At 34.7% G+C, this 72,089-nt stretch overlaps 4 protein-coding genes across 7 annotated transcripts; 3 read left to right on the top strand and 1 right to left on the bottom strand.

Moving 5' to 3' along the window:
- The first annotated feature begins 29,684 nt into the window (after positions 1–29,684).
- Positions 29,685–35,999, top strand: LOC132275994 (uncharacterized). Its single transcript, XM_059777237.1, has 4 exons — positions 29,685–29,941; positions 31,503–31,608; positions 31,861–31,913; positions 35,647–35,999. The coding sequence occupies exons 1-3, from the start codon at positions 29,835–29,837 to the stop codon at positions 31,873–31,875; spliced, it is 228 nt and encodes a 75-aa protein (XP_059633220.1). The 5' UTR covers positions 29,685–29,834; the 3' UTR covers positions 31,876–31,913; positions 35,647–35,999.
- On the bottom strand, positions 35,647–40,634 carry LOC132275993 (protein NPGR1). Of its 2 annotated transcripts, none has more exons than XM_059777235.1 (6): positions 40,231–40,634; positions 39,470–39,761; positions 39,066–39,324; positions 37,473–38,686; positions 37,003–37,150; positions 35,647–36,821 (listed from the first exon to the last, which is right to left on the bottom strand). In XM_059777235.1, exons 2-6 carry the CDS (start codon positions 39,671–39,673, stop codon positions 36,511–36,513), a joined length of 2,136 nt encoding a protein of 711 aa, XP_059633218.1. In that variant the 5' UTR covers positions 39,674–39,761; positions 40,231–40,634; the 3' UTR covers positions 35,647–36,510. The 2 variants fall into 2 exon arrangements, with proteins under 2 accessions (XP_059633218.1, XP_059633219.1); XM_059777236.1 differs by lacking the exon at positions 40,231–40,634 and adding an exon at positions 39,923–40,215.
- Positions 40,635–49,692: 9,058 nt separating this feature from the next.
- Positions 49,693–60,450, top strand: LOC132277732 (WD repeat-containing protein ATCSA-1). 3 transcript variants are annotated; one of them, XM_059779572.1, is made up of 10 exons: positions 49,693–50,099; positions 50,430–50,690; positions 50,807–50,966; positions 51,783–51,961; positions 54,906–55,143; positions 56,515–56,669; positions 56,764–56,853; positions 57,427–57,507; positions 57,630–57,712; positions 60,085–60,450. In XM_059779572.1, exons 1-9 carry the CDS (start codon positions 49,950–49,952, stop codon positions 57,687–57,689), a joined length of 1,374 nt encoding a protein of 457 aa, XP_059635555.1. In that variant the 5' UTR covers positions 49,693–49,949; the 3' UTR covers positions 57,690–57,712; positions 60,085–60,450. The 3 variants fall into 3 exon arrangements, with proteins under 3 accessions (XP_059635555.1, XP_059635556.1, XP_059635554.1); XM_059779573.1 differs by having other exon boundaries at positions 60,160–60,446; XM_059779571.1 differs by lacking the exon at positions 60,085–60,450 and having other exon boundaries at positions 49,694–50,099; positions 57,630–57,872.
- Positions 60,451–63,579: 3,129 nt separating this feature from the next.
- On the top strand, positions 63,580–65,088 carry LOC132279273 (F-box/kelch-repeat protein At5g43190). Its single transcript, XM_059781205.1, has one exon. It carries the CDS (start codon positions 63,611–63,613, stop codon positions 64,853–64,855), a length of 1,245 nt encoding a protein of 414 aa, XP_059637188.1. The 5' UTR covers positions 63,580–63,610; the 3' UTR covers positions 64,856–65,088.
- Positions 65,089–72,089: the final 7,001 nt, after the last annotated feature.

The raw sequence follows: 72,089 nt of genomic DNA, 5'->3' as shown, positions 1-72,089 counted from the left end.
TCCTACATATTTATGGAGTTATACCAAACCCTTAATTAATTCAAGCCCCAAACTGAATCCTACTCAGCCCATAAAAACTTAATTAAAACCTACGTCGGCTACAACCGTGATTTCTTAAAGAACCCTAATCTAAATCATTAAATGAAAACAAATAAATAAATTAAAATAGTGATTCGAAGAAATAAAAATTATATCATATAAACAACTTACCAATTTAAAATGAAGTCAAATAACTCAACTAATTCACATAAGTCAAATAATTCAAGTAATTCAAGTAATTCAGATAATTCAAATAAACAATTAAATAATTAAAAATTCAATTAAAACAATAAATTAAATACTAGGACTATCCTTTTGAAATTAGGGGTATTACATTTGCCTTCTTATTGTGTGGCATTTGCATGCCTTATTTATATGCTTAGAGATATCATGTTGTTACTGTATTTTAGTGACATGATTTTGTGTTTACGTGGAGACGTGCTGCATGTATCATTGATTTTGTCTATATGAGTAGATTTACCTTCTTGGGTGTTGCATTCCTTGTCATATGCATGACTTCCACCTTCAGTTTTCCCTTTTGTTTCCTTCGGTCGCACGTAGTGTGCATGCGGGTTTCCACGATGGTTTCGTTGTGAAATTCCTCGTAGTGGAGTTGTCACATTTGTTTTGTCTTGAGCTATCCACTTCCCTAAGGTGGGGAGGATGCTCCATTTTCGCGTTTGTCATATCGACACTTGTGGGAGGATATGATTTCTTCTCTTTTCTTGGTTCAAGTAAGGGATTTCACAAGGAGTGAGTCTCTTCTCTTCGTTGCATTGTGCACAGCTTTGGGGTTGGCTGGTGTGATACCCCCGGATTTTCGGATGTGGGTCAGCCAAACCCACGCCTGATTACCCGAGGACATCAAACCAATTAGCAATTAACGAACACAGAATACAATTAATATAATAGGAATGAATAAAAATTTTGCTGAAAAGAAACTAAAACGAATATCCTTTATTAAAAATCCTCAGAAATAAAAATTTTATAAATAAGAACTAGTTTGATACATCCAACTTCTTCTCCACTTCTAATACAACTCAGGAATCTAACTCGTGGACCCCTAATAAAAATCCAATATTGAAAAATGAACAACTGAAAAGAAATCCAATGTTAAACCATGAGGAATACTCCTACGTCGTCGGTAGAGTGAGTGACCATCTCTGCTCAGCACGAACAAGTGTAAGTCTGGAACTGATGAGTACCTGAAAAATAGTAGTGGCTCAGGCCCACGAACAAGTTCTAACCTACTACAATCCAAGCAGAGAATCGATACGCATATACATTCTAACCAACTCAACCATAGCTAATAGTCCGTACGTATGTATATTCACACTACAGGACTCTCACTGGGCTTTAAAGATGGTCTCAACCTGAATAGAAGGCAACATGCGAAAACGCACCCATAGGTGGGCATGAGTACCTAAACCTAAACAGGGTATACCTCAACCCTCACAGCCAGCTACGCATCTTATTGCACATATGCACCCTAACCGTCGACGTTGAGACTCAAGCTCACATCGCGGTATCATAAAAATATATTTAAACTCCGTTCCTAACCATCCACAATAAATCCAGTAAGTCGTTCAGCGTATTAAACCATACCGACTCATAAATATAAGGAGGATTTTATTTAATAACCCGTGCCCTTATTCCAAAATAGGTTGGACTGAGTATTTTGAATCAGTCGATCCCTAGTATGCCACCGTCCCATACCGGCGCATACAATCCAAAAAATCCATATAATTGATAGAACAGGTAAAACTATTCACCAATTAACATCCATAAGGTAGGAATTAGCGCTTTGAGCTAAACCATACCTAGTATGTCACCATCCCATACCGGTGCATACAATCCTTCATATCCGTATAAATTACAATAAATAATAAGCCAGTAATTTACAGTCCAAAACCAAATATTCCTACCATTACAGAAGAGTATTTAGTATTTCAGCAATTTAAATCCAAAACCATGTAAATTACAACCGATACATAACAGTTTAGCAATTTACAATCCAAAACCAAAATCCAAATAATTGCAAAAAGAAGATTAAAAATCTCGTAATTAAAATCCAATATTAATCCATGTAATTGCATCAAAGAATTTAATATTCTAACAATTAAATTCCAGAATATGCATAGTTCCAATTTAATATAACAATGACTCTATCATGTATTTAAAATAAGTTCTATAATCATATTATAGTCCAATAAATCGCTAAATTAATTTAAGCAATTTAATTCCTTCCATCCGGTAACAGCGTACTAAGTTGTATACTTATCTTCTGTTTTATCTTTTAGCACAGAACCACACCCTATGCTACAAGTTCAATTTATTAATTAAAAGACTTCACAGTGCATTTAAAATAAATTTAGAATTATTTTATAGCACCCTAAACTATCAGATTAAAACTAATCAGTAAATCTCTTTCCAGCTATTAACCGCACGCAAAGTTGTCAAATAGCGTACTGTTAATTCTATTAATACAAAGAGGGTATTTTATGAAATATAAGACCTTAATTTCATCCTAAAATAATTATTGAAAACCCCATTACAGTTTCAAAACTGTTCAGAAACCCCAAGTGCCCAAACAGTAGCTGAAAACCTACAGTACGCATTAAAATGGAAAGAGCCTGCTCTAAAAAAAAATAGAGCAGGCTCAAACCAACATTGAGCCAGCTCCAAAAACTTTTGGAGCAGGCTCAAAGTGCTTGGAACCACCTCCAAAATATTTTGGAACCGCCTCCAAGAGGGGGAAGCCCACTGGTCCGCTTCCTTCTTCGTTTCCGATGATCTGCTTCGACCCTGGCCACTTTCTACCCTTCAGTTGGTTTCTAAAACTGATCCTAAGGGTCTTATTAATACCAAATAGCATCCCAATGGTTTAAAAACAACAATTGGAATTAAATACCACGTCAAAACAACAATCGACTTAACATGTCTTTATGCTCAAAAACTGAAACGAGTTAAATTCTATATGTCAGTTAATCCGTAGCTAGCAGTAATTTAAAACTTAAACATACTTGTTCCTACCACTGTTCCATGATTAACATATTGTAACCATCCATAGTAATCTGCTAAATTAGTTTTTTAAGCGATTAAACTCTTCATCTCCAATGACAGTATCTGGATTTTCATATTCCGATTTATGTTCTGTATCACACTGAACAATGGTGTTTTAATACTCAGTAATCAACTCTTGAAAGTTATAATATGAACTTAGATCATCTCAAAACACCTCAATATAGCTCCTACCAGAACTTAAAAATCCCAAAATCTGAGCACCACAGCCCAAACAGTCGCCCAAAACTCGGGAAACTGAAGAACTGAAAAGATGCTGCTCCAAACAAGTTGGAGCCGCCTCTAACCTAGATGGATCCGGCTCCAAAACCACTTGGAGCTGCCTCCAAGTTACTTTGAGCCGGCTCCAAAACCTTTTGGAGCCGCCTCCAACTTCTCCCCTCCTCTCTACTTCATCTCGTCAACTATATCTTCTCCGGTGACGTCTTGTTTGATCAGTCCTTAACTCTAATGATTTCTACTAATTAAAATTAAGTTCCAATGCCCCAGATATGTTAAAACCTTTAATCTTAAATCCATCCTAATTAGGACAGAAAAACTCAAGAATGAAGTAAAACAAGCCAATACGAAACATGAAAAATGTATACAGTTGCAAACGATCCTCAACATGCAAACAGTTTAAAATTAATACATTCCAGTGTTACAAGCTAATTTAATTCCTTGTATATTAATTCATATGCATCATACATCCCGTTTCGTGAATTATTTTATGTGTTGAAATACGTAAAACCATAAAACAAGTAGTATAACTCATGGCTACCTTCAGTGAAATATAACAGAGACATGTAATCTAGTTTAAGTTTGATTTTTATTTAATCCTGGAGTTAAATTAGACATGCAAAGAACACAAGTCTAAGGAATAAAGATAGGATTAGAACTTGCCTTACACCGACATCGTCCTAAAGTCTCCGACCAACCCTCTTTGTTTCTTCCCTTTCTGTTGCTTCCCAGACTTCTCCCAAATTACTTCTGCCTTTTCTATATCGTGAATATAACCCTCAACCTTAGGCAGAACATCACTGGTATATTTACAGACCACCAATTTTAGGTTCCATTAAACCCTAAATGATTTATCCGGCCCATAAACCAACCTATATTATACCAACGTCGGCTGCATAATTGAGAGTGATAATAACACTAAAACCCTAACCTAATCTTACCATAGTGGAAAAAGAAATAGAACAATACAATTAATAATTTAAATAATTCAAATAATTCACATAAAGCAATTAAATCCATCTAACTAATTCAAATCGCAAATAATAAATGCAAATCGATAATTAATTAAATTAAATAAACACATCAACACATAGCCACGTAAGCTCCCAAAAATTAAAAAAAACAAAAAACAAATAATGAAAATAATAAAATAAACAGTAAAATTCCAATTATATCCCTTTTAAAATTAAGGGTATTACAGCTGGTCCGTAAGGACCACTATCGTTGTCTTGAGTCCTTAGTGAGGATTTGAGGGATTTTGGTCTACTTACTTCCATGTAGGGGGTGGAGTCTTTGACCTTGTTGTCTTTTATTTCAGAGATAAAGTCGTGGTGTTGTATTTCTTATGACTGGTGGTTCCTTTCCTTTGTGTCTTCCCTTGGAGAGTTTTGCCGTGGTTGTTGACGGAGTTGTGGTACTCAGAGTGAGTGAATTGGTGTGAAATCATTTTCTGGGGACTTGTGTCCATATCATTAAGGAATTGTTTGATTCGTGAGGTGAGCTCGATACTCTTTTGAGGATGTCTTTTGGAGACTTGCTTTGATTTTGGAGATCTAGATGTGGTTGACTCTTAGGAGAAGTTTTGGAGGATCGCTGTTGGATATGGCTTGTTTGTGAAGTTTTCTCGTCCTAGCTATGGCTAGGCGTAGTTTTGAGGAATCATAGTTCCAATGATTGGTTGTGGATCAAAATTGAGGAATTTTGATTTAGCTTGGTGTTGCCGAGCACAATTTTGATAGACTCGTTTTGTGACCTTGTTCGTTGAGATTATGATATGTGTGCCACTTGGTGGACTTGTATTTTGAGGATTTAGTTATTCGTGATAGAGATGTGGATCCGATGTCTGATTACAGTGTAGTCTTATAGTTGATCTGTTTCAGGGAAAAATGAAGAACTTTCGATGAAATGTCTTGTTGAGAGGTTCGTTTTGATTTTTGTAGGTGTTGATTTGCTTATCGGGCTTTGGATCCTTGATTGATGTTGTTAATAGGAATATTTTAAGACATTGGAGTTATTGGTTTTGTTATATTGAGGATTTGAGGCCTTAAGCATAATGGTGCCTATGACATTGTTGTCAGAGTTTGGGATTGGCCAGGATGGTCTAGAACATCCTTATACCATATTCCAACTCTCATAGATGCTTGGTTTCCACATTGCTTTTGGTTATGATCGTTTGTGACATTGATGTCATTTGTATCGAGAGTTTCATGGGTAGACTTGGTAGGGGGCAGGTTATGAATTAGTGCCTTATACTGTCATGCTACCATATAAAGTTGTGTGTTATGGGCGAGTGCTAGTTGCCGTCGAAGCTACCTTACTGACGAGTAAGTGTGGGCGGGCACTAGGTACTGTCATTGCTATCACATATATTAGTACGTCGTGGGCGGGTCCTGGTCGCTATTCGCACTGCCATGTTGTCTTTGTTCGGTACCTTGATTTGATACATAGTTATATTGGAATTCTTTTGGTGATTGTTTTTAGATTGGTATGATGGTTCATCTGAAGGGATGCTTACGGTTATTGTTTTTCGTTCTTTTGTCTGACATTGGGTTCTATGTGTGAGTTGTAACTTGTCGTATGGCCATGTGGTCACTTTTCCTCTGAGAGGTTGTCTTGTCATGAGCACATGGGTGCAAATGACATCGGTTTGTGGATTTCCTTTCAGTTTTGAGGTCGCTGGTGTAGCGTGTTGTGTGGGATACTCGGAGATGTATACTGTAGTTATCCTGGTTTCGCCTTTTGTTTTGTTGGGGCAGTATTTCAGGGACGAAATCCCTTTAAGGTAGGAAGGTTGTAATGACCCGGTCTTTTTCCTTCCTTTTTTTTTTCTCAGATTTTCATGGATATTTTTTTTCCATTGATCTTTTCCTTTCTGAGTTCAGTTCCTCATCGCTTAGTGTCATCTCGAGTGTTCTGGAGTAATTTCTGAGACTCTTTTCTTTGGATTGACAACTTCCTTTGAGGACCAAGTCATTTCCATATTTTCATTTTTTGGACACTATTTATTTTTCGTCCTTTTCCCTATTTTGTCTTTTCCCTGTTTGTCACCTTGTTGGCATAACCTCACTTCTTGTGTTCGGAGTTGGTTTTTGACTTCACATATCTTCATTCTAAGTGGTTTCCACGAAATACGTATCTTTACTTTTGTAAGAAAATACTCTGGTTGCTCCCGGTGACCATAGGGGCATGGATGCGTAGTTTTTCAGAATCTTTTTCTTTTCTTGGGGTATTTTTCGTAAATATCTTTTGAAGATATTTTATTTCAGGGATTTTTAGGAAAATATTTTTGGAAGATATTTTCATTCTGGGCCATTAGTGCAGTTTTCACTTTTTGGAGAGGCCATTGTGCAATTAATGAAAGTTATTGCTAAATGTCTTGTTTCGAGTGTGGATCCTTGTACGGGATTCATTTTCACTTTTTGTCGAGTCGTGTACTCATAGGATTTCCTTCTGGTTGTTTTTCTCCAGTTTCAGGGTTTCAGACACTAGTTGCCGCCGAACTTGTTTAGGGCATAACTTTGTGCGCGGGACTCAGTTTTCGACACCGTTTCTTCCGTTGTTCATGTTTTCTCATTTATAATCTTTTTCATTCATAGAGTTTTATCATTTGAGCACGTTTGCTCAAAATCCACTTTTCCGGACTCGGCGGGACCCTTTCGGGGCACTTTTTGAGATTTTCTATAAATAGGGGGTCGTAAGTCAAAAAGTTAGATTTCCATCATCTTCTTCACCCTCTTGGCCGGCAGCCATGGGAGCCCAAGGGGCTGCCTTCATTCTTTCTTCTCCTCCACTTGATTTTCCTTAGTGAAAACTCTTCGGCCTTAACGTTTATTGTTCCCCTCGACATGCTCTACCTCTCCCCCTTATTAGAATTCATTTCTGACCATTTCTTGAGTTCGGGTTTGAAGTCAAGTTGTGATTTTGATGGGGCTTCTTGGGGGTTCATGTAGATCGTGTTGTGCCCGACAAAACCTAGAAGTTTCATCGGATTCGGAGCGGTTTCATTTTAATGGGGATTTGAGATTTCATCTCAAATGAAGGTAGGGGATGTTTTAGGATTTTATATGTGTTGTATGGAGTGTTTTCCATGATTATACAACTTGTATGCATGCTTTCGTTTGAGTCCAATAATTTAATTTAATTAATTTCTATGGTTAGAATTTAATTCTCATGATGATGTATAACTTAGAATTAAATTGTGGCATGCTAGAAAGTTTGGATTTGATATGTTTGTTAACATATATTAAATTGAAATTATTTGAATAAGAATTGGAATTTTTATTTAATAATTATCTTTGGTGAAAGTTTAATTCTCATGGCCTTACCTTGCATGAAATTAACTTATGATATATTTTTAAATTAAGTCATGGCATGTTGTTTAACATACTTTAATTTGAGAGCATTTGGATGAGTATGAAATTCTAGTGTTTTTAATTAAAATAATTAATTAAAATCTATTTAATGGGTCCATTGGCTTAAATTGAGTTTTAACTTGATATTTGTGATGACTAGGACTTGTACACTAGCATAAGTTAAATTGGGACCATTTGATTTTTTTTTTAAATCTAGGAATTCAATTATCATGATTTAATTAAATTTCATCCTATTATTTTAATGACCTAATTAAGTTTTTTATGTGGTATATGTAATGACCATACTATGTTGTATAACATGTGTCAATTAGGGATCATTAAATCGAGACTTGAAACCTAGATAAATTAATTAGGTTATGTAATTAATTTCTGTTTCTATTGCATTGAAGATTTAATCATGTGTTTAACATTGGTAGTATATTTGAAGCATGATTTTAGACTTGTAATGGATTTATAAGTTATGCTTTCAATATGGAATTATATATTGTTATAGCGTGTAACGAATCGCACACTGAAGATTCGACATGTGATGTTATTATAGCGTGTAACGAATTACGCTCTGAAGATTCGACATTGTCATCCTATAGTAGTTGTGGATTTAGAGCATGTATTGTGTGGTTTCAACCTACTTATGCATGGAATGTAGTTTCGTGCTGTATATATATATTTCGTATATAAGTTGTTAACTTATTTATTTTAGAGTCTTGGGACATTGTTACTGTGATATGGCTAGAGTTTGGCTCTAGTGCGGGCGGTATGAGTTCTCTCCATTAAGTTAGTGCACATTAGGATGGTCTTCCCAGCGAGTTAATGCCCGGAATAACCATTTTGTTCTTGGTTTAGTCCGAGACGTGATGTCCAAGTCTTCCACTATTTGTTTTCGCATTCAATTCCAAGTTGACAACCAATGTTTAATTGTGACTTGTGGTTTTGGGTATTGGTGATTTAATGTTGTTAAATACATTTACGCATTATAGTTTTGAATGAATCATAGCATGCTTTTAATGTTGTTAAGTACATTCATGTTTTATGATTTTTGATGAATCAATGTAAACTTTAATGTTGTTAAGCACATTATGTTGTATTGTTCAAATGTAGCTTAAGAATGATCCTATAAATTCGTTTGGAACATAGATGTTAGGTGGCATGACCCACTTTATTGTTTTCGTATTTTAGATTTCAAGTTGGTGACTTTGAGAATCTACATCATGTTGCTTGTATAGCATGTTTTTATATTGTTGAAATTACATGGATGATGTGAATTATGCTAAAAATGATTTAAGGTAGCTTAGGATGCTCCTTGGGTCTCATTTTGACATAAACGTTAGGTGGCATGAGCCCTTTAACATGTTTCACCTTAAGGTGATAAAATTGTAAAACGTTGGTAGATGCATGCTCATTTCCTGCGAGTGGCTTTATGTTGCTCACCCCAAAATTACTAGGGCATATTTCAGGTACAGGATACAAGATTGAAGATTTGCACTTGCTTAGGGTGAATTGCAGAATGGAAATTTCTTTAGAAGCATTCTCGTTCACATGCAAGTGTTAGCATGTTTAAGTTTTGTCTATGAAATGTAATTTTTTCTAACTTGGGGGTTGACATGTCAAATGTTGTAAATAATTTGTAATAAGGCCATGGGTCATTATAGCATGCTTAAAATGTCATATTACACTTGCGTGTATGTTTACATCATCACACACTTGCATTTAAAACAATTTGATCATGCCTTGGGGGATTCAAATAAGACTTAGGAACACATTTCAGCCTTGATGCATAGCAGGTTCATTTTTCACGTTTTTGACCAGTTTCGGTCGACCGGTGGCCTGTTTCGGTCGACCAAACCCCTTTTGGATTTCATTGTTCAGCAAAAAATTCCAACTCCAGTAGCCATTTTCACCATCGAGGCTTATTTCGATCGACCGGTTCTCTACATCGGTCGACCGAAACTCATTTTTTTCATCTCGAGCCTTAAACCGGTTGACCGGTTTGTCACTTCGGTCGACCGAACTGAGAGCTCTTTTCTCTTCTTCTTCCAGGCTTATTTCGGCAGACCGATACTCCATTTCAGTCGACCGAAATAGAGCTCCCTTGTTTATTTTGTTTGGTTGCTGTCTTTTCAGGCTTTCACCAATTGGTTTACTTACACTCAACTTCGTTAATCATGTTTGGGCCATGTAACGGCATATGTGGTCTAGTTGAACTAGGTTTTGTTTCCTTTGGATGTCATTGGTGCCATAGGGTACCATTTGACCCTTTCTCTTCTAGTTTCCGCTTCTAGTTATTTCTTTAAGTTTCATAACTTCATAGAAAGTCACTTGGGTGTCTTAGGGATGATTGATATCCCTATAAACCTTGTTTTTGGTTTCGCTTCCGCATTTCGGATATGTTATCGAATCAACTTTCAGTTTATCACTGACACACCGAGTTGAAAAACTTGGGTCGTCACATAATCTATCATCTACTGAATGTGATCGTTATCTTATACATTATGTGCGATCTGACTAGTTGTGTCTCAACTGATTTTTTTTAGGTTCATATACTGGCTTCGTTTGGTTAAATAGAATTAATGAGAAAGAAAGGAAATAGAAAATTTTGAAACTTTTTAAGAATTTGGTTAGATAGAAAAAGAAATGTTCTGAAAAATTAACATTCTCGTAACTTTTATTTTCCTCAAAATGTTTACCGCATAAAACAAGTTTTTACTGGATTTTAAAGAATTGCAGTTCAACAACTTTATCTTATTATATTTTTTTTATTGTGTTTCAAAGAATTACAGTCCAACAACAATTTTATCATTGATAGAATTTTAATTGACTTGACTTTCATTTTTAATTGCTTTCCATCATAGTAGTTTACAAAGGTATAAATTAATTAAAATTCCATCAATTTTTTATATACTTAATACTAATTATTTTATCACTTTTATAAAATTAAGATATCTAAACTATAACATGATATTTTCCAACAATTTTCTTGAATAAATTTTCATTGTAATTAAATACATACAAAAAAATCAATTATCTTTTCATTCACTTCACGTTTCTTTTCATTTCTTTTCTTACTATTTTCATCTATCCAAACGGAGCCTAGATATTCTAGATATTTCAAATTCTATCATATTGTAAGACTAAAAATTATTCCTAAACACTTCCACTACCTTTTGGCAAGACATTTATTTACTTATAATTCAAGCACTCTCAAATGTTCTACTCACTTATCCCACACTAAGACATTGATCACCTTTTGATAGAACAAAGGCCCTCATGTAGGTAAGTGCACTGTGAGACCTCAATAAGGCCAATGTCTTAAAATTTCAAAAATAATAATAACCTTTGTGAGTGTGTCACCTTTTGGTAGGCATCACACATGTACTTTGGCTACCACATTTAAAACGGTCACTTTACCGGTCTTCCTAAACCCCAAGGAAGAACCTAAACTACAGAAGTTCTATTTATTTAAGTTCAACAATCTCTTTATAATGCACATAAACTAAACCCAAATATTATGGAACACTTGATTTCACTATAATATAAATGGCTATAACACAAAAAAATAAATAAATAAAATAAAATAAAATTAGACTACTTCAATTAAGATTTTAAATAGAATCTCAATTCTTTTTATACTTTAATTAAGAGAAAATTATATATACTTGATGCATGTATATTATATATTCAGTAAACAATTTAAAGTACTTGAATCTTTAAATCAATCATGTCAATACTATTGCTTATGGCACATAGGCCCCATAGGTTTTCCAACCTAAAAGTAAACAATTAAAAACTTGAATCCAAACATGATAGAACAACATATGAACATGGACCAGTATCACTCAACTGAGAATAATAAAATAAATATTCAATACCATCCATGTACATAACATTATTGGAAGCATGTAAACGAATTACATGCATTAAATATCCACTGCTCACAATTTAATCACAAATACCTTACTGGTTGAAGAAAAGAATTTCAAAGCTTCATTAATATCATGACTGAATTTATAATTGGAAATTCCAATAACCAGTAAATATTTTGAACTTTTATTACATATAGTAATTGTGACCTCTAAAATTCCTCATGAAAATAAATTATTTAATTCATGCTATATGTTTAAAACTTTAAACAATAAATCTGACATGCACTATTTTTGTATGCAATTAATGGGTCAATTTACAAAGAAATGCATGCCTGTGTACATGATGCAACTTTAGATGTATCCATAGATACAAATCTACAAGCTACATTTTTTAGTTTTATTGGAGCACATATTTTCAACAATCACGTTTAATGATGTTGTGCATAAAATCTTTTCAAGAGTCAACAATCTTATACTAATCCAATAACAATTCTTACCAGAGTATTACGCCAAATAGAATAATAGTTTTAAAAAAAAAAAAAAAAAAAAAAAAAAAACAAATCTTATATATATATACATCATATCAGTATATCCAAGTATATATAATTCAATAATAATAATAATAATAATAATAAAGTATATATAATTCAAAAGTAACCCAAAATTTTTGAATTATACAATTGAAATTAATATAATAAAATAACAAACTTCAATGGAATTCCCAATTATAAAATACTTATATATATATATATATATATATATATATATATATATATATATATATATTATGTATGTAAATCGGTGTGCACAATATTCGCTGGCCCGCGTGGAGGCTTGTTTTTCATTTCTTAGATAAATCGTGAACCCGCGTGGCGGCAATTTACTTTTCTTTGCATGTTTAAACATGGGAGTATGGGATCTGTTGATTTATTTGTTGCGGGGGCGAAGTGATTGTTACTTGCTTGTTATTTGCTTTTCTAGTGTATGCATGGTTGTAGATCATTGAATCCTACTTTTGTCCCTCCTAATTTGCATCTTGAATCGGTTGTTCATAATCCTAAGGGAAGGGGTAGTTCTCATCACTCCATTTCACCAATGGAGGATTTGAATGACGACCATGTGGAGGACCTTGGTCACATATACCAACAAGGCAACCTCCACCCTAATGTGCATCATGAAAATGTTCAAGTACCATTAGGCATGCCTAGACCATTCATTCACCCACAACAACAAGGCCAAGTTCCATTGGGAATGCCTAGGCTAATATTTGCTCCACAACCCCCCATAGTTCAAGCTAATCAAGGTGTTCGTCTAGCACCACCAATTGTGAATCCTCCCATTGCATTGAGAGACCATTATGTGCTTAATGAATATAATGCACTCATTTGCATTCAATTGCCTCCGTTTAGAACACATCACTATGAAATTAAACCACAAACTATTCAAATGCTTCCAAACTATCATAAACTTCCAAGTGAAGAACCTTATAAGTATTTGGATGAGTTTCTTAAAGTGTGTTCCACCGTGAAATACATGGACATGCCGGAAGAAGTGTTAAGGCTTAAACTTTTTCCTTTTACCCTTAAAGATAAGGCAAAATATTGGTTCAACAACCTTAGGCCTTTTTCGATAACTTTTTGGGCAGAAATACAACAAGAGTTCTTGAAAAAGTACTATCCGGTTTCAAAGACCAATGCCATGAGAACTTCTATTCGTGAATTTTCTCAAGGGGATGGGGAAATGTTTCATAAGGCATGGGAAAGGTTTAATGATTTGCTAAGAAAATGCCACATCATGACATACCTAAGTGGCAACTAATTCAATATTTCTTTGAAAGTTTACTGAAAAATTACAAAGGTATGGTTGATGCATCAATGGGTGGTTCTTATTTTGACAAGTATGAAAATGATGTGTGGCAATTGTATGAAAATATGAGTGAAAATTCCATGCATAGGTCCTTATCTTCTAAAAATGGTAGAAATCTAGGAGGAAAGAAGAATGTTGGCTTGTATCAAGTTGACAACTCCAATGATGTAGCCGCCGAGATGAAATCCTTATCTCAAAGGTTTGATCAATTCTTGATTAACCAAAATTCGGCAAATCAAGTATCTTTTTCCCCTACTCATGTTCATCATTGTGCATCTAATGAATCATGTATGACTTGTTCTAATGTCTTGCATTCTACTTCCAATTGTCCCCATGAACATGTGCAAAATAACAACCATGAGCAAGCCAATGCTATTTTTACTAACCAAGGGAATAATCTCTATGGCAATCATTACAATCCTAGTTGGAGGAACCATCCGAACTTTTCTTGGAAAAGCCAAGGGGAAGGCTCAAACCCTCCCCAAGGTGGTTTTCAAGGGAAATATGTTCCACCTCCGATGCAAAGCCAAGGTTCCTAAGGTTTTAGATCATCATTTCAATCCCATGGTAATCAATTTTCTAATTCTCATTTTCCTAATCAACCATCTTATTCTCAAGGAAACTCTAGGAGTCCTGCCTTTGAAGAGAAAGTTTTGACGTCTCTAGGCACTCTAGAGGCGAACACTCAATTGCTTCATTCTCATTCTCAATCCATTGCTAAGCTAGAAACCTAAGTAGGGCAAATAGCTAGTACTTTAAATGCGAGAGAGAAAGGGAAAATGCCTTTGAATGCCCCATCAAAGCAACAATGTGTTGTGGAGACTCATTCCTCATCAGAAAGTCCTATAATAGAGCATGTCAATGCGGTGACAACCTTGAGAAGTGGGAGAATCATTGACAACCAAGTAGGTGTGTCCAATGAAGAGAGTGAACCGGTGCAACCAAAAGTTGACACCCGTCCCGTTTCTTATCATATTCCTCCTTCATTGCATTTGCATGATCATTCAAATGAGAAAGTGTCAAAAAGTGACTTGAAAAGTGAGTTCAAAAATGATTTGAAAAATGAATCAAAGCATGATTTAAAAAATTCTTGTGTTGATGATGTTTTAAAGAAGGATTTTGAAAAAAAAAATTGAGCCAAAAGCTCCATTTCCGGATGCCTTAAAAGGATCCATTTATCTTGACAAGCAAAAGATAAAGACAAATGAGATCATTGATGTGTTTAGGCAAGTGAAAGTTAACCTTCCGCTTTTGGATGCAATCAAGTAAATTCCGGCTTATGCCAAGTTTTTAAAAGATCTTTGCACCCAAAAGAGGAAGAACAAAAGCCAATCACCTAAGAAAGTGGTCTTGACCGAGCAAGTGAGTTCTATTTTGCAACATAACACTCTTCCAAAGTTCAAAGACCCCGATTCACCTACTACATCTTGTGTCATTGGTGACCATATCATCAATCGGGCTCTCTTAGACTTAGGAGCAAGTGTCAATCTTCTTTCATACTCAGTATATGTCAAATTAGGCTTAGGAGACTTGAAACTGACAGCGGTAGTTTTGTAACTTGTCGACCGATCCATCAAAAAGCCTAAAGGTATCATTGAGGACGTCTTAATTAAAATTGATAAGTTCTTCTTCCCCGTCGATTTCGTTGTCATTGACACGGAACCGGTCCCAAATCCCAATAACCAAATTCCCGCAATCTTTGGCCTTCCTTTCTTGGCAACCGCAAATGCCAACATCAATTGTAGGACGGGGATTATGAAAATCTCTTTTGGCCACATGAAGGTGAAGTTGAATATTTTCAATCCAACCCCGAATTTAATGGATAAGTATGAAAATATTTGTGTTGTAGAGAAATGTCTTGATAATGAATGTGAAAGAATAAGTCTTTACTTGATGTTGAGCATTTCCATGGTTTGTTTACCAAAAAGAATTCAAAAAAAGTTGCTTCAAAGATAAATTTTCCAAGGGCATGGAAGCCCAAGAGTTGTTTTAACCAAGGACTATCAACGTCACTTGAATCAAATCCAAATGCGTTCTTTAGGGAACCATTCATTGGGTGGGGTTCAAAGTGCTTTTCACCCCATCAAGGAAGGGATACAATATCAGATCTTTAATCCGGGCTAAAAGAGCCCAACGTCTTGTAAGAGATATTAAAGACTAGTAAATGCTTCGTAGGGTTTATAACCCTATTCCTCCCTCATTTCTATTTTAAATTTCATTTCTTGCGTCGTCTAGATATGTTCTGGAATTCATACACATGGCTAGGATTTTGATTGAGGATGCATGCACTTTTGTTATGAAAATAGGCATTTTGTCCATATTCGATCGATCTCAAAAAAGGTTCAATCGATCGAACACCCATCCCTGCATCCAATCTTTGCTTTGTTCCATCGATCGAGAATTTCCTGTATAAATTAGCCCTCTGTGTATCATTCGAAAGTTTATTTCAATCGATCTTCACTCCACACTTAGAAAATTTTTGAGATCCATGAAAATAGGCCTTTCTGTGCATCGTTCGAACTTCTTTGTAGGTTTTCACCTGTTCGATCGATCGAAGTACCTTTTCGATCGATCTTAGTTTGATCGATCTGTGCCTCTTGTTGACCTTGATTTTGACTTTGATTTCATTTTCATTTTTTATTTTTATTTTTATTCTATTTTATTTTATTCTCAAAACTCAAAAAGACTTTAATTTCTACTTTTATTTTCAAAAAAAAAAAAAAATTTGTCATTTAGTGCACAAAGATCGATCTCAACATTTTAAAGATCGATCTAGTTCAATCGATGAAAAATTTTCCCTGATCGATCGAACCTGTCGGGAAATGTTTTTAAAAACAAAACCCTAAGGTCATTAGATCGATTTCAAAGATCGATCTAAAACCCATTCCTTCTCTCACCGCTGCAACCAATCTTCCCAACCTCTGGCAAGACTCCGGCAAGCTTCCCGAGCTTTGATTCCCTCTCCCTCATCTCAGATCTCATGTCTCTCTCTCCCAGTTTCCTGTTCTTCTTGGTTTTGGTAAGTTTCCATTTCCATTTTCATTTTCATTTTCGAGCTTCGGTGTACATGATTTTGCTGTTTCCATGCTTAGATCTGAGATGCCATGATTATTTCTTACCTTATATGAAGCTTTGAGCATGCGTGTATATATATGTATATATGTGTATATATTTTTGTATAAATTTTAATTTTGATTTCGATTTTGAAGATTATGGGCCAAGATACTTGTTTATTCATGTGTTGTTGTTGTGTAATGGGTCCCACAAACTTGTTTGGGTGCCCCTATGTCATCAAAGTCATAGATCTGTGACGGTTTGCATCAGTTGCAGAATTCAATCGATCTCGGTATTTCTCAGATCGATCGAAAATGCATCGATCTCACTCAATCCAACTTAATTCCAGATCGATATAACTTTCATCGATCTTACATTTTTGTGATCGATCGAACTTCACAGATTTGCATATACACTTCACACACTATCTTTTGTGATTCCATTCTATCTCATACATACCCAATGCCTGTGTTTTCCACATTGGATGCATTCCATACTTATACTGTCTAAGCATGAGTCACTTAATGTCATTTATTTTTCATCACTTGCATAGATTCATGTCCTTTATTCTGTTTTGTTTATCTTATTTGACATACATATTTCTATATGCTATGCCTTATTTCCTTATTCAGCTTCTGACTTGTTCTGCAAGTTTTCCTTTTATTTTGCAGGCCATGGCTAGGGTTAAGACTGTTGCCCGTGGACATTATCATCGCAGAGTCAGACGGAGATTAGACGACCAGGCAGGCCTATCTTACGTCCAGGACCCCATTCCTGAGCCTGAGCCTGAGCCAGAGCAGATACAGGACTAGTCAGAGGCAGATACAGCTCAGTCCCGATCCGCAGACTCTAGACTACAGTCTTCAATTACCGCATCATCTTATTTAGCTGAGGCTGAGCATATATCATCTTTTTCACCACCACCAGTACAGCCAAACCTGGTCCCCGAGAGACCTGACAAGAGATACTCACACCTTCAGGTGGCGCATAAGTCGATGTTCGACATTTATTTCTTCTCCCGGTATCTACTGACCCGGCCAGCTTATGATGATCTTGACCGGAGGGGTCTTTCAGCTATATTTACCCCAGTCACTTATCTAGTTTATCCGCGGCTTGTTCGGTTATTCTACCAGTATCTCCGTCCGGCCCCGGGTAACTTATCAGAGCTGCGGACCACTATCGATGGTTACCCCATCCGGATCACAGTTGATATTCTAGCGAGATCATCCCGATGTCCTTATGTTTGCCCTCCCGATGTTCATTATCCTATTTTGGAGAGGAGGCTTTCTTACATAGCATAGCTATGGCATTCACAGGCCACTGTGCAGATGGTGAGTATTTTGCCACTCGGACTTATCTGCCTGATGAGCTCTTGTTCTACGATTCGGTCCTATACCGAAACGTATTTATGGCGGGCCATAAGATCCAGAGGCGATCTGATTTTCTAGTTGTTTTATATGGATTCTACACAGGCCACTGGGTTTCTATACCGGCACTTTACTGGAGTGTCATGATGAAGTTATATTCCACTTACATTAGCAAGGCCAAGCCCAGGCGAGCCACTTTTCTACCATTTGGCCATCTGATCACCCAGATACTCCGAGACCAGCGCTATCCTATCCGTACGGATGGGTGTGCAGAGACGGGAGCTTGCCACTTTGGCAAGCAGGATTGGGATAAGAGCTACAATGCTCTTATCAAGAGTTTGCGCGATGAAGCAGTTTTAGCAGCTGATGAGCTTGAGATAGAGGAGATGGAGCAAGCAGCAGCTGCAGCAGCAACAGTCGATCCAGCAGACCCACCAGTGGTTGCTGATGTGCATATGGATATCGATTTAGAGCGAGAGCCGCCAGCAGAGGAGCTTCTGCATCACTCTCCGGTAGGGTTGCCAGTTCATTCTCAGGAGCAAACTCAGGACATACCGCAGTTTCATGATCCAGTCATACCTGAGGCTCCAACTCAGACACCTAGCCTAGGAGAGCGTTTCCAGACATTGGAGGGTGTGGTTGTCTCTCTACGGGCAGATGTTGTCTCTCTCAGAGCAGACGTCGTCTCCCTCAGCACAGATGTGGCATCTCTCCGCTCAGACGTTCTAGCTGTGCTGCAGGGCATATCCAGAGATATCCAGGGATCACGCCCTACCCACCCTACATCCTCTGCCTGATCTCTCTACTTCTCTTTCATTTTTTATACATATCTGTGATATTAGACTGCTATTTTGATACTGTTATATTATATTTTTAAGGCCAGTCTGTCGGCCCTATTACTGTAATGTACTATATGTACTGTTTCCATATTCTATATTACGCATGATATTTTTGGATGTCTGAATTTTATATTAATATATCTGTTTGTAACTGACTCCATTTATCAGGTGCATCCCAGTGACTTCAGTGAGAGAGTGCTGCCCGAATTTTTCAAGACCACCTTTTTCTTCTCTTCTTACTTCATTTCTTATCCCATTTACACTTGCACTATTTTTATCCCCTTTATTGTCTAATGAACTTTTATCCAGTGCCATCTTTTCAGGACCACAGTTAATCCTAAGTTTGGGGGGGTTATACCACCCACTTTAGATACTAGTGTCCCGGCCATTCTTTACTATAGCTACACTGGTATACTCTTTCCTTTATTTTCTTTGCACATTGAGGACATTGTGCCATTTAAGTTTGGGGGGAGTAACGGTGTTAATTGTAGTATTTGCTTTCAATTCAAAATTTTAAACATGACTTGTGTATTTGAGGAATTTTCTATGATTGGTCCATAACTAGCTATGATTTTGATCTTTTGAGGACTATATTGTTTAAAATTTAAAAATTGCTTGACTTGAGAGTCCAATACTCCTTGTATGCCTTGTGGATGCCATTTAGGAGTAAATTTTTTGAAAGATTGATATTTTGCTTGCACTTGTGGTCCACATCATCCTGATTTTGTGATTGTTTTGAGATTCACTCTAGGATTCTACACTAGCACATGCGCACACTAGCATTCATTTGTGGGGTACATGCTTTGTTGATTATTGAATTGGTTATATCCCAATTGAGCTAGTAATGCATTGAAAACTTTCATTTCGATAAACGTGGATAACAAACCCTTTTCATTGAGTAGCCGGGATTCTAGCCTCATGAAGCACTGAATTTCTCGCCCCGAAAGGTGGAGGGCCCAAACTCTAGGTTAATAATTGAACTTGAAAACAAAAAAATAAAAATAAAAATAAAAATAAATAAATAAATAAAAAAGTAAGGACTTCTCATAAAAGGTGAGAAGTATGAAATGATTAGATGGAGGTTGTCTTGATTTGTAGCCTAGTTGATTTGAGCTTATAAGTCCTTAGGGATGTTTGAACGCCAAATGCCCTAAAGCCGTCTGGTTTGGGAGTCATTGACCTAACGCTCGACCTCATAGATCGTTATAAAGCATAATAGATCAATACATTGTACTATGCTTCCATTTTTGATCTTTAGGGATAGAAAATAAAATAAAAATAGAAATAATCGAATGAAAAGAATAAGCGCACCTAGAACAATAAAGTTTTAATAAAAGGTCCACTCTTTGTTTTGATGATCGGGATTAGATTTGTGTGCTAGTTTGAGGGTAAGGATGTGATCATTTCTTTAGTTGGCTTAGATAGCAACACATTTGATGCCGGTCCACTCAAAAGGATTCTAGTGTTGTTTTGATTTGCATGATCATTTTCTTAATGTGTGGAGGACCATACTTGCTTGTTTGATGTTGAAATTTTGGGAGATTGCTTGGAAAATGTTGAAAAATTGCACACTTGAGGTAATTTTCTCCCAATACTTGTTTGCAGTATTGGTGCCTCTTTTATGAGAATAAGCTTAATGTTTGTGGGTATCATTTCTGGAAACCCTCACGAGACTTCACTCATCCACTAGAGGTAACCTAGGGATTTAAAAGGCTTGTTACATATGTTAAATGTAATCGTGTTCCCTACGAAAGTGGCGTTATCCACTTATTGCTTTCTAGTTCATAGTTATATAGTTGTTCATTTCATTCCTTTACTTTCTAGTTCATTACTAGGGACTAGCAATATTTAAGTTTGGGGGTGTGATGAGCGCTGAAAAGTGCGTATTTAAACCCCTTAAGCTTAGGTATTCTAGGACCTTTATCTATTTTACTTTCCCGTTTTAGACTAATTTCGTATTAATGCCCTTTTTAGGTGCTTATCCCCAAAATAAGCTAATTCAGCTATATAAAAGCTTAAAAGAAGCTAACTCAAGCTGAATGGAAGAAAGAAGCAAAGTGGAAGCAGATTGAAGCAAAGTATGGAATTCAGTAGGTTTGATCGATCACAAGTATATTTCGATCGATCGAAAGTTCATCGATCTAGACATTTCAAGATGGATCCAAGTTCTTTTGTCCTTATCCAAAGATCTCACAAAGTTCGATCAATCCAACAATTCTTAGATCAATCAAAAAGATTCCATCTTATCCTGTTGTACCACCCCACCTACCACTTTTGTCTCATTCCCCAAAATATCTCAGATCTGTCCTTATCCAAAAAGGCGCCGCCATAGGAGGATCGATCCAGCCAAAGTTTGATAGATCTCAGTCATGTTTGATCGATCTCACCACAAGTTCGATTGGTCGAACCCTCTTAAATCCGAAAAAAAATAAAATCCAGCTCATTAAAGGTTGGCTCATAGTGCAATCATTGGAGGAATATTAATGTGCGAGCCCAGACTATTGTATAAGGAATATGAGCCACTTTTACACATATGTTTAGAGACAATTCTTAGAGAGGAAGAAAAGAGAAGAGGAGGCTAGAGACATTCTTGAGAGGTTTTCCATCTACTTCAAGAAGAGGAGCATTTCTACCATGGAGATAACCCTTGAGGGTTGGAGGTAGGGGTGGCAAAATTGGACACGACGCGATAACACGACACTAACACGACACAAGATAAGAGGGTTTGGGTTTAGTATAAATGGGTTTAGGTCGGATAAGGGTTGACACGATTAGAACACGAAAAAATTGGGTTGGGTTCGGGTTCAACCCGTGTAACCCGCGTAACCCATTTAATTAAACGGGTCGTGTCAACACGGATACAACCCAACCCATTTATAACCCATCTAAAATGTAAAATTTAAAATTATGAAATAGTAAAGGGTAAATTTGTATATACACACTATTAATATTCATTAAACCCTAACTACAAGTAGCAAGAGTTGGTCCAAATTGCGCTTCCCTCAGTCCCTCTTTCAATCTTTCATTTCCATTTTCCAAACCATTCCTCTCTTTCAAATCCTCGATACACACTGACACCGCCTCCAAATCATTCTTCTGCAGTCGATGTCGTCCCGCTATCCCGCCGTCCCACCGTCCTTGACATCATTCTGCCATCATCGACATCAATCTGTGGTTGACCTCGTCCCGCCGTCCTCCATCATCGATATCGGTCTGCAGTCGACATGAGGTGTCGCTGTGCCGCCATCCTCGACATCATCCGCGTCCTCGACATCATCGTACCGTCATCGACATCGATTTGGTCCAGACGTCGTCCCGCTGTCCCGCCGTCCTCTGTCAATCGTCATCTAAATTTGTACAGTAGTGCATATTTTTTATTTATTTATTTTTTGGTTATAATGTTGGAAGTATTTTAAATTTCTAATGATTCTTGTTAATTATACTTCTCCTATAGGCTGTATGAGAGTTCTCTGCTGGATTCAGGATTGGAGGATGATTTATGAAAAAGAAAAGAAAAAAAACGATGGCCTTTTGAGTTTTGATGAAGCATTTTGTTAATTATAAGAGTTCATTCATTAAATGCTATTATACATTCCAAAATTTGTGTTGTATGATTCGTATCATGCATGATTATCAAATACCACATTTAGAAATGCTTAAAAAATAAAAAAATAAAAAATAATTTTTTTTGGATAAATGGGTCGTGTCGTGTTGAACCCAACATGACACGACCCAATTATTACATGAGTCGTGTCGGGTTGAACCCAACATGACACGGCCCAATTATTAAATGGGTTACATGGGTTATGTCGTGTTACCTGTTTAATAATTGGGTCGTGTTCATGTTTATCCTACTCGACACGAAAATTAAATGGGTCGTGTTCGTGTCGACCCATTTGTTATAATACATATGTCTCGACACGACACGAACACGACCCGTGGACACGAATTGCCACCCCTAGTTGGAGGACACCATCTATGAGTAGCTAGACATTCTCTTGGGGCTAGAGTTAGCCCTAAGCATGCTTTCTTTATCTTGATTCATGTATTTTTTAGGGGATTTGTGTTGTGATACATGTTTTGACATCTTTATATACATAGATCTTGTTTATTCAATGATTTGTGTGGTTTAATTCTTCCAAGTGACCATTTCATTCTATCTATATGTCTATATATGATAGAATAGATGTTCATGTATTTATATCTATTTTTTATGTTGTTGATGCATGTCTATGTGTATTAATGCTATAGATCTAGAGATTGTCAAGAATAGTGCTTAATATAATGCTCTTGTGGTTTATTTGATGGTTCATACTCATTTCTTGATGGATTGTGCCTCTCCCTTAGTCTAATTAGTTTAATTTTCATGTCATTAGCTTAGATGTAGTGTAGTTACTTTAGTTGTTAAATGAGAGGACAATCCATGCTTGTTGTTTGATGTTCTATACTTATGAATACAAGTAGTATATTTCTCTAATTTTGTGATTTGTTTGCATTGTGAGCTTAAAGAAGGATTAATGGCTTACTTTGATATATTGTGCTATTCATTGTGTGGTCTAGACAATATACACTTAATTGGTCATCCATGTTTGTTGAAACAACCACACACACTCACTCTTGTTGCAACATATGCCTTCCCCTCATTAATTGTGAACTGAGTATAGAGAAAAGTGATGCTTAGTGGTGATCTCTAAGTTCCAAGACCTCTCTCTCTTATTTTCTCTATCCTTTAATTACTTGCTTGATATTGATCTTATTTAATTTTAATTGTAGTTTAATCAACCAAACAACCTACCTTTGATCACTCGACCTACTAACCCTAAGCCTTGTTTCCACTACTAGTGCACCCTAATTCCCTTGGGACGATCCCTACTCACCCTTACTATATTTTTAGTTAGTGGTAGTAGTGGCATTTATGAATGTAAAACTTGGCCACACTATTTTGCACAAATTTGGTTGCACACGCGATGATCACACCAACCACCACCCCCAGCGTGAGATAAAGAGAAGAAAGACGCATCCACATTACATTTAACCATCCCATCAATTGGAGGCATCCAACGGGAAAGAGAGGAAAAAGGATGTGAAGATGGAAGAACAAACAAACCTGGGGATAAGCTGAATTGAGATAAAAACGATGCATCCTTGTACTCCCAAAATTGAGAACACGCCATAGAAACGACTCTATGGACATCCCAAAATGCTCCATCGAGAACAAATTTATTTTTAGCCTTCCAAATACCCTAACAACATCATGCCACCAAACCCAGCACGTCCATTCCCCCATCCGTAGCCGTCCACTGCCTAACTAAAGCCATCCACCAATCAGAAAAGGAAGAAGTAGGGGTACATGCAAAATCAAAACTTAACGGGGAATGTTTCCAAACTTGGATGGAATAAGAGCATAGGAAAAACAAATGTTCAATAGATTCCTCATCCAAGCCACACCTAGGACACACCACCTCCGCCTCCATCCCATGAGCCAGAAGTAGCTGACGAACTGGGAGAGCCTTCTTACAGCATTTCCACAAAAAATGCTGAATTTTGGGTTGTACCTTACATTTCCAAATACTCTTCCAAAACAACCTATTAGATGACAACAGCCTAGAATCCTCCTGAGAATTGCCACTACCAATATGCAATAAATGATGAGCCAATTGATAGGTGGATCGCATCGAAAACTCACTATTTGGCTTGAGATCCTAAGCCAACTTATCTTATCTGGAAAACATACTAAAGGAACAACGAAGTATAGCGGCCACAATGGACGATGGAAATAAAGAAGCAAGCAACTCCACATTCCAATTAGGATCGGAAAGATCGAATAACTCTGCCACCAAACTGGGAGCGACCAAATTGTGCGGCCTAGACAGCTTTCCGGAGATACTAGGACCCAACGATCATTCCAGATATCAATAGAGTGGCCATTCCCTACAATCCATCTAGATCCCTCTACAATGAGATACTGCGTAGACCAAATACTCTGCCAATCCCATAAAGGATTATATCTGAATTGCGCTTCTAAAAAAGAACAATGGTGAAAATATTTAACTTTAAGAAGTTGAAAAGCCAAACCTTGTTAATGAACCATAAAATTCCAACCATGTTTAGCCAACAACGCCTCATTATATGCCTCAAAATTGCGAAAACCTAAACCTCCTTTCTCTTTTGATGCACATAAGAGATCCCATTTAACTCAGTGAATATTGGAAGACTCCTCCGCTTTACGCCACCAAAAGTGACGGACATGTGTCAGAATGGCATTACAAAGCTTACGAGTCAACCTAAAACAAGACATCACATATGTATGTAATGCACTTAAAACTGCTTTAATTTAAATTTCCTTACCAGCCTGTGACAATAAGAGGGATTTTCAACTTGCTAAGTGAACCGCCACTCGTTCTGAAATGTAATGAAAAACATCCCACTTTGAGCGTCCGATAATTGCCGGCATCCCCAAATATTTTGCGCACAGTCCTTCCTCTTGAATTTTCAATAACTGACATAAGGTAGTCCGAAACGCAGGGCGAGTATTTTTGGAAAAAAAAAAATAGCAGATTTAAAGAAATTAATCTGCTTCCCATAAGCCCTTTCATACCTCTTTAAGAGAGTCTTAAGAAATGTAATTTCAGATTGTGAAGCTTGGTAAAAAACAATCGCATCATCTGCAAAAAATAAATGTGAAATAGGAGGCGCATAGGGACATATACGAATACTGAATAGTACTCTATGTTGAAGAGCAACCTATATGAAAATAGATAAAGCCTATGCACATAAAATAAACAGGTATGGAGATAAAGGATCCCCTTGTCGAATACCTCGCGTAGGTTTAAACCAACCCACAGGGCTGCCATTAATCATCACAGAATAAGAGACCGTAGAGATACAAGCATGGATAATTTTGATTCAATGAGGGTGAAATCCCAATTTCACCAACATTGCAAACAAAAAAGACTACTTAATACAATCATAAGCTTTACTCATATCGAGCTTCAAAGCAAGAAAAGCCTTTTTACCTTTACGCTTTATTTTTTAGATAATGAAGGATTTCATGAGAAATCAAAATATTATCAGTGATATGGCGTCCAGTGACAAAAGCACTTTGGGATTCACTAACAATAGAAGGAATACATTCTTGGAGCAGATTGGAAAGTAACTTGGCAATTATCCGTTAAGAAACATTGCATAAAAATATGGGTCGGTAATGTGCTACTTCGGTGGGGAATCAACTTTAGGAATTAAAATGATATTAGTATGATTCATACTAGATAAAAAAATAGCCCAAATGCAAAAAACTACGTACCGCATCAATTACCTCGGTCTTGAGGATAGGCCAATATTGCTGATAGAACAATGGTGTCATCCTATCCGGACCCGGAGCTTTGCAAGGTTGCATATCAAAAATAGCTTAGCGTATTTCCTCCTCTGAAGGCAGATTTAGAAGACTTCTATTCATTTCAGGAAAAACTCGTGAAGAAACATGCCGTAGAAATTGATCAATACCACTCGGCGATCGGGTGTGGAATAAATCTTGAAAATACGTAAGAAAAATCGTTTGAAATTGAGATTCTTCCTCAATCCATCAGCCGGTGGAATCCTCTACTTCGGAAATATGGTTACGACGATGTCGTCGGATGGTAGAAGCATGGAAAAATTTAGAATTCCGATCCTCCAACTACAACTATCGAATTCGGGCTTTCTAGAACCAATATAATTCCTCCTGTCTCCAAGACGATTGTAATTGTTACTCTACGGCTAGAACCTGTTCATGATCATAATCGACCAAGTTTTCCTTTAATTGTTGCAATTTGGCTTCAGCCTGTGCAATATTTTTCTGAGCATGATGATTAGTTGTCCGAACCCAGTGAACTAGAGCTTTTTTACATTTTTTAATTTTTTCAAACCATCAGTACAATCGGGACCCAGAAACGGACACACTCCACACGTCCCGTATAATGTCATAAATATATCAAACCTAGATCTAATAGTACCACCAGAAACAAAATGGAATCTAATTATAGTTACAGAACACTTCATTATAGTAGTTCACTTTTTAAGTGTGTACAAAAATCTTAAAGATTCATCAAAATAAAGAACATCTAAATACGAAACACATAATGACTAACAAGTGTAAGCAAACCCCAGATTGAAGAACAAGTTGGGTAATGAAAATTTTGAGAGAAACAGAGAGACGGATCATAGAAATTTTGAGTTTTTTCAACAAAATTTACAGATCTGAGAATTTACCCGGTCACCGATAATAATCGTTGTCGTTGTAGATGAGAGGGAGAGAGAGATCGTTGCAGATGAGAGGGAGAGAGAGACAACAGGGCAACGCAACCAGTCGGAAGAGGGGACGAGAACGTAATGGACAGAGATAAAGCCGTTCCAAACGGCGTCGTACAGAGTGAGAGAGAAGACTTGCCAAAAAAATTGGCAGCTCCTATATCTGAGAGAAAATTTGGCATTCTCAAAATTTGAGAGCCCAAATGAAAGCCCATTGGAGAGCCGACTTTTTACACCTCTCTTAAATTTTGAGTTTAGCAGCTCAAAATGAAAGAGCATTGGAAATGCTCTAAGGAGCACTTGGTTTATGAGTTTTAGTTGTTAAATGTTGAATAAATTTAATAAATTTTTTGATTGAGGACGTTCTTGAATTAGACTAATTAGTCATAGCGCTAGTGAGAGACTATTCTAACATTACGGTTAGGGAATGTCTACGGGAGTGAATTACCCTTTTGTTATGGCTATTGAACTAAATGTGTCCTTAGTATGTGGACGTGGTCAGGGACCATTTGGGCGAGTAGACGTACAACCCAGTTACATGTGTGTATTTGGTAATCTGGGACTATGCAATTCACACAATTTAATTGGAGTGAAGCCTGGGGCTCATGTGAGATAATGGCAATAGAACGTCAACTGGTTGAGGGGAGTTCAGGGCTTATGTGAGGTAAGTGAAATTTTAGTAATTTATTTTTAGATGGGTTACAAGTTCACAATTTGAGTTAATGTAATAAAATGACATCATAGTTGGCACAATTTTAGTTGAGCCAATTTAATTATTAGATAGTTTAATGATTTAGATATTTCGTGGTCACTTATATATGTATGTATGTATATATATATATATATATATATATATATATATATATATACGGATTATAAATAAGGATTGACTTGCTGAATGATGATAATATTTAGCAATTCCTTGCTGAGCTTGTGAGCTCATCCCTTTATCACTTTCAGGTGCACATACATTTAACTTGCAAAGGAGGCTCAAGGGGAGATGGAGATTTTCTAGATTTTTCACATATTTATTCTATTATTGTTTCTTAGCTAAACATTTTGTAATAAGGTTACTTAGTTGGTAGAATTTTATGTTGTTGGTGAATATAATAGATTTCCTTCAGATTGATGGATTTTTTAAAAAATAAAATTTATTCTTACTAATTTAATCGTGCATTATTGTGAATGAATTAGGGGTAAATGCAAGAAATACTCTGAAGTATATTTTTCATAGCACTTTTATCCCCTATTTAAAAAGGTGTGCAAAAAATATCCATATTCTTTTCAATTTGTGCAATAACACCCCTCAATTAATATAATACTCATTTTTTTATTTTTTTTTGGGATCAAAAATCCCCTGCCAAACCGATCTTCTCTGATCAAATACCAAATCCCTGAGCTTATCATCCACAAACAAGGAAATGTACTCTGCTGACCGAGGATTCAAATTTATAAAATATACAAATGAGGAATTCAAAGCATTCTGGAATGAATGTCTTGTCATAGTTAAATGCCAAACTGATAATCTTATCATACTTGTCCTTTTCATGCAAGAGCCGCTGCACAAAGTCTACTGGATCCTTTAACCTTTCTGGATCAATAATTAACTGCTTACCTGTATCTCTAGTGTGAGAAGTCATGACATCTCTAATTATTGAGAGTCCAATACTCACCCTGCCAAACAAGTTGTACATCCTTCCTATGTCCCCGTACTTGTCAGGTTTTTTTTTTTTTTTTTTTTTTTTTGAAGGCAAAATCCATCCATTAACTGTGGAAGAATAGCATCTAGGTACCAATTCGCTAAAAAAGAAGCGAATTCGAATGCAGAAAATCCCTTGCCAACTCTCAAACTCATCAGCTCGTAAATGATTGGGTGTAATACTCACTCGTACATGACACAAAAGTATTGCTGTTTTCCTTCTTTAAAACCCATGTTTTCAGCCTGCCTCACCAGGTGTGTGTCTGTGTATATATGTGTATATATATGTATCTGTATATATATGTCTGTGTATATATGTGTGTATATATATATGTGTGTGTATATATATATATAATTTATAAATTTACAATAAATTGAGAGATATTTTAGTCATTTCACAATTTATATATACATATATATATATATATATATATATATATATTAAAGTTACTAAAGACATTTTAGTTCAATTTTTATAAATGGGATCTATTTGCACAAATATCATAATTTATGGGTGTTTTTTGTACTAGAGGGGTGCAATATCTATTGTAAGCACGAGTGGTTTTTGCATTTGACCCAAATGAATTATGTGAGTAGGTACTAAATTTTAGTATAAGACAACTTCCTTATAAAATTAGACAAAATATTTGAATAAGAAAGAAAAACTACATTGATTTTCTTAAAGAATTTTTAATGTTTGTATCAAAATCGTGTATTCTTATACAAAAGTTTTAGACTTGAATTTAAATTAAATTACTTGTTATTTAAATCATATATATACATATAAAAATAGTATATACTGAAATTTGAATGAAAGATTTAGTAATTTAGGACGTAAACGAAATATTTTATATATATATATATATATATATATATATATGTACGTATGTATTTTCAAAATTAGGACTTATTGATTTAATGAAAAAATTTAAATTTTAAATTTATTTGTCTTTGAATGAAAAGATGTGACAGTAATTTATCCAAGAATAAAAAGTTCGGTTTAACGCGTTTGGGGTTCCTCTGTACAATTGTACATGAAACTATTCGAATACGCGTGAACTAATCTGAACAGACGATGATGATACAAATAAGTCAAATCAGAAGGTGACAATCTAGAGAGAGAGGGGAGAGAGAGAGAAGAGGAGGGAACGATGGGGTGCTTTGCTTGCTTCGATGGAGGTAAGCAGCAGAGAAAGGAAGAAGAACGGATTCAATCTCAAGAAGCTAGGGCTAAAGCTGCTGAAGCCGCCCAAAAGAGGCAATCTCTCTCTCTCTCTCTCTCTCTCTCTAATTATTCATCGCATCATAATTTCCATTTCATTATTTTTAATGTTTGATTTACTTCGTTTCCATCGCTAATTTTCATTTTTACTCTTAATTCATTGAATTTATGTCCTTGTCAATTTCTCAATCACACTTATCGCCGTCTTATTCTGTGTTTTTTTAGCCCTGGTAAAGTAAATTTACAGAGTCTGTCAGTGTTTTTCCAGAAATTATTGTTGAATTATCAAATTCTTATTATGTAGAAGGTAATTTTGTACTGAGAAACTATAATGCAATTTCAGGAAATATAGACGATTTAGGATTCTGTGGTGGTTATGATTCAAATTTTTATTTTTCATTGTATTCGTTTGTTTGATTTATTTTAGATTTTCAGGAAAATTATAATCTAATAAATTTTGGTATTTACTTATATTTATTCGATTGGTATAGATGTTCTTCGTATTAAATCTTTAAGGTTAAGGTTAGGTCTGTATCAAATTTGTCCCTCTCAGCACCCTCGAGTAATGGGTACGAATGGCCCCTTTTACATTGAGAAAGACTGTCACGAGGATGTCACAGTTTTACAGATTATTTGTGGCCTTAGATTATGGGAAGGTAATGATGATTATGCATTGGAACTAAATCCTGCATGAAATGCAGAGCTCTGAGCTTTACATCATGTCTAATTCATAGTTATTAAAGGCTCGCCTAAGCTCTAATAAAGCCCTAGGCTCAACACGGGCACCTCAACTCATTATAGGCAAAGCCCCTTCAACCAAGCTCACATAAAACCCTCAAGCTTGTGCCTTTTATTAGCTGGCTTCAGGCTCTAAAGCCCCTTCAATCAAGAACTTTTGATTGCATTTGATGCATAATCTGATTTGATGATTTCGATCCAACTGTACATAGATTTAATTAAAATCATATGCAAACCGGATAGATATATTTATTTTGAAACAACTATCTATTAAATTGATATGTTGAAAACTTCCTTTAATTTGATATTCACTAGTTTTTGTTGCATGATTAATTTTTTTTTTTTTTTATATTTACATTTAATATTCATTTTTATCATGCATGCGCGGCGACTTACATTGTGCCTTGCGCTTAGTCTCCAGGAGACGTTGTTGTTTAGTGTGCCTTGAGCCTTTAATAACTATGTTCTAATTTGACTTATTCAATCTGAATTTTACTGTCTCAAGGAGTGTCAGAATTAATGATTTTAAAGTCAGAACATATTGGTGTTCTGGTCATTAGATCATAATATACTAATCTAACATTATGTGTTAACAACCAAATGCAAGGTCTGGAAGAACTGCGCCTAATTTATTGAATGCTTGCTTGTTAATGTGAGGAGAGTGTGCAACAATGCACAGGTCAGTTGGTACAATGAGGCTAGCACTTCTATTAGTACAGTTATGTCCTAGTATGAATTAGAAGTATTTGCTACCATTTTTAGAACTTGAAACCATCCTTGTAGAATGAAATGGTAGGAAAAAGTTTATAGTGTTACCTCTGCTATGTTGCTCAACATTTACTTATGACCTTAATTGCAGGCAAGAGCAATTTGAACAGTCTGCTGCAGGAAGAGCCGCACGTGCACAGATGGCAGCTGCTGCAAAGCAATCTGCAAACAATAATAAGGGTGAACCGGTTCTTAAGGTATTATAGATAAAATTAATGTTTCTTTTGCTTGCCTAATAATAATTGGTGCTGTTGGGCAATTACCTTTTCATCATAATTGTTTAGGGACATTGATCTATAAGGTTGAAAGACTCTGATTTCACCTTTTTGTTATGCAATTTGTCTCTTACTTCGAGCTCTAAATCAAAACTCAAATGCAATTGCACAAGTTGAGTATATTTCAGAACGTTATGCATAAATTTGACCCTTCTATTGGTTATATGAATGCAGTGGCAGATGGGATGAGGTCCAGCTTTCCTTAATTTAAATTGCGACCCTTTATTGTAAGTTTAGTATTTTACATATTTAATACAAGATGTGGCATCTTACTCTTATTTTTGTTAATACAAATTTTATAATTTGGTTTTTAACCATAGTATGTCATTCAACGTTCATCAAGATATCTTGTCTCAGATTATGACCGCCACTCCATTCTGTATTTGGCTCAAAAACTGTGTGACCTAGACCATTATTTTGATCATTTGGATGGATTGCACTCCAAAAATGATCTATTTCATGTTCTCAGTTGATTTCTAGTACATTATCATTTGGATGGTCATCAACAAAAAAAGGAAGCAAACTTTGAATTTTATAAATTGCAACATAATATAATGAATTTTTTTTTTATAAAAAAAGGGTAAACAATAATAATTTTAGCTGCACATGAGAATTTCACATCATTTTATTTTTTCTTTGGGACCATGAATTTTAATTTCAGAAAGGAAAAAGAAAATGATGTGAGAATTTTTTTTGTTGTCTGTCTACCAACCAAATCCCTTTTCTATTAGAAGGGTGAGTGTGCCTAAAATGTTTTAGGAAACTACCTGAAGGGTCTTGAGAGAAATATTTGAAATTGCTTTCAATGAAAATCGTTTTCAATAGATATTATTAGCAGTTTATCAATTCATACTCATTTTAGTTATTTATCTAAATGTGCTCCTTCAATTGAAATATTGACAATCTTACTCTTTTGCAATCATAACAAAGAATCAACCATAATACATTTTCTCTTAGATAACTTCAAAATTTCAAAGAATTTTTTTCTTCAACATATGTTTGGGAAATCGTGCAAATTAGAAGCCAAATTATTTGTCTGTGTAAAAGTTACTGGTTTATTCAGAGGGATGAGTGCCTGTTGTTCGATGAATGATATTATTTATTCTCATCATCATATTTGTAATCATTGCCTTTATCCCAATTGAATGAGATCGGGAACAAAAAATTGTGAAAATCTTCATGCCTAATCCAGATACTCTACTTGAATGGTCAAAAAAAAAAAATTGGGATTGAGCGGTTTCATTTTCCACATGGATTCTCTTTTTTCATTCTTTTCTGTCATTAGTCATTTATCCTATTAGATTTAAATTTTTAAGATTATTTCTTATTACTTCATCCCATGTTAATTATCTATGTAAACCAAAATTTCCTTTTTTCACCAAAGCATCTACAGGTCTGTGTTGAATATGTCCATGCCATTTATGTGTAGTTTCTCGTATTTTCTCACTTATGGCCGTCACTCCTTATCTCTTATAGTTACTCCCAGCATCCACTTCAACATTCGCATTTTTGCTACATGAATGCATTGTTCTCGTTTTCATTGTGAAGGCTCAACACTGGAGACACTTTACTATCCTATATACTTTCTACTTATTTGGTATACATTATCGCATAAAACACCACTACTTTGTCTCCACTTTTTTCTCCACCCTATGCTAATGATACTACCTATATCATCATTAAATTTTTGGTCCTTTTTTATATAATTGATCCTAGATATCAACTTTAAGTGATATTTTGGTTTTGAATTGTTATCACTATATTATCATTTTCTATAGCATTACTAAATTTTTATTTCATATATTCTGTATTAGTTCGATTATTTTTTTAAACCTTTTGACACCACTGCATTTCTCTTTCTTCTTCTTTTTTTCCCGAATTATCTAATAGCACTATGACTCAACAAATAACATGTACCATAGATGTCTCCTTGTAGGTCTTTTGTTATTTCATCTAAGATTATTTTGAATAAATATGGACTTATTGCAAATCCTTGGTGTAATCCTACTTTTATAAAGAATTCATTTGTCTCCCTATATATAGTACGGACTGTAGTTTTTGAATTGTCATACATATCCTGAAAAAGTTCTATGATCTTATTGGAATATACCAAGGGCCTTGTAGCCTAGTGGTATCTCCTCTACCTCCCAAGGTGGATGGTGAGGGTTTTCGTCCCCCAAAGGGGCAAATGGGTGTGTGGGTTTCTTGCCAATGAAAAAAAGAAGATCTTATTGGAATATGTTTTTTAGTAGATCCCACTAATTCTATTTCTTTGTACTATATCATATGCCTTCTCCGAGCCTATAAAAATCATGTGTGAATCTTTTTGTTTGCTTCTACAGTTTACCAATAATTGCCTTAGTATGTAAACGGCCACTATAGTAGGTTTCTGGTATAATTCTAAATTTATTATCAAACACTATACCTTATTACCTTAATCTTTGTTCAATTACCTTTTTCGATAATTCCATAGTATGACTTATTAATTTAATCACTCAATAATAGCGTGGAGAAATTTTGAATATCTTCACTCATTGGGAAATCATGCCTTCTTCTAAACCTCTATTAAATAATTAATCCCCACCCTTCCTAAGATTCTCCACGCTTCTACAATGATGTTATTCGAACATACCGTTTTATTGTTTCGCATTTTTCACGTTGTGTTGATTTTATCTTTCATTCCTTAAGCTTTCTTTTTTCAATTTCCTCCCTAGGGTATTCCTCATTTAAAAGTTGTTGAAACTAATCTTGCCATTCATCCTCTTTAACTAATGTGTATATTTATATATATAGAGATACATATATATATATATATATTTTATTACGTCCTTAATACATATAACTTGATCCATATCTCTAGTCAATTTATATATAGTTTTTGCCAATTTGTAAATTGCTAGTTCACTCTCTCTTGTACCGAACTTGTCATATAAATCATCTAATGAGTTTTGTTTGGCTTTTGCTACCATCTGAACTTATTCATAATAGTGAGTGCAATAGTATGTGGTCTTCATATGGGCAAATGGTACTTGAGTACAGAGAGCAAAACGTGAACTCGTCGACTCTCGGAATTTGAGGTGTCATCTTTATACTACCAATTCTATCCTTTTTATAAATAAAAAAATTAATCTAGCTGCAAATTTTACAAGGAAGTTGGATTGAATTGCCTTATTTAGAAAGAGTTAATTTGGATCTTTGCAACCTTACATGCAATATTGATGGCATCAATGTTAAGTAATGTGAAAGAATTAATGTCAAGAACTGTAAATATTTCACTTCCTGCATCTCGAGAGCTATATTTTGTGGTGGTGGGGGGAGGGAGAATGCAAGATCGAATCTCGAGAGCAGCCACTTTCTATATATAATGCCAAAGGTTAGTTTCATATCAAATCTGCCCCTCCCAGCACCTTCCCATTAACGGAACCACACTGGATAATTTGATGACCCCGTGCTACGTTCTTGCTGTTAAACTAGAGAATACTTTTATGTGTCTAGGTAGCGTCTCTTTGATTGGAATATTAAGTGATGGCTTCTCATTTTCCCCTTTTATATAGTTAGGATTTTGGTTGACCCTTTGAAGTTTTCTGGGGCTCTTATATATTGCAATTTTAAAAGTAATAAAAACCATTGCTTTTGATATGGAAGTACTGGGTTATTATTCTATGTTCATCTTTCTAGAATCTTTAGGCTCTATAAGAGCAGAATTGGACGTGTATCTTTTTCATTGAACCATGACTTCAATGCAATAGCATTAGTACGTACTGTTGCAGCATTATCCTAGAATTTTGGTGTATAACATTCGTTGTGCCTACGCGGTTTTCGTCCTTTCTCCAAGATTTCTGACTTTAGCAGGAGAGTTGCAATTTTACAGGTAGTTGTAGGCACTGCATTGAGTGGGGAAGAGTTTGTTTAGGTTATCATTATTTCTTCTTACTTCTTGTATCACTTTCTCTTGTGCAGTTATTTGGAATAATCTCAACATTTTGGTTGTCAGCATTTCTGAAGCAGACTGTCGATGACTCGCACAAATGCTTCTTTGGTGTATGCTACTCTAGAATGAATTATTATGTAACACAAGTAGATAATAAAGTTGCAAATGTTTGTATCTCCAATGTTTCACCTTTGCTTCTTCCTCTTCCTTCTTCTTCACCTGACCTGATCGTTGTACAGGAGTTTGGCGTACGAGCTCTTCCCCCACCCCACAACCATCACCATCTCCAGCTTTGTTCTAGTCATACAGTTATATGTAAATTATTCTATTTTCTTCTTATGTAATTTTTAGTTAATGCAAGTAATTATTTGAGATGCTACAATTTCCTTTCCTGCATATTACTGACTACTTTTATCCAGATATGGCAAACTTGAAAAAAAAAAAATGGAAATGGCTGGCAGTAAAATGTAAAATAAATTTTGGTTCAAATTTGGCGTGAACCGAAATCATGATTTCTCAGTTTCATGCAATCGGTGAAAGAGGAAGGTGTTATACCAGTATCAAATCACATATACGTGCAAAAGCAGCTGAAAGAATAAATGTGGCACATTACACTTGGAACAAAATATTCCCATCAACAAATTCATTCCATTCAGTGCCGGTCACTACAGACAATATTACAACAAAGCAAAGTGAACCCTAACATGTTTAGAACACATCCGGCACGAAATTTAGTCTCCCTCCCTATTAAATATCTTCTTTTGATTCATTGAGAAGCCCCTAACCTTGGCAAATGAATGTAATTACAAGATTCAAAAACTTACAGAGAGAAGGCAATGCTCTAAGTTGTACTTCACGGTGTCATTTTCGAGCTAATTGCTTAAAATGACGTCTCATACGAAGCTTTGAACAGGTGCTGACATCTTGAGCTCGTGTGCAGCTTGGAAAATGTCTGCTGCTTGCTGTATCGAGCCTTCCATCTTAGCAATCAATCCAAGGTTAAACCAAGCATCATGGTTCGTGGGTTCTAAACGCAGAGCATTCATTAAGAAACTTCTTGCTATTGGAATCGATTGACTACTCATATTCAGTAATACTTCTGCGGTTGAAACAATACCGGGAACATAATCTGGTTCTATTGAGAGTGAAACAGAGAAGGCAACTAGGGCTTCCTTGTATTGTGCTTGAGATTTAAACAACATGCCTGCAAATAAGTTCAGTATAATTATATAAAATGAATGGATAAGTTAGATAAAAGCTCTAGGTCTCAAAGATTTTAAAAAAAAAATTATGTTATTCTTCTTCTTCTTCTTCATTTTTTTTTTTTTTTTTTTTCCCCTTGTAAGCTCTATAGAAAACCACAATGAAGAGGATTGCATTCAGACCTGTTGTATGCCAACTTCTGGGGGAATAAAAATCAATTGCCTTGGCTTTGTCCACACAAATTTGTGCATCGAGCAACGATTCAAGGTCTGTGTAGATCTTAGCCAAATCTTGCCAAGCTTCCATTTCTAATTTTCTTTCTGCCAAAACCTGTTTAGAAGAAAAGAAAAATTGGACAAAATCTCACTTCCAATATCGATTAAATTTTGGTTGGAATGATCTAGTAGAAAATTGAAAATTTTCCCTCTATTTCACATAAGAAGTCAGTAAAGGTAGACAAGGGGTTACAGCAAATATCTAATAGTGCCATGTGATCCATATACAATTGCTAGGGCCTATCCAGGAAACAAAAAAGTTTATATATATATTTTAATAAAAATGTTGAAGCATGCCAAAGCTTTAATCATATGGCCTTCATCACAAACATCGGAAATGTATAAAATATCTTGGAGCAAGTTAAGATCATAGGTACCTCATAGTTGAAGTCCTCAGTTTGACGTTCTCTTTGTGCTTGAATTAGAGATAGCAAAACTCTGTAGGTCTCAATTGCTTGCTTGGGCTGTTCTTGAGCAATTTGAAGCACAGCTTTAAGCCTAAGAAGTTCTAACTGGTCAATCCGCCCATTCTCATCCAAAGCAAGATCAACTATTGTTTCAGCATCTTTGAATTTTTGCTCTGCAGATACTACCAGAGCTAATAGCTTCCAACCTTTTACTGAGCTTCCAGCCACCATATCAGAGTATAACATTACATTATCGAAGGCTGCAACCAGATTCCTTTGTAGGAAGTTCTCCGACCCAAGATTAAACACTACCTCTGGATCCTCCTTACCAATTTGAGCAGCATGGTTTAAAGAGTTCAAAGATTCTTTATGAAAGAAACCTCTTTCAGAATCTTGAAACGAAACTCTGGCTGCACTCCCGTAACAAACACCAAGGAATCTATGAGCCTGACCCATGAAATGTTCATTTCGATTATTTGCTAAATCTATCACTCTCCGAGCAAACTTTATCCCCTCATGAGCATGCTTTGCATCTTGAGAACATAATTTCGCTCCCAACAAAAAAGAAGGGAAATGAGGATTTTGACCTGCTTCTGAACACCCCGAAACCTTCTTTAGAAGGCTCAATGCTGCATCATTCTGACCTGCAGCACTGAAACAAAGGGCAAGAAAGTACCACCTCTCGGCTCGGTTATAGGTACCCGGAAGGACCTGTTCCACATGATCTGCTAAAGCTTCAAAATGCCCAGACACTGAAAGTGCAAAAGTCAGATGATCCATAATTTCTGGATCCCACTCTATTTCACCATGTAGCACCTTTCTCATGAGTATGAACAACAAAAGGGTTGCTTCCTCTATGTTACTTTTAGGGGTCGATGGACCCCATACTTGTAACTGAGGGGGAAGGCTTGCTTCAACACCACAGTAAAGTAACGTGGCAGCTAAGTCTTTTTGTACACTGGCCAACCTTTGGGAATCCAAACCCCACGGCTTGACTAGAACACGTCGATATGCTGAGATTGCTTCATCAAGAAAGCCTACCTGTATCCACATCTTAGGAAGCAACTCTAATGCTTTGTGGAACATCTCCTGCAGCTTGCAGTCGTCACCAATCCCCTCAGGCATTCCATTAGGTAGTGCTGATTCAACCGTATCTATAATGATCTTGCACTGTCTTGCCGCCTCTGACAAATTTAAAACAAAGCATCTTAATAAGTCGAACAATTTCAACCCAGGAATACAACACATCCAACTATTTCAACACACGCATTGCAATCACCAGTTGTTAAATCCATTACTCTTTTATATCAAAAATAGTATTGGAAAAAACCATCAGTGTTTGAGATATCAAAAATCACACAAGTAAACAATCACACCTGTTCAACTCATCCTAATGCTTTACATTTCAAACCATATATCTGGTAAATGCGTCAATAAATTCACAATTTTTTTAAGAATTCTAACATCCTTAAACGTAAACATACTCAGAAGTCGCATTGTTTGGATCGACTGAGAGGATATAAGAGCAAAATAAACTGTAAAATGGGAGGAGATCAGATATACCTTTAATCCGGCCAAGCTCCTCCAATGACTTTGCTTTGAGCAAGATTGCTTCGAGAAGCAGACTCACGGAATGCAGTGACATTACAGCAACTGGCACATTTTCACCTTTGGAACGCGACTTTCGCTGCCGAGTTCTCTCGGTTATGGCCTTTGTCATCCTTGGTAATATACTTTTGATGTCAATCCCCTGGAACACTTGAAGGGCAGCATCAAAGTTCCCTCTTTGGTATTCAAGCCTTCCCAACAAAGCCCTAGCCTCCTAAAATTCACACAAACCAAATTAATCCAAAACCCAATACTAGAAATCTAGAACTGTGAAAGAACTAACAAAGCAATGTTTATTGTGAAAAATAATAATAATAATAATAATAAATAAATAAATAAATAAAATCATATGAACCCACCTCATAATTTAAGGAAAGAGCCTCTTTTAGTGTGGACTCAGCTTCATCCACTTGGGCATCTTCAAATTTTGAATCCCAGTCTCCTGTCCTCGACGATGAAAGGCCACTCGCAGAGAAATCACGTGTCGCCAGCGACTCCGGCGACTGTGGTTCCCGCTCCGGCTCTTCAAATTTGAATTGCTCTCCTGAACAAGCGCACAACATCTCCAAAAAGCAGTACAATTATGATCTCCTTTTTTGTTAAAATTAGTCTGATACAGTCACTTTTCACAAAGTTATGTCGCCACTACACCTGAAAATCAATGGAAATAGAGTCGGCATAAACCCCAGAACCAATTTGCAAAAACAAAGACACATTGAAGCCTTTATACATAAACAATGACTCTAATCTAATTTAAGAACACTACTGTAACTAAACTAAACTAAAAATACGTAAATCTTCACACAATGTACCACCATATGAGAGAATGGAAGCTGTTTTCAGATCAGAAAACAACAATGAAGATCTGCAATGCCACATAGCCCAATCCAAACAAACAAAACCGGTTTTAATCACAAACCCACATTATAGAATCTATATAACAAAACCCCAAGTTGAGAATTCTCAAGAAAACCCGCAAACATCAAAGAATCAAAAGGAATTTTGGGGGAAAAAGCTAGAGTTAAAAGAGACGAACAACAATAAAGTTGAAGAGAAGAAAACAAAGCAAACAGGTGGTGAAAAGGGCGAGACGAACAAGAGACCAGAGCTTTGGACTTACCGTAAAACCAAAGTCCCCCCATAGGCATTGTGCTTTGATGTATCAGTAATAGACATAGTGATAGCCATGAAAGCAACTTCTAATTGAAGTATTTCTTCTTTTTACTCAGTTTTTGGGTTCGCGCAGAGCCAAATGATGTGTACGTGATGTGAAAACAAAGAATTTGAATTGGGTTTGGAGATCTGAGTTTGATGGGCCAATTTGAAGTTTTTTTTTTTTTTAACTCCTATTTTTTGTAGTTTTATATGCTGACTTTTGAAGGTAGAGAGAGCGTGGCACATGCGAGGATGGGGCAAAGGTGGTTGCTGGGTCGCAGCTGTTCATAGATTCTCTGTTTTCTCTATTATGATTTGAGTTTTGTTGTTTTGCTGGTTTACAAATCTATTAATGTCCCACTATAATGGGACGGGTTTTAGAGGTTGGAGTGTAGGACATCCTCGAAATGAACTCATTTAAATACAAATAACCAATTTTATTTTTAGAACTTGTCAATAAAAAATAGTATAATCACAGTTATTCAAGTAACCAATAGTAGTCTAAGCAACCACTACTATTAAATGTCAAATTTTGAAATTCATGTGTGACAAATATATTATAGAAATAGATATAGATAAAATAATTGAAAGAAAATTTTATTTAGGAGTAATGCCACGATGCCCGATTGGTGTTTTAGCAATTCCAATAGATAATTGTAATAAGGGGAAGTTTGTTCCCCATTAAATCTTGGCGAGAGAGTGATTGAGTATATATGATTAGATGTTAGTCTACTTAGAGGCCGTTTGAGGGTTGTTCTTGGAATAAAAAAACGTTTTTATCAAGTTAGGTGTTTGATGACACAATATAATAAATATTTTTTACAATTAAATTAAATTTTAATTTATTTGGTAAGAATTTTTTTAAAACAATTTTGTTACTAATTTTACAATAATATCCTTTAAAGTTATGTTACTATATTTGATAATAGTAACTTTATTAAGGAAAGGGGTGTAATTGTCTTTATAAAAAATTAAAAGAAAAAAAATGTCTGATGTAAAAGAGTTACCTAAAATATTCAACCTCCGCTCAGAACGCAGCTTTAGAAGCTCAAAATTCTAGTTTAATTCAAACGGTCTAGTGAAGTAAATTTGGTAACCATTCAAAACACTTGTAATAGTTACTAAACACATTTAAACACATTTTTTTGAAAATAAAAACACTTTTAAGTAGTAGAGAAGCAATTCCAAACGGGGCTTTAATAACTTAGGTTTTTTGGTTGGATCACGAAACACCCATTCGTTATCGTTGGTATCATAGCCAGTGCCGATCCGGAGGTATCCGGGTGTAACATCCGGATAGGCAAGGTGGTCTGATCGCAAAGACGGGGAGAATGTAAATTTTAAGTTGTCTTGGGCTATGTCCATTTCTCTTAGAGGAGTGCATTATTCTAAAATAAATCTTGGTGCCTTGTTTACTAATGAAAAAGAAAAGAAAAAGTAAAAATTACCACTTTTGCATCTAAAAACAATTACAAATAACTTCTATTAAATTTTCACAAGGCATCATACTTCTGATAAATATTTCCAACAAGGCTTTATAAATAATACAAATATCTTTTACTCTTTTCATATACCATGTCAGTCAGTATTTAACTAATAGCCGTCGAAACACTTGTGCAAAAAGACATGACTGAATTAAATGATTTTAAGAATTCCAAATTCATGTTATATTAAAGAAAGAATAAATAATAAACATTATGGATTGAATTTCATGATTTTTATTTTGAAAGACTGGCAACTATTTTGTTAGTCATTTATTTATTTATTTTGATTTTTTCTTTTTATTTCTTTTATCTTATATAAAAATTACTTTCCCTTTTTATTTTCTTATCTTATATATAAATTACATATTTCCTATTTTATTGCACAGGTACTTCCGCGGCCCATGATCTAGCATTTTTTTTTTTTTTTTTCTTGTTGTTCTCTATGAAAGAGCCATGTCTAATATTTTGAACTAAAGAATTTCAAATATTATTTTAGGGAAATGAATGAGCAGAACTAGGGGGGAGCTAGCGTGGGCCCGGGGGCATATGGCCCCGGCCTACCCGCCATTATAAAATATAGTAATTTTATTTTAATTTTATATTTATACAAAAAAAAAAAATTATAATGCTCCCTCTAAAATTTTTATTTTCTAAAATTATCTTCTAAATTTTTATGTTTGCATCCATGAAGTTAAGAGCGTAAAACACACAAAAGAAGAAAAAAACTATAACCAAAATTAGTATTTTACTTTCATCTTTACATCGATGATGGTAAGAATGTAAACAAAAAAAAGGTATCATAGTCACGCACACTAATGGTGTCTATATCCCAAAAATTCCCAAAGCTGATCGAGAATTTATCCACGGAGGTAGATGATAATTTATTACAAAATTACCATAATCCCAATAAATTTTGAAAAGGATATCAAAAAAAAAATTAAGAAAAATGAAACAAAGTCAAATAAATCTTCATTGAAATTTCCATTTTTTGTTAGCAATTATTGATAGATAATTCAAGCAATCTATAGTTTTGGTAACAATTAGTATTTTTTTTTTTTTTTTTTTCTAAATAGGTATCATAGTTAGTAAAATAGAAAAAATACGGGTACAGAAACGTATAATTTCATATTTTTTTTAAAATACGTTTATAAAATTCGACAAAAAAATATGGAGACGTAAAAATACGAATACGGATACGTACATATATAATACGTTATATACTCTAAAAATTCGGGATCAAAAATTCGGCTATACACATCTTATTATTTTCTTATATGCATATATTTGTAAGGACAATAAAAAATATGTAACAAATAATAAAATAAATATATTATAATTGACACTATCACAATAATCATTAAAAAAAAAAAATTCTTAAGTATATAATGAGATATTCTACTAAAACAAAACTTTTAAAATAATAATAATAATAAAGATATTAACAAAATTTAAAATATATATATATATATATATATATATATATATATATATGAGTAATAATCTCTTGCTCCCTATGGAGCAAGAAAATTCATCCGCACTTTTTATAGTGATCATTTGATCTAATCTAACGATTATTATAGAAACCTCCTTACATCATTTCCTTTTAATATAAAACCATTGTTACTATTTATAATTTCTAAATTTAATATTTACATACCACTAATTACAATAATAAAAGGCAATTACTCCCAAAAAAAATTGAAACCTCTTCTTCTATGGAAATCACGTCTCTCTCAAACAAAAAATTACAAGAGACAAGAAAAAAAAATAATAAAAAAATTTATTTTAATCCATTAAATTTTAATTATGATTCATTTTTATTTACTTATGATTATAAGGAGACAAAGGCGGTAGAGAACTTGCAAATTCAATTTGTATGGAGAAAGAGAAAGTACTAAATTCAATTTGTATAGAGAAAGAAAAAGTACTCTTGTAGGTCTTTGTTTGAAAGAGACGTTATTTTCAGAGGTGAAGAGTTTTCTATATATATATTTTTGAATAATTACCTTTTATTATTGTAATTAGTGGTTTGGTAAATGTTAAATTTGGAAACTAGAAATAGTGATACTGGTTTTGTATTAAAAGGAAAGAATATATGTGGGTTTTTATAGTGAACGTTAGATTAGATCTAATGGTCTCAATAGAAAGTGCGGATAAATTTTCTTACTCCATGGGGAGCAAGAGATCATTACTCATATATATATATTTCATTGCTTTAATTAAAGATCATAATTGGAGTGACAACAATAAGAGATTGCATAACAAATAACATTATTTTAATAACTTGAAAGATAATGGCTATACCAAGCAAACGAGGGTAGAAAAGACAATAGTTTGCACAACAAATAACATTATTTTGATGATTTAAAAAATAATGGCTATACCAAGCAAAAGAGGGTAAAAAAGACAATAGTTTGTGTTTTAGAAAAATACGCTATTAGAAACGTGAAGTTCGTAAACGAAAAAAAATAATAATTAGGTTATGAATTAAACGAAACAACCAAAATGAATAAACGAATAAACGCGTTAAATACGGGGTGATGAAAAAAAAATGCGTATTTTACTGTATTTTTCAACTCTGATTGACAAATGGGAGTATTTTTTTAAAATTCATACGTACGCGTTTAATTCGCGTATCATACGCGAATTAACTAACTATTTAGGTGTGACTTACAAAATATTAGAAGGATCATAATTGGTATTTTATTGAGGAAAGGGTATTGTTATTAATTTGATAATAATGCGTGACACTGGAAAAAAGAAAAAAAAAGAAAAAAGAAAAAGAAGTTTATTATTGACAGAATTTGAAAATATTTCTCAAATGTAGGACAATATATTTTTATTAAAAAAATTATAGGACATATTTGTCCTTGAAGTCTAAAAATACGACTATTTAAGTTATACAACTAGTTTGGTTTGCATTTAACTATTTAAATGCAAATAAAGGTGTATGCACATGCAAAACTACTTAATTTGTTACCAACCTAATGGTACAATATTTTATAGTGTGTGGACTTGTATAAAAGAAATAGTCATACCCAGAGAAAAGAAAAATAAGAACTATAATTAATTTTTTTTCTATTTTGGTAAGGAAAAAATAAATTAGAAAAATGAGCATGTTTGGCACTGCAGTCGGAATGGTTAAAAATGTTTTTAATTTTAAATTTTAACTTTTAGTTGTATTTGACCTACATTTTAGAAATTTTTACAAATAGGAGTAAAAATTTATTTAATGAGCCAAATTATGAAACTAGAATATTCACTATTGGTATTGCCCAGTGCCTTATTACCATACTTAAAAGCTGTATTCCATTTGGTTTTTGAATTCAAAGAAAAAAGTAGCCTGAGTTTGAAAAGTGTGTTGTGGCTTATGCTGTGCTGACTCTAATTTTAAATGATCACATTACCCTTTGTTGGAAATTGTCACCAGAAAAGAAAGAGAATCAACAAAAACAATCCACCTTTCACTATTCTCCTTAAGCTCCTAAATTTTGATCCTATTTGAAACCATGATTCGTGGTATCGTTAGATACATGACGTATCGGCCGATATACGATCTTTTTTTAAATTCGATACACGACTCGTATCAACTAGTTTATACTGACTTGTCCGAATCCGTTACACCGCGACCCATATCACGACCATGATCGATACTGCAAACCTTGTTTGAACCTCAATTTTCTAATAAAAGATGGAGGGTTCAAGTTTCACTTTAAACGAGAAAATTTTAATTGTGCTACTTATATTGATAATATGAAATTATCAACTTATTAAATGCTGACATGTAGTGATAGATCCTACTAAAATAAAATACTTTTACTTATGTAACATGATACAATTGGTTGATGGCACAGACAACGAAGTATTAAATATGCAAGAAAGTCTTTCTCGCTTAAAAATATGAATGTCTCCTACATTCAATTATTAGAATAATGGAGAAGGTATTAAAAAAGAAAAACGTATACTCCCACTTTATTTGAGATTTTAAAAATGTGAGATTTCACAATGTATAAAGAGTGAGGGCTTGCCCTATTTGACATACAATTATAGGAGTTGGGCGAGTTTATTCATTTAATTTGTCTAAAACAGAACAAATATTTGATCATCTATTTCATACCATTAAGGTATTGATTTAAATGGTATAACATCTCCTCTTCACAAAAAAATAAAAATAAAATAAGGTGTAAGCCTCATGTCATTAATGGTCCGTTTGGATTGAATGATTTGAAAAGACAAAAAAAAAAAAAAAAAAAAAAAAAAAATGAAATGATAGTGTGAAGTGAGTGTGTTTAGGTTGTTTAAAATGGAGAAAAAATAAAGGATTACGAGAGATTTGAGGATAATTATCCCCACAAAACTATTTTCTCAAAAATGAAAAGATTTAAGTAATACTTTCATAATTTCGAAACTACCTTCAAAGAAGAATACTCTCATTTCATTTTTTATGACCCTTGAGTTTCATCTTATTCCAAAGAAGAATACTCGCATTTCATTTTTTTTTCTTCTCCTTCGTAATTTAACCAAACACAAATATAAACTAATGTTATCATTTATTTTCTTTTTTCTCGTGTTTATCCAAAACGAAGAGAGGGTGTGTAAGTATTACCAAACAAAAAATAAAATAAAAATATTGTATTTCATATTTTATATTCATTATTACATCTACTTCCATGGTTTAAACTTTAAACTGAAATAGACATCATGATGGCAAGTAAAATTTTCTTTTAGAAAAGAAAAAAAAAAAAAGAAAAAAAAAAACTACTAAAAAGTATTGCTCATGGTAATGATAAGAGTAATGGTAGTTTCTTAAGGACTACCATCTTTTTGACTAATGTAATTGGCCTTTTTTGTCTTTTCCGTCGGCCTTTTCCGAACCCAAACCAGTGACTCTCAAATGCGCACAGAGCTCAAGGATACTGTTAGAGCACCGAAAGATTCTCACCAATCACCATCCAAAAACCAAGAGACACGTGACTGCAGGCTTAAATTTCTAAGATCACAAATAATTGTAACGTTGGATTATTTGGCATACGTTTTATTTTTGATTAAAATAAAAATAATATTTTTATTATAGAAATATTTTGAAAAAAAAAATTAGAAGCATGTTTGGAAACGATTTTTTGCTATGGAAACTTAAGTCTCGTGTTGCGCACTGTTATGGTCATGAACAGTTATCAAAACATGAATAAATTTTTTTTTGGTGTTATGGTTTGAGCCACTGTTTACGAAATATTTTAACATTATGTAAAATAAAATAAGGCCACACTAAACATATTTTTATTGCCAAAATCAACATTATAATAGTCCCAAAACAAAAATAACAAAAATAAAACGCATGCCAAAAAAGGCCTAATTTTATAAATATATACCATTTTTCTTGAATAAAAGAGTAAGAAAAAATTAAATGGAAAAGGACTGAGGTTCATTGTATGCTGCATTTCATTTTAATTTAGTTTAAACAAATAGCTTAATTTAATAATAATACTTGCTTATATAAAAAAAAAAGGAAAAAAAAAATGTAGTGTGAGTCAATTAAGTGGGCGTGTTGAAACTTCAAGAACTTTATTTACTTTTACGAGTAAAAAATTCACTAGGCTTTGGAGATGCTCTCTCTCTCTCTCGCGCGCGCGCGCACTAATTTCATTATCAACTAGAAAAATTGATGACTTTGAATGGGTGCAGTAATGGCTTCTAAATCTTGTGCCATCATTTTTATTTTCCATGATTTGAATCTCGTGCAATCTCGTGCAACTATGTGTATACGTGGGTGATTTTAATTTCTTTAACATGTAAAATTCACAGGATTTTACACTATTTTAATAACAAAATTTACTATACTTATTAATAGTGAGTGATGAACAGACAACATCGTGAGTTTTTCTTATTGAGATTGTGAAACATAAATTACAAGTTTTGATGAAAGTACTGTTGTCTCGTCTCGATTGATCGCCCAACCCAGTTTCCACTTTAATCGACAGAGTTTATCTTTGAGATCCCGACTCGAACTTTGATCCCTTTTAATCAATCGAAACATAACCAGTTCGATCAACGTAAATAAGAAGGTGCTAGATTTGTTTCCCAAATTGAAGATTTATTTCAAAAAGCTCAAGACTTGGGGAGTAAGTTTTTTTTATTTTATTTTATTTTATTTTTTATTGGCACTAGGAACTCCCAAGGCAGGGCTTGGGTAGTAAGTTGTTTCCACATAAATATTAGATTTTGTATCAACTGCATGGAGTTGTGACATATTGTGGAGAGAGTTATATATTAGGGATTGTAAGACAAAGAGTAGATTATATAAATCTATTTATTATTATTTTTTTTTTATTTTTTTTTTTGTAAACATCCATTATTATTGTGGATAGTGAATATTTCAATGTGCTCCATGAACGTAGGCAAAATAATTATGTTGAACCACGTAAATCCTTATATTATTGTGTGATTATTTTTCTCACATTATTTACTTCCATCATATTATATTTTGATTCCATTATTTCCCAACATTTCTCACTTGATGTTTTAACATATTGAGATGGATTCATAAACACCTTCATAGGAGACCACTTTCATCATACCTGAAAATTAAATGTTATTGCCGACAAGTATATAATTTTGGTTGGATTCTCAACTGTGACGATTGTGACATGGTGAGGAGACTATTGTGAAAGTCACCCCCAAATTAATTGATGACGTGCAATTAATACAAATACGATTGTGACTCGTATAATAGTAGGATAGTTTTTTAGTGAGCAATGTTAGCTACAATCACATTATTTGATTCCAAATGAGAGGGATAAAAAACCAAGATTTATTGGGGCGACTTTCACTAATTGCAACAAAAGCTCATGTCTAACTAAAGAAATTGACTATACCAACAATAAATTTCTTATTAGTATTGGTTGACTTAATGCCACCCTACTACTCACCATCTACCACCAACTCCCATTTGTTTTTTTGGCCCACAATGGAGAAGTAGCATTTATATCTATCTATCTATCTATCGAGTAAACTAGGGAAGGAAACTCGAACATATTTACATTCGTTTAGTGAGTTGAACACTTTACCAACTAAGTTATTGAATAATGGCATACGAAAAGGGGATAAGCACCGCACCTTTTGGCCCAAGCAATGTCTCGTGGACCTATGATGTGTATATGCGTATCAAGAATTAAAGAGTAACTTAGGTGGAAGTGTAGTAGAGGGGTTCTTAAAATGTAAAAATTAACGCAGCTAAGGGTTAATGCATTGATAAAACTAATAGTAACTAAGAAGGCACAAATAATTCTACAAGGGCGACATATAAATACATGTCCAATTCAATACTTCTTTGATATTATATTCCTTGAACGTATTCATAATTTGTATATAATTAATCCGACACTTTTTCAGATACTTCGACCATGTATCCATATACATTTAAAATAAATTTTTAACCTTTAAATGTAACTTCTTAAAATAATAATTATAATATAATACTACATTATAGTAATTATTAAGAAAAGTTCAAAATCTATTAAATGATGACTAAAGATACTTGTTTTATATTTTGTGAAATGAATTCGTATATTATATTAATGATTATATTTAGATTCATAATATCTTTAAAAATTGATCAAAATTAAATTTATATATATATATAAATCTAATTTTTTACTGTTGACTATACCAACAAATCTGTTATAGGGTTCAAAGCAACTTGAGAGTCTCTACTTCGTTATATATGTAGTATAATTAGTGGGATTACACTTGTATTTATCATTTATATATATATATAAGGAAAAAGGATTTAATTTCTTTGTTTATTTTTATTTGATTTTATTTTTCTGAAAAAGGATGTAATTCAGACAGGGAAAAAATATATAAAAATGAAAAAATAAAATGTAGATTATCCAAATTCTGGCCGAAAGGCCTATGGGCTTTGGATTATTTGGGCCTAGCTGCTAGGGCTGCTTTGTCTGTATCCTCACCACATTTTCCCAGGAAACAACACTGAAGACGAAGAAGAAGAAAAACAAATTCGGACTTAATTTCTGGGTTCCTTCTGGTTTTATCCATCAGTTGTGATTGGTCATTTTTGAACATTTCTCTCTCTGAATATACACACACATATATATATATATGTATGTATATCTGTTGAATTGAATGCTCTCAGAATCGCGCCAGATTGGAAGTGATATTGGCGGTCGAAGATGCGTGGACAATGTGGAAGGAGATCGGAGATAGAGAATCGGGAAAACTTCGCCCTAATTCTTTCACCAGTCGCATCAAATCGAATCGAATCGCTTCTCTCCAACTCTCTAATCACAAAGAAATCGTCTCTCCTCACCGAGGCTCCATTAACTCTCTTCAGGTTTCTGTCTCTCTGTCTCACTTTTCGATTTCAATTACCATTCAATCATTGCTTATATTGCATATTATAGTCGTTTGATACACTACGCCGTTTATTTGTATATACTTGAATTTCAATCAATTCAATCGTTTGTGTTATTGTATATCAAACTCGTTTGATACACTTCGCCATTTATCTGTGTATAGTTGAATTTCAATCATTTGTTTTATTGTATATCATACTCGTTTAATACACTTCACCATTGATTTGTATATTGTTGAATCCTGTGTATATAGAGTTTACATTTTGTTGAGGAATTTTTGGGGCGACCTGTTTTGATCACGAAATCAGGTTGATTTGACAGAGGGACGGTATCTATTATCCGGTGCGTCGGATGCATCGGTTGCTGTTTATGATATACAGCGTGCAACGGAAAATGATAGGTGTGGTTTGGTTTCGAAGCACAAGTCCATATTTGTGGTGGATAAGCAACACCAAGACGGGCACAAATATGCCATATCTTCAGCCATATGGTACCCCATTGACACTGGGCTGTTCATCACAGGTTCATATGATCATTACATCAATGTTTGGGACACAAATACCACACAGGTGGGTGGTTTTGATGGTCTTTCTTGTCATGGTCTATAGTCTAGTATATCATTTTTGATTCCTGAATGTGGTTTTGATTATTGATTTATTTAATTTTTTTGGGTTTTATTTGATAGGTGGTAATGAATTTTAAAATGCCTGGAAAGGTTTATAGGACTGCTATGTCTCCACTTGCGACAACTCATATGCTGGTTGCTGCTGGTACTGAAGATGTTCAAGTTCGCCTTTGCGATATTGCTTCAGGGGCATTTGCTCACACACTGTCTGGTCATCGTGGTAATGGGTTACACCTGTGTTTTATCAACTCACTAGGGACATAGTTTTATTCATGGCACATAAGCATCACTTTAGCTATTGTACTGAAATTTAGACTCCATGACTTATGTCCAATAGCAGTTGTGGTACTTGATGGGGAGCTGAGATGAAGTTATGTCTCCTTCCGAATTTGAGCATCATGCTCCCCTTAGATGCGCAACTATTAACTAATTTAAACTGTTTAAGGATAGGAACAATTGTAATGGTAGATTAAAGGAATGTAGAGCAGCAGGTTTCTTGAAAGGCCCTAATTGCTTTTCTCCCCCTTGTTCTGAATAATCCTTAAGTTTCCTAACATTTGAAATTTTGGATGGAGGGCCATAACACACTATTTGCTATGGCCCAGATCCCAATTACATTAGCCAGTTCCTTCATCAACTCTTCAATTATGTATTTCCAATTCTCATTCTAAAATTTTTAGAAGTTATAAAAAATATATGCTCTCTCTCTCTCTCTCTCTCTCTCTCACACACACACACACACACACACACACGCATGACACAAACAATTGTTGATATCGTCTTTTACTTGGATGTGATAAGGAATATTTTGGGTTTTTTGTATCTTGTGGCTCGTATAAAATAGAAGTTCTTGGGTTAATGTGAATATATTTGTGCTTGATTTGTTTGACTTGAATTGTTATTTTTTTTCTCTCTATATTTGACTTGACATGAATTGAACCAAATTAATTTCTTTATTTTAATGGTTGTGAGATATATCAAAACTTTGCCATGCATTTAGCTCATTTTTACCTTATATCTCTTTTTGTGTTGGCAGATGGTGTAATGACAGTGGAGTGGTCCACATCTAGTGAGTGGGTTTTGATAACTGGTGGATGTGATGGTGCGATACGTTTTTGGGACATAAGGCGCGCTGGATGTTTTCGTGTTCTAGATCAGTCCCATTCTCAGCTTGGAAGACGTCCACCTTTCCTAGAACGCTCTGCCTTGAATAAGGTTCACTTCCTTGTGCTTCACTTTGAAGCAATTTTGCTTTATATTACGTAATATGATGAACTTGTTTAAGTATCTAGCAATTCATTTTATATTCTTTTTTATTTACCCCATGAATCCATTGCATGGCTTGGTTCAGCCCTTTGAGATTAAATATATATTGAATATGGATTTCTGTTTGCACATCATTCATTATATGTCAGTGCGTATAATTGTCTATGCATAGTTGATAAAGGATGAATGCGTACTAGGCGCCAAAGGTCTGATAGAGCCTAAGCGCAAGGCACAATAGAAGGCGCAAGCCTAATCGAACTAAGGTACTTGTGTGATAACAGTGCATATTAATTAAATATGCAATACAAACTTGTCAATATCAAAATAAAGATTTTTTTCTGCATATCAATTCAGTGGATTAGTTAAATTTTCTATTTGCATATAAATTCAATAAATGTACAATTGGAACTGTGATGTTGAGTGACCCGAATGTGAGCTTTGTGTGGGTCGTGAACCTTGTTTGGTACTCTCTTGTAGCATGATATATAAGGTCACTTAGGATTTGGAGTGGTATAACGAGAGAACACTGAAAATCACAGAACATAGTGTGAGAGTGAGAGCTAGGGTTTGAGGGCTGAAACTTGTAAGCTTTTGATTTTCGCATAGTAAAATCTTCGCCGGATCTTTATCGTCGGCATAGGCACAACTTGTGTTGAATCACGCAAATCTTTGTCTTGTGTGGTGCTTGTTTTTGTCATCTTTTGTGATTGTTTCTCTGTTCGTGGCTTTTTTTCACAAGAGAAACATTTCAATATATGCGACACAAATATAAAAATCTCTTATAATTATATTTTTGATATTTGCTCAAAAATCCTTTCATGCATATGCATTAAAAAAATTAAATGTGATTACAAAATCTGAAACAAGAAAAAACTATAATCATACAAAATTTAAACATATATAATCAGGTATATTCAGAATCAATCTATGATATAGAACATTTTAATTTAGTAGTTGTTGTCATCATCGTTATCATGATCCTTGTCTTAATTCCATATGAATGAGGTCGACCACATGACTTCTCTCTCCAAGCTATTCTATTACATGTCATTTCATCCACTATATTTAACTTTTAAAAATTATTTTTAATAACCTTATCCCATGTTATTTTTGGTCGCCCTTTTCGTCTCTTCTATTATAACTAGTCTTCCTCGTTTGACCGGTGTGTCCCTAGGTTTCTGATGTACATGCCCAAACCATCTTTGTCTACTCTCTTGGATTTTATCACCAATGGGTGCTACCCTATTTTTTCTTACACTTTCATTAGTGACCCTATCCCTTCTAGTCACTTCACTCCACTCATCCATCTTAACATTCTCATTTTAATTTAATAGTCATTAACTAAAAAAATGATATGAATAAATAATTAGAAAATATAAGGCATGCCTTTTTTGAGATTGAAGCCTATTAAAAAGCACAAGCCTGAGGGCTTTTGTGGCGACCTTGTGGGCGGGTGTGTGTGAGTGTGTGCAGGGGGCACCAGTAGGCTACCACACCGGGCGAGCTACAGGTGCACAATCCCACATCGTCTGGGTGTGGATGGGGCAAGTGCTATATGTAGATTCAACACCCTTCTATGACACAACGCGTTTTAAAGCCGTGATGGCCGTGAACCCATCAGAATTCTGTAGTTAAGCGTGCTTAATTTGGAGTAGTACCAGGATGGGTGACCCCCTGGAAAGTCTCTGGTCTGGGTGAGCCAAAAGCGGACAATATTGTGTCTGGCCAGGGTGAGGGTCGTTACAAATGGTATCAGAGCCTGACCCAGCCGGAAGTGTGGCCAACGAGGACGTTGGGCCCCAAAGGGGGGTGATTGTGGCGACCTTGTGGGCGGGTGTGTGTGAGCGTGTGCAGGGGGCACCAGTAGGCTACCACACTGGGCGAGCTACAGGTGGACAATCCCACATCGTCTGGGTGTGGATGGGGCAAGTGCTATATGTAGATTCAACACCCTTCTATGACACAACGCATTTTAAAGCCATGATGGCCGTGAACTCATCAGAACTCTGTAATTAAGCGTGCTTAACTTGGAGTAGTACCAGGATGGGTGACCCCCTGGGAAGTCTCTGGTCTGGGTGGGCCAAAAGCGGACAATATTGTGTCTGGCCAGGGTGAGGGTCGTTACAGCTTTATGTGAAATTGGTTGAAGAGGCATGGCCTGTACTAGGTTAAGACGCTCTAGCTGAACCTTGACGACCCTGGGCCCTTTTTGGAGCCTAGGCACGCCTTTAACGGTGTATGTCCAGATGCATGCATATACAGTGAGGACACAGTCTAGCAAGGATTCCTTCCTTCATTACTAGTTTTAGATGGTGCATAACTACACAATTCTTTTCTGAGTTCATATGATTAAATGGTTGTTTATGATAAATTGCTGATCTAGTTTATTAGAACTACTCAGTGCCGAGAAAGATTCTTTGTGCATGACAGATTATTCGTTTTCGGTTAATCTTTATCTGTGCAACATTGACATGGCTGTATGGTGTTGTTGAATGGCGCGAGGTCTTTAGCACCTCTATATTTCCAAAACTGAAATAATTATATATAATTAAGGACAAGGATGCAGGTTTCAGAGGTCTTGACACATTGTGATTTTATGTAGTTCCTAATTTTATAATATATTTTTATATACATACGTGTATATATATATAAATACATATCTACCTAGTAGTCAAGTACCAACACACGTAAAAACTTACATATGAACTATCATTGCTAATTTTTCTTGTAACTTTCTATTGGCTAGTTCCCATCATATTTAGAATAGCGGAAAGCTCTGTATGTGTTTATTATTTCAGATGATAAGCTTTGTGTGGCTTAAAACATGGTTAATTCATGATGTCAAAATCTTCCCGTTCTCTTACCAGTTGATATAATTTATATTCTCGCTCAGGCTTCAACATCGAAATCCTTGTCGGCAGGCCAGAGTACATCTGTAAAAGCCCGGGCACTACAAAAGAAAATAGCCATTGGCAACGGATCAAAGCACAGAAGTGCCAGTAATGTTAATGGATCTGTAAAGCAGAGGTTGCATCCAGGGATGTTGTCCAGTCGAGATCGTGCCACAGCTCATTATGGTGCAGTTATTGGATTAAAAGTGACCGAAGATGGCATGTATCTTTTGAGTGCAGGTTGAGTTCTGTTCAATTGTTTAAAGTAAATTTTATATATATATATATATATATATATATATATATATTTCCTAGTTGGTACTCACACCCCCCCCTCCCCCCCTCCAATGAATTGTTTGCACAAGAGGAGTCAAACCTTAGACCTGATGCTTCCTGAGGCACCAGGGCCAAGTGACTTCCCACTTGAGCCAACCCCTTGGGGTTAAAGTAAATATTATTTTGTTATTCTTGCTTTAATATATTTGGCAAACATCCATTTAAGTTGGACTTCAAAGTAGCCTCTAGTAAGTATACAAAGTCAGTTTGTGAATATCCTGAAAATTGACAAAGTTGCTCATTTCTTTCATGTATATAGTGATGTTCCAACAAGTTTGTCAGTCCGACAATCTTTTATGGATCATCCTATTTCTTTATGTGGTCTATATCAATATATATATATATGCTATCAGCGAATCTTCAAGGGTTGAAATAACATAATAGTGGTTCATAATGGTGGGGGCCTTCATTTATGTTTTGTTTTACTACTGCAATTTTAACATTCACTTTTCTTTGCTCTATATTTACATTACAATTTTTTTTATAAGTACAATACGCTCAATGCTTTTTTCTTGAAACCCAAGATTTAGCAATATTTAAATAATATTGAGTATATTATTTTTAACATAAAATAATTATAGGTGAGCAGATGGTGTCTTTGGTAACACCGGAACAATACTGGTCAAAATAGCAGGCTTGTCAGTTGGAGGAGATGATCGTCATCCTTGACATGGTCCCATCTGAATGGGGTTGGCGCCTAATGATAAAAATGATGGATGATGGATTTTGTAGTGATGGAGCCTATTGATATTAATTAGGCTTCACATAGAGAATCCTTCCCTTGTCTCTTCTTTTTTGCAATTTCTGTGATTCTTCCGCACCCTCCCCTTTTTTCCTTAACTTGCAAGCCATGTTTTAATAACTTTATTTTCTTTTCACAACCATGGACATAGGTTGTATTTTAGTTGCCTTTTACTCTCTCTATTGTTTTATATTATTTCATCAAAACCACCTTAGAATGTGAGGGCTTGGCATGCACACTAACTGCTATGTAATTTATAAAAAGAATATATTGGATAGGGGACTGGGGGACATAAGCTTTTGTGTGGTTGGAGTTCCTATATGCATAAATCTGCACAATGGCTGTTCAATGTGACAACTGCCTAAAGAAAATAATTCTGCTGTCTTGGTTCTTTTCGATAAAGATCTTGATATGTTACTAGACCTAATATGTGCTTGTTGCTCTGTCAGTATGTTATTCATCTCTCTCTCTCTTCCTCCCCCAAACCAACGCACATCTATCTATATCTGTATCTTTAATAATCTAAATTTCAGGTTCTGATTCGAGGTTAAGGTTGTGGGATACTGAATCTGGCTGCAACACACTAGTGAACTTTGAAACTGTGCGCCTGCAAACCAGCAAGCCAATACAGCTAGCCATAACTCAGGACTCTGCACTTGTATTTGTTCCGTGCATGACAGCAGTGAAAGTAAACAGCTATTTCTATGTTTGATAATACGTTCAACTTTACATGTAAAATTATTGAAACTATCTATGAACTTACTAATTGTTGAATTCCTTAGGCGTTTGATGTATGGTTGGGCAGAACTTTTCTGACATTTCGTGGCCACTATGAATATGTGAATTGTTGTTGGTATAGTTCTCTGGATCAGGTAAAATTAAATTCATCTTGATGATTTAATTTTATGTCTTTTGTGATTTTATGTTTACTTAATTATTCTGTGGGTTGGGAGTGGGGTGGTGAAATTCCCACCCCCCACCCAACAACAACAACAACAACAAACAAACAAACAAACAAAAAGAAAAGGAATTTCTCCCACATATATATTTTCTTGGGTCCCCTGTGCCTGAGGCAGAAAAGACTCAGGATTTCCACCAATAGGAAACGGGGGAGAGTTGGTGAAAAATGGATTTAGGTGATAGTGTATGTAATTAAAAATAAATCAATAACTGAATATAGCTGTTTAATAGAACTTTGATCATAATGTGGGTTCATTTTAGGGCCTGCAAAAGGAAGTATTAGTGGGAAAACAAAAAGAAAAAAGAAAGGGCTTACTTCTTACTTCATGATTGGTTCTTCTATATTAATTACCAAAGGCATATATGGGATGGTTAATGCCCTAGATTTGGACACTAAAACTGAATTACCTAACCAAGTATTAATTTTTCTGCTTTGAAGACAGATTAGACAAGTTGATAAACGATTTGTGTCTTCCTTGTTGCAGGAATTATACACTGGTGGTAATGATAGGCAAATTCTTGTCTGGTCCCCATCCAATTTGATGTCTGATGACTTTGATGAAATGGTGTGTGATCTCAATTTTCACACCCACGTTTTTTAAATTCCATTTCCGTTTATGCATTAGGAGTACAGATAATGTCAAATGACAAGCCTCTTATTTCATTTTGAATTTGGATGGACATGCAGGATGATTGGAGCAGAAAGGGGCAGGCTCCTGCACTGGATCAAGATAACTGGAGCGATTGACATTTACACATTTCAGAAATCAGGTCATTTGAGAATTTGAAGTGTTCTTTATGTACATTACTGTATATTCATTGTCTGTTACTAGTTTTCTTTGGTTTTTTGTTGTTCAATTTTGGTTATAAACAGTATGCTTGCCATGGTGATTGTATATAGCTTTTCTATCAGATTGGTTTTGTATTCAAATTGAAATGATTTTGCTTGCATGATTTGTATCCAACCTAGAATGTCAATTATTTTGTAAATAAGGTCGATACTACATGGTAAATAGTAAAGATAATTTACTTATCAAAAAAAAATAAAAAATAGTACATGGTAAATAAAAAATAGTTAATTCCAGTTGAATTAACTGGCTCTATTTGCATTTTCATAGTGCAAGATGACATGTTTCCATTTTCTCTCTCCAGAAACAGGAAACTATAACTACTTTAGGCTGCGATTTATATGGGAATAGTTCTTTTGGAACATGTAATCTAGGATGGTTTAACATACGGAATGTTTGCATGGATGATCTAGTGGTCAAATTCTTGCCAGATGCATGTTGTTGTGACGCGGAAGCACAAGTTAATTGCCAAACCCGCACAGGTGACCAGGTTGATTTGGGCCATGGCCTAGCTGTAAAGCATTTGAGTTTTTATGTTTCTCAAATGCACATGATTCACATGGTTTGTGGGTGGTTGCATGCATCTATAAAGATCAATTTCCAACTGAAATGGGTTGGGAAGAAATTTGTTATTCCCAACTATGCTATGCTAACTTGTATTTATTTTCTTGAGCAACTCTTCAATTTATTGAACTTAAATTGCCAAATTTTCAAGTCAAGTTAGCGGAGTCAAGGGAAACCAAGTAACTTTGGCTAGTTTTCAGATTGAGTCACCTTATATTTAAATGCGAGGACCACAATTTAAAGTAGCTAGGAACGCATTTTGGACAGTTTATGTATGTCTACTTATGCCAGGCTAACAACAATAAAGACACCAATTCATAGATCCCGAGACACTCTCATGTGATCTGTGAATTGAAAAGGTGGAGTCGAGCTATATTTTAAATGTGCAAGGCTTCTAAAATGAGCCTTTGGTGGCAATTGAAGCTCTTTAGGTTTTAGTTCTATCAGTTAATGGCTTACTGCATGACATAAGAGGATCTCTTGATATCACTGGACTCTTTACGATTTGATGTTTTTGATCACCATTGATTGATCTTGGGATACTTTTGATTCGTTGGAGTTCTGGGTAATCTTATATGTTTGATCAAAGAAACGGTTTTGAACTTTAGAAGCTTGATTCCCTTTTACTTTCCATTTGGTTTTTGCATCTGGATTGTTTTTGTGGATGAGTCACAACCTCCTTGAAGGTCTCTGAGCATGTCCATATACATCTCCCTGAACTTCAACCTTACTGTATGTGGTTTAGTTCTTTGTAGCTGATAATTATTCTTAGAAATGTTGGGCATATTTGTTGCTAACTTGCTAGTGATTTCATTGTGTGTGTGTGTGTGTGGTTTTTTTTTTTTTTTTTCTTTCATAATTTTCATTGTGTTTTTTTAATTACTGAAAAAGAGCACACCATCCTTTAATATTATTGCTTTATCGTTTGCATGTGTTTGTGTCATCAAAATTTCACATTCACAACACCCTTAGCACAGTCAATACTGACTGCATGGTATTTCAGACAATTAATACAGTAGTGTTTATATTTCCTGTTGGCTGGATTGCGCATGCATACTTCATAGCTTGGTTCACAGTTACCTTTATACTTTTACCCGGTTCTCCTTAACGTGGCATGAGATGATACAATGTGTTAATTTCTTCTCTCGGGAGAAAAATATTAGAAAAAAGAAGATGCTAAAATTAAAGAGAAAAAAGGTCGTCCAGACCATGGAAGATGAGGATGAAAACTTGCGGCTGTGTTGAAAATGTGGTGATTTGTACATGGAAAATGTATCCGCGTAACTGACCTGTAATGCTGCTATTATTTGTTCCAATCATATGTTAGTTTGAATGTCACCCTCTACGATTGGTGTTGTAAGTAATGAAGTTGAATATGAAGCTGGTCATAGCATAGTGGAATTTAATTATGTAAAGATGCATGAATATGAGGTTGTTTATGCAGAATTGTTGCCAAACTTGGTTGAATTTTGTTGTATTTGTTGTCTCTCCTAAGGTGCTCAAATGATGTAATTTCTTCTGATTGGTATGATAAGTTGGTGTGGTTGGTAATAGGATACAAAGCTGTGAGTCTTTCTAGGATTATTATGAACTTTGTTCATTTTAGCCTTTTCTATTCAACATGAGTCAGCTCTTGTGATTGGTATGAAAATTGTTTTTTACTCTTTAGGTTTCTTCAAAGATATATAAATTCTTTCTTCCCTTCCATTTCACATTCATTTTTCCTTGCAGTTCAACTTAACACAACCAAACAGGGAAAGTCATAGTGTAAAGTTTTCCTTGGTACTTTCTTGTCCTTTTCTCCAGATTTCCATTGCAAATGGAACTTTAGAGAGGGTATGCAAATTGGATTCATCAAGTCACGTGTTGGTCAGGCTTTTCGAGTAGGTGTGTCCGTGTTTCAGTTCCATATTCCCCTAGTTTGTCACATAATTTTTTATTTTTTTATTTTATTTTTTATTTTATTTTTAAATGGTGTCCACATGAAGTGAAATGCCTCTAATTTTATTTATTTATTTTATTGCACAATTTTTATTTTGACTTATCTACTATGTGGTTTATCATCTTTATATCTAGCACTGCAAAAGAATTTGAATTGTTCATGAACAGTTTGGTTTAAACTCGACTAATTTTTTTTAAAAAAACTTATTTGTTAAGTGCACGAGTTGAGCTTCAAAACAGCATATGACTCAAGACTGGTAAACTCTAAATTTGCTTGGTGATAAGTGGTAATAAATGTTTCAAACACTAATATAATGTCTCCAGATTTCCATTGCAAATGGAACTTTAGAGAGGGTATGCAAATTGGATTCATTAAGTCACGTGTTGGTCAGGCTTCTCGAGTAGGTGTGTCCGTGTTTCAGTTCCATATTCCCCTAGTTTGTCACATAATTTTTTATTTTTTATTTTTTTATTTTTTTTTAAATGGTGTCCACATGAAGTGAAATGCCTCTAATTTTATTTATTTATTTTATTGCACAATTTTTATTTTGACTTATCCACTATGTGGTTTATCATCTTTATATCTAGCATTGCAAAAGAATTTGAATTGTTCATGAATAGTTTGGTTTAAACCCGATTAATTTTTTTAAAAAAAACTTATTTGTTAAGTACACGAGTTGAGCTTCAAAACAGCATATGACTCAAGACTGGAAAACTCTAAATTTGCTTGGTGATAAGTGGTTGTTTACAAGCCTGTTATGCTTCGCGAACACTTTTTTACTAGGGTAGTTCGAATTGGTAATTACTTTTTGTCCTTACAATCTTAGTCTCGAATAAAGTTCGTGCTTGAGCTCAGAATTTGACTAAATGAGTTAAGGATTACGAAATTATGTTTCAAACACTAATATATAATAAGCTCGAGTTTGATTATACTTTGAACAGCTAAAACTAGGTTCAGCTCGGTTCGGCTCATTTTGTTATAATTTTTTTTGTATGTTATTTTAGGACAAATAGTGACCCTCCGGGTATTAATTAATTAATTATTTAGAATACAAAGTCAAACATCAATGGTGTAAGCCGTCGTTCGTCAACAATTGGCAAATTTATCATTTTTTTCCTGATAAATTTGATTCATTTCTTTGAATTTTTCGTGCACAAAACATGCATTAAATCTTCTAGAAGTAGTTAGAATTATTTTGGATCAGTCTCTCTCTGATAATAATAATAATAAATGAAATACTGCAAAGAGAATACTGTTTCCGTAACATTGAGATAAATAAAATTGATTTAAAAAAAAAAAAAAAATTCTCTTACATAGTTTAGAAACTTTTCAATCAAATTACTTTTTTTATTTTTATTTTTTTATTTTATGAAAATAGAAAACCACAGAGTCTCTGGTTATGGTTATATTTGGTGTGACGAAAGTACTTGAATATTATTAAGATGGAAAATTATTTTTTCCAATGAAGCAAAAAAAAAAAAAAAAAACACTCTCCCCTTCTCTCTCACACAGATACACACACAAAAACAATAAAATTGTGCAAAAAGATGTTCCCCTTCTTCTCTCTCTCTCTCTCACACACACACACAAAAACAATAAAATTGTGCAAAAAAATGACCCCCCTAGCCTCACTCACACACATACACACACAAAAACAATAAAATTGTGCAAAAAGATGATCCCCCCTTCTTCTTCTCTCTCTCTCTATCTCTCTCTCTCACACACACACACACACAAAAACAATAAAATTGTGCAAAAAGATGATTGACTTACGAAAATTCATTTATTATTGCTATTTTGAGTTAGATAAATAAAGAATTCTATGTTATGCTCTCTAAACCATAAAATGAAACTTTCCAACTAAGTATTTTCAGTATTTTGCATCTGACGAAGTAAATGCGGAAAGAAAGCTTATTTTTTCTTTAATCCACTCCACATTCTACTATTTTTTACTTTCAACAAAATTTATTATTATTATTATTATTATTTACTTGGGAAATAAGGGGAATCTACTTCTTTTTTTTTCCTGGTCCCTTAAACCAATTTTGATGACGTCTAAAAACAGAAAATGAGAGTTTCAGAAAATAATTAAAAATATATATCTTTTAAAGGTGGATATTTTTAAATTTGTTAAAAATTTGACAAGAAGATAAAATTTTAAATTATTTTATGCTTTTGTTATTTATATATATGAAAATAAAACTATTATAAATTTTAAAAAGGAAAAACGTGCATGGAGTTTTACACTTTTATGTGAATGCGCGCACACACTACTATTAAAAGTGTATAAATCTTTGAATTTTTTTTTTTATTATTTATATTTTTGATAAAGGTAATAGTTAAGAGCAAGTTCAGTGCCTAAAATTCTCACAATCATTCAGGCTCGTAGCAGCAAGGATGGTGCAACGCTCATTTTTTCTCGTTCTTGCTCGGCAAGTTTTATTTTATTTTTTTCCCTAAATATAATAGTTTAAGTTTTTAACAAAAAAAAAAAGTTAGATGTTGGATAGTCCTTTTATAAAATTGTGGTTATATTCGGTTGCATGAAATTGAAATATGAATTTATAGAATTGAAGAAACATTTAGTTTAAAGTTACAAAAAAATTGAATTTTCAATTATAATTGTAAGACTCTAATTTCACGTAGTCGAACATAATTTAAGAAAAGAAGAACGTATCTCTCTTTGTTGTCAATTTAACCATATATGATTTAACCAAAAAAAAAAAAAAAATTTAACCATATATGTGTATATATATATATCATTCAATTGCATGAAGATCGAATTTTAGACCAAATTGAAATTATGGTAGTCTATGTTATATATTTTGGGACTTTTGACATTTTGTGCTAGTTTGATGTGAATTTACTATTTTCCTTGATGATCCCATACTAGCTATGGTAACTGCAATCTAGAAGTGGAGATTATGAGAAAAACATGTTAGGAATTTCACTGACTTTTTAAATGTTTGTTGTACTTATCATGATATTGGACTTTGTATTGGTCTTCTAAAATCAAGAAGAAAATACTCTTTTTTTTATATTAAAGTCCTTCCTCTCACGGACATTATGGTGAACAATGGCAGCACAAAAATGTCAAAAGTCTCTAAATATATAACATATATAGAATTTGTTAAGATTCCAATTTCATTCATGAATTATTTATTTTATTTTTTAAAAAAGATATATAGAATTAATTAATTAATTTTGTATTTTCAAATTTTGGGAAAAAAACTATTTAAATCCGTGACAAGTCACAACCCCTTTTTTTTATCAAAGCCTCTCTCTCTCTCTCTCTCTCTATGTATACTCCTACTGATGGGTGGTTTGTTGCTGCTTGTTTGTATGTTCTCATCCTGGTATTTGCGCCTGGTGCTCTTTGTAATCTTGTTGCTGTGTAGTGCTGTTTTTGTTGGGCAGGAAAAAAAAGAAAAAAAAATTATGGTGAACAATGGTAGGTCAGTCTCTCCGACGACATCACCGGTGATGGATCCCGGAATATGGAGCCGGCTTCCGGAGCATCTCCTGGAACAAGTCCTCTCCTTCCTCCCATTGAAAACCTTCTTGAGTCTCAGATCAACCTGTAAACGCTTCAAGTCTCTCACCTTCTCTCCTTCATTCGTCTCCAAACACTCCTCATCTTCCTCACCTTTCTCTTCCTTTCTCTTGCTTTCTCACCCACAATTCCACCACCACTACCCTCTCTACGACACTATCCTCACCACCTGGCGCAAGTCATCTCTCCCCCTCTCTCTGGCCTTATCCTGCGCCCCCTCCACATCCCTTCTCTCCGCCTCCAATGGCCTCCTCTGTTTCTATCTCCCAAACTCGCCCTCTTTTCTGGTCTGCAATCTCCTGTCCAATTCCTCAAGAATTGTGGAATTCCCAACATACCCTTTTGCTTTTGAGTTGCTTACTCTGGTTTCGTCATCGCAAGGGTACCGAATTTTCATGCTTTCCTCTTCTGGTGGGTCATCAAGCGCTGCCTTCGTGTACGATTCTAGGGTTCATTCGTGGCGGCAATTTCAGGGATTTAAGCTGAATCTCAGTGACAATTTTCATCAAGAAGGTGTTTTCTATAATGGGTATTTGTATTTTGCAACCCCGGAGCCTTTTTCGATTGTGTGCTTTGATTTGGAGACTGGGAAATGGGGGAGCTCAATGATTGAGTTACAGGGTGAGCTTACTTTTGCTCGGTTGTTGAGTAATGGGGATGACAAGTTGTACTTGGTCGGTGGAATTGGGGGGAATGGGATTTCAAAAAGCATGAAATTGTGGGAATTGAATGGAAATGGAGGAGGGAATTGGGTTGAGGTCGAAAGGGTGCCGGAGATGATGTGTAGGAAATTTGTATCGGTTTGCTACCATAACTATGAGCATGTGTATTGTTTGTGGCATGAAGGGATGATTTATGTGTGCTGCTATACTTGGCCGGAGATTTTGTATTATAAGGTTTCGAGGAAGACTTGGCATTGGTTGCCCAAATGCCCATTGTTGCCTGAGAAATGGAGCTGTGGATTCAGGTGGTTTTCCTTTGTTCCTGATTTATATGCCTTTGTTTGAGTTATATATATATATATATATGTATGTATGTATATATATATATATATTTGTACATATATATATATATTTGTCCCCAATTCTGTATTTGAGCTGTTCTTGCTTGAAGAAATTAGTATTCATGTTATTCCTTATCAGTTGTTTATATATATATATATATATATGAAAGATTGTATCAGTGATTTGTTGAAATGCTAGATATGTTCTTGGGATTTCATGATTCTGTTTTCCACGCACGAATATTTCTTGAGAGGGTGATTCCCAGACTCGAACTTACACCATTGCAGGAGTATTTCTATGAATAATGTTGAAGAATACAATTTTTTTTGTTGGAATTAGGTAGAATTAAAATTAGTATTTGGAAGGTTGTGGTATTGTGTTTTTTTAGTGCCCAATGTCCTCACTAGGTTTTTTCTTTTTCTATCTTCTCTTTTTGTTTTTCTTATTTTATAATTTATAATACACTTATACCGTTCTGTTTTGGATGTAGTTTTGGCTCTTGCGGCTGTTTTCTGGTTTTTTGATGTATTTTAGCCTTTATTTATTTATTTATTTTTTATTTTTTGTTTTTTCTATGTGGTCTGCTATGGCCTGTAGGTTTGTCCTCCATATATATATATAATACTCTTGCGTTGGAATATTCAAACTATTGAGCCCTCTAGAATATGACGTGAGTCAAGCTTTCATATATGCATGTCACCTGAACTCCGTTAACTGAATGGTGTTTGGACATTTGACAAAATATTTCCTCCCTTTGAAATTTAGGCTTCGCTACTGTTAAATCATATACATTTGAGTCCTTAGGTGAAAATCATTCAAGATGTAGCATTAGTGTTCTTACTTGCTAACAATCATACATCGCAGCGGCTCACGCATCTCTTATTGGATATCTTCAAAATTTGGAGGATGTATTATTTTTCTATCATCATTTCTCTCTCTTTTTTTTTTATTATTATTATTTTTTCCGAGTAGTTAGGGACTAGAATTCTTAACCTTCTGTGTGGAAAAAAAAGATGGATGCCATCAGAGCTAAGACTTTTTCTCATTAATACATACGTAAGACTTATTCATGCCATGGTTGTCTTAGGCTATTAAATGGCCTTTTTGATGATGTAGATAACCGTAGATCATTAAGAATCTCAAAAAGTAAGCAGAAAGACTTTTCTAGCTTCCTCATTAATTTGATAATTAAAATTGACTAAGTGACTTTGTCTACCAATTTGATCATGCAAGTTACTGATTTTTATAGATAACCGTAGATTATTAAGAATCTCAAAAACTAATCAGAAAAACTTTTCTAGCTTCCTCATTAATTTGATAATAAAAATTGACTACGTGACTTTGTCTACCAATTTGATCATGCAAGTTGCTGATTTTTATATCAAGTAGACAAAAACTAAAAGTAAAATGGTTGAACTATACGTCCCTAGCATCTAGAGTTGGAGTACCAAATAATTTAATTATTGAATAATTCTCTAAGAAATAAGGAGACAGATGCTTCTCTAAGAAATTAGAGGCTGTTGGAAGAATTGAAATATTCTTTGTTTCTCTCTCTCACATACGTCTGTATATATCCATGTATCTATGTGTGTGTGTATATGTGTGTGCACATGAAGAATTGTAGTGCATATATATACCAATTGTTTCTTGTTTGCAGTTGAAATTTATCTCTCGACTGAATTGCCATAAGTCGGTTCTTCTGGAAGAGAGAATTATGGAATGGAATAGTGATATCGAAATGGCACAATTCACTCATGTTGCATAGCATATCCCATTTAACTTAGGTAACGGGTTACGAGTAGACATGCAAATGGATAGTCCGATTCAATAATTTGAATATGGATTGAAGATTTAATTCGATAATCCGTTAACGATCCGAATTCAATAATTCATTAACTAAACAAATCGGATATGAATTCTGGTCAATCCAATCCGATAACAATCCGATCTGAAATAATATATTATATAGCATATTAAAATATATAATCTATTTTATGATATATAATATTTTTCATATTATTAAAAATTCTTATCCTTATTTTCTCCTCCTCCTTAACTCTCTTTATTTTTTCCTATTCTTAAGTTTTTATTCTTTAAAAATGAGTAAAAGATCTAATTTTTTTTTTTTTTTTTATTCTCTTTTGAAATTATTATTATTTTTTTAAACAAAAAAAAAAGTACACACACTTATCCGATCGAGCCGAATTATCGGATCAGATATCCGTTTATTAGCAAATCAGATATGGATTGATTCACAAAATATTCGTTGGATTTTTGGATCGGATCAGATTGAGTATATCCTTATCGGATTCGGATCGGGTCAGCACTAATCCGGTCTGAATTTGATCCGTTTACAGGTTTAGTTATGAGAAAGACTCTCCAGCTATGATGATATCACATCATCGGTCCTAACCAATTATATCATGTCACGTAAAAAAATATATATATTTATTTAATAGATTCATCATTATGTATTAGCATTTAATTAGTTAGTGATACCATGTCATTACAATAAGAGTATTAAAGTATTTCTCGGGGGTTACGTAAGCCTGCCTCTAAACCATTATTGGAGGCTGTATGTATTAGGGATAATTAACTCCCTCCAACACACTCAACAATCTACTATTGTTGAGAGTTAAATCCTTCCTTCATCACACACCGCGGAAGTATCATTATATTACATCAACACAAGCATTTATGGAGATAACAATCATACACATCCACGCACAAAACTATTTTACATGGTTCACTCAACTCTAGGGCTACATTCATGGGGAGACAGATTTCACTATTATGAATCAAAGGAAGAGAATATACAACAACACTCACTCATCGTATCTTTGAGGTTACATCTATACACTCAGAATTACATATACTCTCTCATCTTCTCACGACATTCACCCCTCAAACCCCTTATATTTTCTTTCTTCTCTCTCTTTAAACTCAAACCCATCTCTATTTATAAAGTCTTCAAAACTCAATTCCTTGTTGGATAAGTATTCCTCAACTTACCTACAAGGAGTTACCATATATTAGTTTTCAACTCTAAAATAGCAAGTACAACTTCTTCCCCAAATCTTTAATTTTTTTCCCCAGTTTTCTGACTTCCAAAAGGGTAATTTACACAGATCTTCCCTATAGTTTGCCATAATTACACGGACCTCCCCTATGGTTTGAGAATTTACTCAGACTTCCCCTAATAATGAAACTATCCTACACGGACTTCTCTTATGTGTGACGGACCGTCAAATACACTAATGTACCTGGCTAATTTATTGAAATGCCCTTAATTTTCTATGGTAAATTACTGAAGCGCCCTTTATATATATATATATATATAAGAGAGAAAGAGAAACAAAAATAATAATAATAAATCTTAAACTGTTTGGGGCCACCACTGCCGACCACCATGGGCGCCACCGCCACCAACATCTTTGTTTTCCTCCATCTTTATGTGTGTGTGTGTGTATGTATTTGTTATGTATGTGTAAAGTGTAATCTCACAAGCCAATGAAATATTGACAACAAAGCAATATAAAAAAATAAAAAATATGGGAAAAAAAAAGAAAAAAGAAAAAAAAGAAGAATAAAATAAACACAGTAAATAGGGAAGCTGTAATGGGTGGGCGCTTGCCCATTTACCCAAAAGCTCGAACTATTGGGTAATGCTGCATACCCACCCATTTATACACACTTCAACCCCCATCCAAATCCGATGTGGGACAAGTTTCACTTGTAACAGAAGTCATGGTGCGTGATCGTGGGATGATGGAAGCGAAGAGAGAATGAACTCCTTGAGATGGGTTTTTCGCAATCTCAAGCTCCGATCTCCCGACTTTGACTCTGGCGGCTCCTTCGTGTCCTCCACGCTTAGTCATTGCCGTCCATCACCGCTGGAATCAATCCCAGTGCTATCCCCTATGGTGGTCTGTCAGCCTTCAATTCTCTCTCTATCCACAAGATCATTTCCTTAATTTCGCCACAATATCATTTTTTTTTTAGTTATAATATATCTCTGAATTGATCAATTACTGAGTTTGAACTCATAAAAACACTTTAATTTTGATGACCATTACGTTGATTTGGAGCTTGAGTTGCATGATCAACATATATTGGTAAGGTTTAACTTACCTGGGTTTGAATGGAAGCAATGTTTCTTCTCTGGTGAGGTCAGAATTTTGGGTAAGGGTTTTTTTTGTTTCCCTGATTTGGGTATTTTTTTTTTTTTTCCTAATTTGGGTAAGGTTAGGTTTACCGCAGTTTGTTGTTGAATTCAATGTCGCAATTGTTTTTTCTCATGCATCCTCTGAAAATTCTTTGATTGTCTCGAAGAATTACACACGCAACATATGTGTGTGTGTGTATATATATATATAAAGGGAGGGAGGGAGGGAGAGAGAGGAGAAGAGAGAGAACAAAACTTTGCAACCACCATTCCTTTTGTCGGAATCGCTCAGAATTAAAGGGACCCAAACTTCTCTCTAGCCGCCGTCCTCGTCACAGCCTTCGTGTCTTCACCGTCGAAATTTTTGGTTTCTAGTATTTGCTCGCCGATCAGAAACTTGCCCACCGATTCTATCATTGCCTGCGCCGGTGCTCGTCACTGGAAGCTCTCTCTGGTCTTGAAATGGATTTGTTGAAATGTGTATTTGCTGGGCTATTTTTCATGACCAGGTTCATGAATTAGGTTTTGTGTGTATGTGTGTATATATATATATATATATAATATCAAGTATATATATATCTTTTACCTATAATATGTAATTGTATAAGGACAAGGGTATAATGGGGATTTTAGTAAAAATTGTACATGACGTCAGCAATTTCTGTCCTTAATTGATGTTGACTCTAACAGAAGGGAGGTCCGTGTAAGATATTTTCATTCTTAGGGGAGGTCTGAGTAAATTCTCAAACCAGAGATCCTTGCAATTATAGCAAACCATATGGGAAGTTTGTGTAAATTATCTCTTCCAAAACGGATTAGGAAGTAATTTTCGCAGGTATTAGACAAGCGCAACCGGTTGCGTTTTACCGGTTCCGCTAAAACGCAACTGATTCCGCTACTTTGAAATATCGATTTAACCATTTTGCCGAAGCGCAACCAGTTTGCGTTCTTCCAGAATTCTAAATAGAATTCTTTACGTGAATTTTGAGCCACAACACAATTTCACCTACGTGCTCCTCTATAACTTCACCTCGAACAAGAATTTTTTTTATAGATCAACCTCTAATAAAACTTTATGATGAAATTAAGAAACACTCTTAACAGTATGAGTATCGCGACTGAATGTTTCTCGCTCGAATCACCAACCTCTTTCAAAACCTTAAAATACATATATTTTAAATCTAAACTTCTTTAAAATCTTGAGTAATTCAAATTTTCAAGTAAAACGAGGTCACGGGCTCTAACTTGTAAAGGGAGATAAGTCATATTATGCAAAATAAAATGAAAATTTGATTTTTCTCTGAAATCCGAACTACCAATCAAAAGATAAGACAGGGGCTGCGGATCCTGTGAATCTTATAAATAATATTAGGAGTTAGGTTGATTTTAAGTCTTGTTTGTGAGAATTAACAATAAATTATGGATAATAACTTGGCATTGTCCAAAAAAGAAACACTATTGTCACAAGAAATATTGCGTGTACGAATACTTATCGATAATTGGTTGGTGCTGAAATAATTATCCAAAGAAGCAAGTTGATTATCTAATTAATACAATTAAATAACATCTTAAAAACTATATTCCTCCTTTGCACGACCACGTCATATTAAAATAATTAATATTCATTTTAAAATATATAGCCAAAGGGATTAAACACTCTCTTATGTTCACTTGCACAACTTTGTTTGGTTTGACAACTTGCTCCATCCCTAAACACACTCTTTGTGCATTTTGTTATGAATAATATTTAGGTCCTCGCTAATGAAAATTTACAACATATTCATTGTTGATGTGGACTAATAATATATAGACATGTAATTTATAATTACCAAATCAAAGATGATAAGTAAATATTCACTTATCAAATCAGAGATGCTAATTTGATTGCCATCTATTAAAATAGAACATGTTCATTTATTATTAGTCCACATTAACAGTAAGTATATTGTATATCTTCATTAGTGAGGACCTAAATATTGTCCTTTGGTTAATTAGGCATCCAAGAGAGATTGTCAACCAAAGATATCCCAAACCTCCACTTCTTCATACAACCAAATGTCTGTTTTTTAATGTCGTATTGATTTGAATCTCATGACCATTATTTATATCTTTACGAATGATCCTATTCAACCTCTATCTAAAGGAAATTCAATTCAAGGGATGGTTTTATACTAACCCTAATAGGTGATTTTTTTAGCTTGGGCTTCTTCAAATTGGAAACGGAAGTATGAAGGAATGCAATGCTAGGTTTTTCAAAAAAAAAATTTCCTAATAAGAAATTCATTCACACGTTCACTTTATTTTTGCGGAGACTTAAACCATTGATAATCTATTTTGAAAAATGAAAAAGTACCACTAGATTACAAGCTTGGTTAAAAAATTCCTTCAAAAATCTTATTTTCAATTATCAAAGCTATTCGATTTACTCTGTTTGGAGCCCCCCCCCCCCCCCCCCCCCCCGGACGCGCGCGCGCGCACACACACATACTTATTCTTCTTCCCCTTCAAAGAATAATTCCAACACTTAAGCTCACTTAGTGAGAAATTATTACATCATTCAGGATTATATGGTTTTTGTCAATCAAAATTCAAAAAACGCAAGCAAAAAATTAAATAAAATTAACATACTTATTTGTGTGTCGTGTGAAGATTAGCCGGAATCATGTAATCTAGTACCATTCTCCTAATGTAATAGCTTTGCATGGAAAATAAATCAAATACCAATGAGAATACAATGAAAGAAAAACCCTCACATCGTGTACAATAGCACAGATGTTGAATCTAAATGAGACCCATTAATTGGTAATTGTGTTTGATGTGGTAATTGGTTTGTCTACTTGCGATTATTGCTTCTCGCGCCTATGTCCCGGGTTGTTGCTAGTCTGGACTGGGCCTGGCCTTGACTTGTTCTCGCTTTTTTGGGTTGCCTTCTTTGGGCTTCCTATAATCCTATACCATTTTGGGCCACCGGCCTTTTTGTTGTAGGTCTCTGGGATGCAATACTTTAATGGGCTAGGTCCTATGGAAAATCTCAAACTAATAGAATACAAATATATATATATATATATATAT

The sequence above is a fragment of the Cornus florida genome, unplaced genomic scaffold, assembly GCF_030987335.1.
Source record: "Cornus florida cultivar Cherokee Brave unplaced genomic scaffold, ASM3098733v1 CherokeeBrave_3.0.0_Hap2_Chr10, whole genome shotgun sequence".
Taxonomy (NCBI): Eukaryota; Viridiplantae; Streptophyta; class Magnoliopsida; order Cornales; family Cornaceae; genus Cornus; species Cornus florida.
Note: the sequence above shows the minus strand (reverse complement) of the source record. Positions and strands in the feature narration are given on the sequence as shown.

Excerpts from the sequence above, each read along its gene's own strand:
- LOC132275994 (XM_059777237.1), top strand. The coding sequence starts at position 29,835 with ATGGGGTGCTTTGCTTGCTTCGATGGAGGTAAGCAGCAGAGAAAGGAA. Across the intron at positions 29,942-31,502 it reads GCTGAAGCCGCCCAAAAGAG|GCAAGAGCAATTTGAACAGT; the intron begins GCAATCTCTCTC and ends CCTTAATTGCAG.
- LOC132275993 (XM_059777235.1), bottom strand. The coding sequence starts at position 39,673 with ATGTTGTGCGCTTGTTCAGGAGAGCAATTCAAATTTGAAGAGCCGGAG. Across the intron at positions 39,325-39,469 it reads CTCTTTCCTTAAATTATGAG|GAGGCTAGGGCTTTGTTGGG; the intron begins GTGGGTTCATAT and ends TGTGAATTTTAG. Across the intron at positions 36,822-37,002 it reads CAGAAGTTGGCATACAACAG|GCATGTTGTTTAAATCTCAA; the intron begins GTCTGAATGCAA and ends ACTTATTTGCAG.
- LOC132277732 (XM_059779572.1), top strand. The coding sequence starts at position 49,950 with ATGTGGAAGGAGATCGGAGATAGAGAATCGGGAAAACTTCGCCCTAAT. Across the intron at positions 50,100-50,429 it reads GCTCCATTAACTCTCTTCAG|GTTGATTTGACAGAGGGACG; the intron begins GTTTCTGTCTCT and ends TCACGAAATCAG. Across the intron at positions 56,670-56,763 it reads CGTGCATGACAGCAGTGAAA|GCGTTTGATGTATGGTTGGG; the intron begins GTAAACAGCTAT and ends TGAATTCCTTAG.
- LOC132279273 (XM_059781205.1), top strand. The coding sequence starts at position 63,611 with ATGGGTGGTTTGTTGCTGCTTGTTTGTATGTTCTCATCCTGGTATTTG.